General features: G+C 36.6%; 1 protein-coding gene and 1 non-coding gene across 2 annotated transcripts; both read right to left on the reverse strand.

Moving 5' to 3' along the window:
* Positions 1 to 11,136: 11,136 nt before the first annotated feature.
* LOC130974729 (pectinesterase-like) lies at positions 11,137 to 13,278 on the reverse strand. The gene is made up of 2 exons (XM_057899584.1): positions 12,240 to 13,278; positions 11,137 to 11,855 (listed from the first exon to the last, which is right to left on the reverse strand). Exons 1-2 carry the CDS (start codon positions 13,276 to 13,278, stop codon positions 11,137 to 11,139), a joined length of 1,758 nt encoding a protein of 585 aa, XP_057755567.1.
* Positions 13,279 to 59,203: 45,925 nt separating this feature from the next.
* Positions 59,204 to 59,311, reverse strand: LOC130977641 (small nucleolar RNA R71). The gene has a single exon (XR_009085326.1). It is a non-coding gene; the product is annotated as a small nucleolar RNA R71 (small nucleolar RNA).
* Between the last annotated feature and the right edge of the window lie 12,778 nt (positions 59,312 to 72,089).

The following is a 72,089-nucleotide window of genomic DNA, read 5'->3' on the forward strand; positions in this document are numbered from 1 at the left end:
AGTCATTAAGCTGTGATCATAGTGAAGAATAATTCAATCATAATTAGTCAATTATGTTATAAGAGGAATAAATAGTTATTAGAGAGTTTAAAATATTAGACGAAATTAATTCTAACACTTATTTTTTATTCATTATTTTTTATTTTTATAATTTCCATATTTGCTATTTTGTTATTTTTTAATTTAGAAATATTAGATAAGTACAATTTTTTCAACTAAGTTTAGTCGAGTGAAAATTTATATACACATTTTTCGTAGGATTTTCTTCTTCTATCATTCTTCTTCAACCGTTATTATCGTTGTCTTTTTTTTTTTAAAAAGAATAAAAAAAAAACTGTAACATTCTATTTTATGCTTCTGTGCAATTATTCTTAATGTCGATCTTCTTCTTTCAAATTAAAAAAAGAATAAAAAAAATTGCGGCATTTTATTTTATATGTTACATTTAAAAAGTTTAGGTGTCAAAATTAAGAAATTTTTATGTCACGATTAAAAAATTTTAGTATTATTTTTTTATATATTTTTTTCAAACAACACCTTCTCCTCCTCCTTCTTCTTTATGTTTTCATAATTTTTTTTGTTTTACACTCTCATAATTTTTATTATTTCACCCTCTAAAAAATAATAAAAATATAAAAAAACAAAAAGAAAGAATTAAACAACTTTTTGTTTATTTTTTATTTATCCTTTTTGACACTAAACATAAATATTTAAAAAAAAACGTATAACTTCATAAATAAAAATACAGAGATTCTGTACGAATAAAGAAGAAATAAAAAAATAAGCAGAAGCAAAAAAAGAAAAAAATCGCAACATCAAGCTTAGAACTTTAAGAAATTTTGAGTCAAAATTAAAAAAATTTTGTGTTAAAATTAAGAAATTTTTACATTATAGATAAAAAATTTTGGTGCTTTTTTTATATGAAAAATAGTATATAATTTCACGCGTATGTCTGTGAATAATTTTTGTTAAACTTAGACTAATTTAATTAAACTTAATTAATAAAAATATTTAAATATATAATGAGACTCTTTTTAATTAATCAGCTTATTGAATAATATAAATAGTGATAGGCTCAATTCAATTGGTACCTTAATACTCAAAGAAATGACAACTCTTTTACTCACTTTTTTATTATAGTAGGAGAATGAATTTTATAAAGAACAATACTAAAAAAATAATAATTTAAAGTTATCTTATTTAATTTAATATATATAATTTTAAATATTTAATATTTAAAATTATATATTTATTACATTTAATATTATATATTTATTTAAAAATAATTAATAAATATAAAATAAAATAATTTTAAATTAATTTTTATTATCTCTTAATTAATTTCTTTTATAAATTCCGTACCATCACCACTTCTTATGGTTCGTGAGTTTCATATTCCCCTTCATGGTGTTTCATGTGGGTATTTCATATAAGTCATATGGACTGGAGACCAAACCAAATTTAAAATTTCGTCATCACACACTACAAAATATTAAAACAGCAATTTTTGGAGTATTTACGGCGATTTGAACCGCTATTATTATTAAAAACGGCGATTTTAAAAAGTGACATAATTCTGAACGCTATTTTAGTTATTACGGCAGTTTTTAGAAAATCGTCACAATTTTTCAGATTAAAACGACAGTTTTTGGATAGGTTAAAGTAGCGGTTCAGATTTTGGCAGAGAAGACATAGGAGACGACAAGGAGAGGAAGCTGGAGGGGCCGTCACCAGAGGAGATCGCCGCTGGAGAACCTGTCACTGGAGGAGATGTCATTGGAGAAGATCGTTATTGGAGGAGATTGTCAGAGAACGCAAGAGGGAGAGGTCACTACAGTAGCATTGTACACGAGCTTCAACTTTCAACCAAGGGTTTCTAAAACTAGGAATTTTCAATTTATCTTTTTACATACAAGTGATAATGGAGGTTCAAAACTGCCATAATGACCAAAACCGCTATCAAATTCAAATTTATTACTCGCAGCGACCAAAATTGCCATAATATCCAAATATTACAGCGGTTTTGTTCTTTAAAACCGCCGTAATATGAATGCCATTTTAAACTTCTTTTTTTTTTGTAATGACAAAGGGGTGTGATAGAGTTTGCGACACCTTTTTTTAGTATATTATATGTTATACAAAATTTAGAGGATCTAAATTTAGGATTCAGATAACTTTTTTTTAGAAAAATGTTACAATACTAAAAAAATAAAATAGTTATATATTAGTATAATTTACACAAATAAATTGAATGAGAATTAAAATTACATAGATCTCCTAAATTAAATTAGGTTACACGTATGTTTTGTTTATAACTCTATGTAAATCGAATCAAATAAACCAAATTTATTCTCTTTCAATGTAAATCGAATCAATTAAATTCGATTTAGCATGAACAGTAGTAAATCGATACTAACCTAGGTAAATCGAATCAAATAGATTATTCGAATTACATTCAAACATAAACAACATAAATAGATTCCAATTGATTCGATTTAGTGTCAGTATACTCTATATAAGGATTCGAATTAGCTTATTACAATTTACTGTTAGGTACCAGACAAATGACGCAACAAAATGTAGAGATAAAAAATAAAATATTTGGTAAAATAATTTTCTTTGAGAACTATAATTTCTCTCTATCACAAGGAGATTACAATAACAGTTTCTCTTGACAAAAGAAAAATACACCTCTCTCTCTAAATATAGGAAAAAATCTCTCAAAAAAAACTACTTGTTATTGATATTGTTCTTGTGAAGGTTGGCCATTGTATATAGTTCGTCTGCCAGTGAATAACTAGGAGCTTTCCGTCAAGATGAATTATACTTTGGTAGCAGAAAAACAAGGGAGTGGATACCTGCAAAAGGCACTCTGGCGCTCAAGTTAGTGGGTGAATAGTATGCTTTATATTGCTGTATCTCAAATCAATGTCTTACCTCCTTTTTATATTCGGGGATTAAAGGATAACAGCTATGTTTTTGAGTAATTTTACTTTAAACGGAGAGTAATGGCATATTATTCACGCGTTTTGATATTTGCTTTGATGTTTATTATTGATAACCGATTTATAGCATTCATAACCAAGTTATAATATATAATCAATTTATAACGGTCATATCATAGCTCCCAAACTTGGCCTAGTGATATTTTGATATATATAACCGATTTATTGATGAGCTAAAACTCGGCATTTTGATGTATAAGTATGGAGCCCCCAGTTCAACATGTTTCATCAAAATAGATATAAAAGCTTAAATAATTAAGTGGAAAAGGTCTTGTTTCGAAAAGGAAAAAAGAAAAAATCTTGTCATTAAATGAGATGGAAACTATCGTTCCAGTTTCCAAGGCATTTTAGTGTCGTTGATTTTGAGAGAAACAACGGTTATGATTGATGAGATGGAACTGAACCGGTTTCATTAAATTTTGACATATTTATTTAGAATCATGAAGGGTTTCGTAAATAGAAGTTCAGTTTGGTTAAAACGTTTTTTTGGAAAGAGAGTAAAACATGAGCAAAAGAGGTCAGTTTCTTTCTCTTTCAGTTTGATTTTCATCCTTTCGTCTTCTTATTTTTGTTCTGTGGAAAACAATGGGGAGAAAAAGGTAAAGAATTACAAAAAGATGATGATGATGGTTTGTATAAGTGGGTGAATGAGGATGAGAAAATCTGTGGGTCTCTCTGATCTTCGTAGAAAAAAATAGTGTTGATGAAATAGATTCTTCCAAAATAATGAGGTCTGGGGTTTGGGTGGAATTATTATCATGTACAAGGGATGAGCGTATATTTCATAGAAAAAATTATTTTGAATATTTCTACATATATAGTTGTGTCTTGGAAGAGTTTCGAGTGAAGCTGCCATTTACTGATTTTGAATATAATGTGTCAAAGTAGTTGAACTGTGCTCCTTCTCAATTGTACCCAAATAGTTGGACTTTTTTGGGGTGTTTTGAAATATTGATGGAATTTGTGAAAGTGAAACCTTCGTTAGAATTGTTATTTTCTATGTTCCATGCTAAAGGAGTTTGGGTAAATTTGAATAATACCCCTGGTTTTTCAATTTTCAAACTTTACAAGTCGTTTATTCAAATATTTAAAAAAAATGTTTTTGAAAGTAAAATTGGCGGAAGAAAATTTTCCTTTTTATCTAGATGAATACCTTGGTGAGAATTTCCTCTCTGGTGATGTTCCCAACTGCAACACATTTTGGGTCTAGAAGAGATAAATCCGAGAAATGAGTGTATAACAAACTCTCTGGTAGAGGTTGTTGATGGAGAAAATTTAATTTCTGTTCTTGATTTGCTCCCATGGGAAGAGGACAAAATGTCAGTGATGAACTACCTCCGTAAGGTTTGATAGAAGATCTCCATATGTTTTTAGAAGCATAGCTAATTTGAATTTGAATGTTTCTTTTTGTGTTTGCTTAGGTGAAAAATATACTGGAGTTTCGGTTGCGAGCTTAAGAGCTCATTTCAAGATAAAGAATGTGAAAAAGGAGGGTGCTTCACCAAACCCGGGCAAAGGAGATGGAGGAATGAAGGTTAATCAACCTATTCCAAAAAGAAGTAAGAACGTCTTTAAAAAGAAAAAGAGATTCTGCTGGAGGAGCTGACTACTTTTGTGAGTAATCAAGAAAAGTTTCATAGTTTTGCCGATGGAGATGATGGATCCTCAGTTTGGGATAAGAATTTCTCTTTCATATTTGTTGCGGATGAGATGTTTTAGTCATCATCTGACGTAACCTTAGTGAATGAGGTTGGGGATGTTGCTATTGATCAATATTTATAGGTATGATTCTAGTACATGTATAAGTTAGATTACAATTTTTAGTTATCTAACACGGTTGCTCTTTTTTTTGTATGTGCTCGGATTCCGATTGGTGAGCATTGGTTGGAGTCGGGAGGTAAAGCATAAAAAATTATTAGAAAAGATTGATGAGCTAGCTAATTTGAGAGAAGATTTAGATTTAAAGAATGATCTGATAGCTGAGATGAGAAAAAAGTTCTCAGAAAAAGAAGAAGAACTGAAGTCGGTTAAGAGCAGTTATGAGAAAGAGTTAGAGTTGTTGAAGAAAAAAGAAAGTGATATCTCTAATATGAAAAATCAAATGATTGAAGTTACTGTGAAATTTAAAATTTTGTAGAATAGTCGGCAAACTGAAATTTTAGATGCCTTTGCTGAAGGATTTGAGCGGGCAGTGATGCAAGCCAAGTTTCTTGGCCCTGACCAAGATTTGTCCCAGATGGATCTGGGTAAAGTGGTCCGTGAAGAAAATCTAGTACATGATGATGAGGCTGCTGAGGAAGAGGATGAAAACCTACCAAAGTGATGTATGGCTTGTTGTTAGCATTTTGTTTTTATTTTTGTTATTTTGAAGACAATGATGTGGTCTTATGAGTTGTAAAAAACAATTGATCATTGATCTTGTGATGACTTTTTTGAATTTGACCAGTTGTTTTGGCTCTATATGGATTGATTATATATATTTTCTCTATTGATAGATAATATTTGACGATAGATAGGTTTGTGATTTCATTGTCATTTGCAATGATCAATGAGTTTATGAATGAAATTTTATGAAGATTGAATTTGCTAATACGTCAGAATAGTTCCTTCGATGAATTTTGGGTAATCTTTATAGATAGTCACTTCAATTTTCGTGACCAGGTTATGATTGATAGGTATCAATTTGATATGGTAAAATTTTGATTTGGAGATATTCCAAAAAATGTGATCACGAATGGATAAAATTGTAATATTTATTGAGCATGTGATTGAAGGAACAGTTTACTGTAGATGACATGTTACTCATAATTTATGTTTGATACTCATAGGTCGGATTTGACAGAGATCAAATGAAAAGAATATAATTGATATATAAATCAGCTTTTCTTGAGCCACAATAAATTGTTATTTCACCTTTGTTTACAAAGGTACAGGTACAGATGCCTCATTAAAACCTATCCAAGAAAAATCTTTTTGAAAAAAATCTTGAGAGTAGGAAAAAGAGTACAAGTCTGTCCCTATCTTTTAATTGTAATATTGGTTTAAAAAGGAGATATTCCAAGTATTAAGTAAAATAGTACCATTTAAAGATTTAATTTTAGATGCTCCATTTCCTAAGACTTCAACAACTCGAAATGGGCCTTTCCATTTGGCTGCAAGTTTACCATGAGATGGAGGTTGTCTGACTTGCTCAGTTTTCCTGAGTACTAGGACGTTGACTTGAAATGAGCAAGGATGGACCTTTTGATTGTATCACCGAGCTATGTTGTGTTGCATTGCTCGGTGACGAAGATGGAACACAGGTCTAGTCGCCGAGCTTCATTGTTGTTGGTTACTTGTGTTCACAACGAGGATTGAGAGTCCTCCAAAGGAATCATAGCATCTGACCTATAGACTAAGCGGAATGGGTTTTCTTGGTGGTAGAATGTGTAGTGGTGTTGTATTTCCAAAGAATTCCTAGGATTAGCTCGGCCCAAAGCCTTTTTGCATCATCCAATTTTTTTCTTAAAACATGTAAGATAACCCTATTTGCTGCTTCAACTAATCCATTAGTCGGTAGGTGTTCAACTGAAGAGAAATGTTGTTGGATCTTTAAATTCTATAAAAAGATGTAAAATTTTGATCGACAAACTGGCGATCATTGTTAGTGATAACATGTTGAGGTATACCAAATTTGCATATAATTTGTTTCCCAACAAAAAAATCATTTGTTTTTATGTGATTTTGCCTAATGGTGGTGCATCAATCCATTCAGAGAAATAGTCAATATCTATAACTAAAAATTTGATCTAACCTGGTGCAATGCGGAATGGACCGAGAATATCGATTCCCCGTTGATAAAAGGGCCAACTTACTTCAGAGTTATGCAAGAGCTCGGCTGGTACATATATTATAGGAGCATGATTTTGGCAATTTGTGCAAGTTTTCACTTTTTATGACAATATTTCTTTAAGCTCAGCCAGAAGAAACCGATACAAAAAATTTTGGAAGATAGACTCCAAGCTCCTACGTGTGTACCGCAGATATCTTTGTGGGCCACAGTCAAGGCGAGATCTGCTTCCGACCTATTTAGACATTTCAAGAGTGGGCAAGTATAACCTCATCTATAGAGGTTATCATTTAATAATGTAAAAAAAGAAGTTTGTCGTTGGAATTTTTTCAAATTATTAACTTCGGATAGGACATTTCCAGTTTTTAGATACTGGATATAGGGCCATCGCCAGTCATGATCATGAGTGATGCTTAAGATATCAATTAAATTGATACTTGGTGTAACTAAAGTAGATTGTAGAAGAGTTGATATGTGTGATTGTGTACTTGCGAGCTTTAACAGAATATTAGCTTGGTGGTTTTGTTCTCTTGGAATGTGATGGATTTCAAATTTTGAAAAAGAAGAAATTAGGGATTTTAACAATTTCTAAATATTTTGTTAAAAGATAGTCTTTGACTTGAAATAATTGATTCACTTGTTGGACTACTAATAAAGAGTCACAAGGTACCTTTATTTTAGGAATGTTCAATTCTATTGCTAACCTTAAGCCGGAAATGAGCACTTTGTATTCGGCCTAATTGTTGCTTGCCTTGAAGAAAAAATGTAGAGAATGTTCTAAAATAATTCTATTATCATCTTCAAGGAGAATACCATCTCTATACCCTTGTGAATTAGAGGCACCATCTACATAAAGTGTCCATTCTGTGGGCAGCTCATCAGAATTGGGAGCAGTAAATTCAGCGACAAAGTCTGCAAGATATTGTGATTTGATGGATCATCGGCTTTGATATTTAATATCAAATTCAAACAGTTCAATAGACCATTTTATTAGTCATCCAGCTAATTCTAGCTTTGTTAGTACTTGTCAAAGTGGTTGTTCAATCCGAACATTATTAATATGGCTCTGGAAATAAAATCGGAGACATCTAGCTGAGAACACCAAAGTTAATGTGAGCTTTTCTAACTTTGGATAACAAAGCTTGGTATTTTGCAGTTATTTCCTAACGAAGTAAATAGGATTATTCACCTTGTTCATTTCTTTAACAAGAATAGAACTAATAGCCCAATCAGTGATGGATAAATAAAGATAAAGTTCTTCCCCGCATTCAGGCTTTGGCAAAATCATAGGTTTTAAAAGAATAGTTTTGAGGTTTGAAAAAGTACTATGACAATCATTATCCCAATGAAAATTATTTTTCTTTTTGAGCATTTGAAAAAAGCAAGAAGACTTAGAAGCTAAACAAGGTAAAAATCTTGATAACGCAACAAGTCTCTTTATTAATCGTTGGACCTCCTTTATTATTTGAGAACTCTTCATTTCCAACACAGCTCGGCATTTGTCAGGAGTTACCTCTATACCTCGGCTTGATTGCAAAAAACCAAGAAATTTACCTCCTTGGACACCAAAGGCACATTTTTCAGGGTTTAGTCGCATGTTATATTTTCTGATTTGGGCGAAGATCTCCATGAGATCGTCTACGTGAGACTTGCCGATCTATGTTTTAACTACCATGTCATCAACATAAACCTGCATGTTGTGACCAATTTGTTTGCCGACCATCTTATCCATAAGTCGCTGGTAAGTATTCCCTACATTTTTAAGGCCAAAAGGCATAACTTTATAGCAAAATTTACCATACTCAGTTATGAAGGCAGTTTTATTTTAATCTGAATTATGCATTAAGATCTTGTTATAACCAGAATATGCATCCATAAAACATAAAGTGCCAAAGCTAGATGAATTATCAACTAAAGCATCAATAGATGGTAAGAGATATTCATCTTTGGGGCATGCTTTGTTTAAATCGGTAAAATCAACACACATGCGCCATTTAATATTATATTTTTCTACCACAACAACATTAGCTAACCATGTTGTGAATTTGATTTCGCGGATAAAGTCGGCATCGATGAGCTTTCTAGTTTCCTCCAAGGATGCATGTCATTTTTCCATACCAAGATTGCATTTTTTCTGTGCTATAGGTTTGACTGATAAGTTCAATGCTAGCTTGTGTGATATTATAGAAAGATCAATTCCAGGCATGTCAACAGGGGTCCAAGTGAATAGGTCGGCATTCTGTTGAAGAAATTATTTGAGCTTTTCTTTTGCAGCTTCTTGCAGAGCCGAACCTACAAAAGTGAACTTATTTGGATCGTTAGTTAAAGAACTTTTTGTAACTCCTTCATTGGGGTGGGTTGGTCTTGAAGCTCGAATCTTAGGCCTAACTTGGCTAATGATGGAAGCTCGAGTGAGTTATGGACGGCGTTTATCTGCATACCTATAGCTCGGTTGGCCATAGGCTGTTTTAGACTGACATTTTAGCAATGCCGAGCTTCACAGTGATCACCGTGAATTGTGGCAATAATATTATCCTGCACATGAAACTTAACATAGAGATGAATTATTGACACTATAGCACCGAACTTATTTAGAAAAGGTTGGCCAAAGATTAAGTTATAAGGACTGAAATAAACAACCACAAGGTATTGAATATCTAGAGTTTTTGTTAGAGGATTCTCACCTAGTGTGGTCTGTAACCACACAGATCCCAAGGCAGGTACTTGTTCATCTGAAAATCCAACTAAGTTTCCAGCAGATGATTGCATTGTGTTATCGCTCAACTTAATTTTTTTTGAATGTGGAGTAGAAAAGAACGTTGGCACTACTCCCGAGATCTAAGAGCACCTTGCAGACTATTAGATCTCCCAGTTGAATGGAGATAATGACTGGGTCATCTAAGTTGATCTCAGTGGAATGGAAGTTGGATGGTTGGAAAGCCATCTCTGGGAAGTTGGGTAGAGGTTGTGGATTGTTCATGGTACCTTCAACGACGAGCATAGCTCGGTAGCTGCATTTTCGGGCCAAACTTGTGGTTCCGCCATCGGCAAAACTCCCAGATATACAATTAATGACACCTCAGGGTTGATTGGGTTAGGCAAGATTTGCTTTGTCCTTGTCGTGAGAAGATTGCCCCGCAGAAGGTTGATCGGTTAAATGTGTTGTATGCTTGTGGATATGACCCCCGGATGTATTTATCTAAATTTCCTTGCTGAGCTAGTCGCTCTAGTAAGTCTTTGGCTATGTCCATGCTTTTGGTGAAAGACACAATACTTTGACTTATCTACATTCTTCATATCTTGGTAACTTCCAGCCTTCCGAGGAGGTTTGATTAGTTTTGCATTCAATATTTTTTATTAGTTTCTCCCTTTTGGTGTTGAATTGGGTATAAGAATCATAACACGGTGTTAACTAGAAAGGTTTTTTATTTTCTGGAGCTGTCATCATCCTTATTGTTTTGACTCCTTTTTGACTTCTGAGCTTGGCGTAGCTCTTCAATCTCCATTTGACCCTTGGCTTTTTCGCAAAACTCGGCCAAGATTCTGGATTTGGTCTGACTGCGTTATCCAATTCATCATCTTCATTGGCTGGTTGATCTTCTTCTAGTTGCTGAGTTGTAGAGACGTGCATTTGATTAGAATTTTCTTTTTCATCATCTGTTTTCTCATTGTGACCACCATTATTAGCAATCCGAGCATTGGTTAACTCAGCTATTTGATTTGTCATTCTTTGATTTTCTTCTGCCATGTGTTGATTAGCCTGTTGTAACTCTGTTACCATCCGAACTGTAGGGGAAGGTTGGTCAGCTTGAAAGTTTTGGGACCTAAAGAAAAAAGGTTTTGTTTCTAGGCCCACGGTGGGCGCCAATTATTCTTGTAAAGGTTGGCCGCTGTATAGCTCGTTCGCCGGTGAATAATTAGGAGCTTTTTGTCAAAATAAGTTATACTTCGGCAGCAGGAGAACAAGAGGGTGGGTACCTATAAAAGGTACTCCGACGCTCAAGTTAGTGAGTGAATAATATGTTTTGTTTTCCTGTATCTCCAATCAATGTCTTACCTCCTTTTTATATTTCGGGATTAAAGGATAACTGTTATGTTTCCGAGTAATTTTACTTTAAACGAAGAGTAATGGCATATTATTCGAGCATTTTGATATTTGCTTTGATGTTTATTATTGATAACCGATTTATAACGTTCATAGCCGAGTTATAATATATAACCAATTTATAACGGTCATATCTGATATGTGTAATCTCCTTGAGAGAGGAAAGATTAAATAATATCATTAAAAAGTAACAAATGTTATGGTCTTAGAAAATCACGGTCAAAAGGAACACCAAGAGCGTTCAACCATCTGTCAGCACCATTGTTAGGTCCACCCTTGAGGAATTCAGCAACAGTGAATCGCATGGCTTCATTCTTAGTTATCATACCACGATACCCTTTCCACTTAATTCTTCCATGAACTAAAGCAGCAGGTCCGGTATTTCCATACTCACAAATATCTAAGAAGCCTTTCATTTCATTGCCATCATGAGGGGCCCACCCTTCCAAATTAATCCAGTCACCCAGATATGATTCCATGATTACTACTCTCGATCCTTCCTTCCATGGCCTACCCAAATAAGTCTTCATTTGGTACTTGACAGGGTCAAACGTTGGATCTGGAACAATCTGGCATCCCTGAATCACAATGCCAGTAGTCATGTTCCTCTGGACGGTGCCATCTGCGATCAACACATTGAACTGAGTTGGCAAGGGCTTTCTCACAATGAGCTTGCTTCTTTGGATCACAGCGGGAGATGTACCGAAAATAAAGTCAACTGTTCCAGCGATTTCACAGTTGCGGTAGAATTGCCTGTTGGCTTGAACATACAAGGTGTCTTGATAACCATGTATGTGGCAGTTATAGAAAGCTGAAAAATCTCCCACATTTCTGAGTGCAACTGCTTGGTGCCCTTCTGCACCAGCTGCGTTCTCGAATCTCATGTCCTTCGCAAGAAACATTCCCGCTTTATTCACTACATGCATGTACATTTATTTTATTATATATTAATTAGAGTAATCATTATATATTATGTATGACTCATATTATATATTGTGTACTTGCTTTATTCTAATTTTGCCAACTCTTCTTTTTTTCCCACCATATAGGATATTATGTCGAGTTTCAAGTGACTAGATAAAAGATGACCTATACAAATATTTGTCGTGTATGTGTGTGCCTACGAGAATATTAAAGTTTACATGTAGTTATTTTTATGAAATTAATAATTAAAAATTGTTAAATAATTTAATATATTTAATTAAATTATAACCTAACTCTTCTTAATTATTAATTTTACTGAAAATTACTAGTGAGTCTTTATTCATATAATAATAAAATAGAGAAAATGGAGAATTACCGAAAGTGGCAGTAAACATGGTCTTGAGGTTGTGGGTGACATTGCTCATACTAGCAGTTATAATGGTCTTAGTAGGGCCATCTCCATACATGAAAATGTTCATTGCATGAGATGGAACCGTACAATTCTCCTTATAGATCCCCGCCTTAACATAGATAATGTACCTTCCCTGAAAATTCTTTGCCTTTGGATACGAGTTAATTGCATCCTGAACCGTCCTAAAATTTCCACTACCATCTTTAGCAACCACTACATTTGGAACATGAAACTTCACATCCTTCGCCAACAGCTTGCGATCTGAAGAGGAAAACCAATCGGGAAACCCCTCGTTATCAACCTCTTCGCGAAGAACACGCCCAGAAGAAGCAATGGGTTTTATTTCCACATGCAGACCAAGATCTTCAATGATCTTAGCCAAACCAGTAACAATATCGAGAGTTATGATGGAAACCTTCTCAACACGATCCAAACTCTTACTTTGTAGTTGTTCTTTGATTTTTCTCTCTCCTTCATTTTGATCCTCAAAAATGTCAATACAAGATTGCTGATATGAGATAACGGCGCTAAGCCAGTTCCTGAGGTTGGGGCTTTGCGTTTGCACGGAGTTAATGTCGTGATTACTGCGAAGCACGTTGCTGAAAAGGTCAAGGCTGATCAATGCGGACTCTATGACTTCTTTGCAACCATCAATGGCCATCTTGATTCCATTGTCATCTTTGGAGAACTCCTCCTCAGTTGTCATCATCTTTAGGGCGGTGGTGACACCATCTCTGATATCATTCACGGCGGCGTCGATGTATGCTTTTGGGTCGGAAGAAGAAGAACCATCAACTTGGCTTAGAACCTCGCGACAGAGGTTTTGATCCTCTTGTGTGTTGCGGCACATGAGACTCGTGAATCTTTCTTTAGTGTTTTGCACTTCAGTGCCATTGCTTTTTTTGTTATTAACAGCCACGATGACCCCGGTGGCAACCCCCGCTACAAGGATGAGCGAAAGCGAAACAACCACTAAAACTATGATTTTTCCCTTCTTTTCCATTTATTTTTATCTTCTTCTTTTTGTGTTATTGGAAAGCATTGCAACATTTTCAAATATTTATAGCCGCTCACAAGGTGTTTGTTGAAACTACTATAGCTTATTAGTTCAGATAAGATTATGTTCAGACATGTTTTGTTAGAAACAATTATCTATTAATAAGGTTAATTAATTGGCATTTCATTGCAACTGTGGTTAGATTAACTGGCATTATGGTATGACCAACCATATAAATTGTTTTAGTACTAAACTGTTGTATAGAAAATCCGATAGTAGTTAACAATTCAATACGAAATTAATTAGTTTTGATCATTGTTAGTTTTTTTTATGTTATTTGATTACAAAAGTGTCATGTAATCAACAAATTTCAATGTAAAAATTATCAGATTTGGCAGCTAACCAAATTCAGTCACAATAATACAACTAATTTTGTAATAGATAAACATTTGCTATGACCCAAAATTAAAACATTTTTTGTTGCTAAATTGATATCTACTATAGAAAAAATTATCTACCAATATAACAATCAACTGAAAAAATAGATTGGTCAGACTATTGCTATCTATAGTGAAGAGCTTTCATGGATTTTTTTTTAAAATAAATAAAAAATTATTTCAACTTTAAACAAGGTTTTAAAAATCAGATCGGATCGAGCGGTTCGACCAAATTAATTAGGAATTGGTCAGTTGGTCGGTCCAATTAACGTCCAAAACCAGTCTGCAAAAAATCGGTGAAAAACTGATCAAACCGGTAGTTAACCGACGAACTAGATGAACTGTCCGGTTTTTTTAAAGGTCCGGTTCTTCCATTCAACATAAATACGGTGTCGTTTTGTTAAAAAAAAAATGCGTGAAGTCTCCCAAATGCCCTAATCCCCTCTCCCTTCTCCCTTTTCGCTCACTCTCATCAGACTCACTCACCAAAATGGCACAAAATCCCTAATTTCAAAGGTGGCAGCTTTGGAGAGCAGTGGAAGAATCATAGGAGCCCTTGTCACAGCACGACAGCAGCGGAGGAAGGAGGAAGTGGAGCTGTGTCTGAGGATGATGTGCATGGCTTCTTCCCATTGTTGCGGTGTCTCTCACTCTCCGTTTCAGCCGCCGCCACTCTTCTCCTCCTCACCGTCTCTGTGCTCTTCGTGAACCCTGCTTCTGTCCTCGCCATCGTAGGCCGCCTCGTTTTCGTCGCCAAAAATGCCTCTATCTCCGAGCCATCTCTCTCTCTATGCAAATTGTGAATGTACCCGTGCCGTCGGGGACTTTTCACCGTCGCCGTGAGTTCTTCAATCTTCACCGTCCTTCAATATCTTCTTGGTGGTCTTCTTTATTTTCATTGATTTCCTACCTTTTTCACTTTAGTTTTTGATTTGTTTCCTCTATTGTAGAGTCATTGATTATTTGTTAACTTTGTTTATTCTGATTTCTGAGTTGCTTCACTTGCTTGTTGCTGATTGTTTTTATTTCAGTTGATAGTGCTATGATGTATTGCTTCACTACATTGTTTATGGAAATTCGTAATCTTCTTCATGTTTCTATTAATGGAATACAGTGATAACAGAGTATAAAGAATAAATGTTAAAAACTAGTGATCACATATTGTGGAATTCTATATTCTGTAATGTATTCTTCTAATAACCCTCCTAATTTTGATACAATTTCGGATTCTGGATTTTGAATGCTGAATTGAATTTTGGTATAATTTTATAATGCTGAATAGAATTGATATAATTTTGGATTTTGAATGGCTGTAATTCTGAATTTTGCTGTCATTGTTGTAATGGCTGAGATTTTATTTTACTGTAATTGCTGTAATGGCTGAAGCATGAAGTTGGGTTTTCTGGGGCAGGGCATGGTTTGTTTTGCACATCTTGAATTACTACTAAAATTTTTTCATAGCTATTTCTAATTAGTAATTTGGAATTAATTGAGTGAGTTTTGTCTAATTAAGTAATTATTGATGTTAGTGATTGTTGATTGAATATGTATATAGTATTTTATGCCATGAATTCTTTTAGTTATAAATTTTGATGCTTGAATTCGAATGTAGGATTTTAATGATGTGATGAGATATAGTTTAGTTAGTGGATGGATTATGAAATTTTAAATTTTATTATTATATGAATGATTGAATTTAAATTTTAAAATATTTATATTGTATTTTTAATAAATTTATTTTATATTTATTAAAACCAGTTCGATGGTTGAACTGTTGAACAATTGAACCAATTACTCGACTGGTTCAATGACCGGTTCGATTCTTGCAACCTTGACTTTAAATATAAGGATACTGATTGTTTTTTTTTTTTTAATTTTAGGCATGTTCCGCATATCCTTCCACAAACTCCATAATATTAATAGAGTTCACCTCACCCTTCGGTGACACAAGATTACACACACAGGAATAAGTCGTATTTTTTGAGAAAATAATGATTTTTTTTATTTATAATAGAAAAAAAATCCTTGTTAAATATGACTTATTCCTATGTATCTGTATATTTCTGGAGATGATGGAAATGGTTGTCGTGTCACCGGTGATGTTGAAGAAGTCATGCTTGTTGTCTGTGTACTTTTGTGTATTCCTATATACTCTTGGAGACAATGATAATTGTTTAAAAATTTGAGTTTCATTCTCATCCAAGTTTTAGGGAGATTTTGGGTGAAGTTTTTCGGGAGTGCGGCGAATTTTGTAAAATTATAAAAGTTCGCGATGGGTGCAGCAAACTTATCATAAACTGAAAAAAATGCATTCCAAAAATTAAAATTAAAATAATTTGTTTTTGAAAATAATATTTTTTTATTTATTTCAGAAAACAATCTGTGCTTTCATTGTTAAACTATTTCAGACGATTTTTCATGTTATTTATCAATTTATATAAAAGTGAAACAGTAAAAAATAATATATTAAAAATATAGTTATTTATGTAATTTTTTTATTTGTTTAATTGTTTAGAAGAAATAATTTTGTCGTGGTATTAGAATTTTTTTTTTAAAAAACAATTCGATTTTTATTAGACTCTAAAAGAAAACATACAAGTATAAGATAAAAAAATACTTATATAATCATTTTTTTCCAGTTTAAGTTTATAAAAGAATAATTTCATCAAACAATGATATCATTCATGAATAGAGAAGATGGAAAAAACATTACCAAAAGATTACCGACTTGTATTATTAGTTAGGGAGAGTATGAGGAGCGAATGAAATATTTATATAATGTGTACAATGGAGGTTTATGTAGTATTAGAAATATAATCATTAGTGTTACATTTTTCCATCAGCTGAAGCTTTTGGGATGAGTAGTATCATGACATGGTATTAAAGCGCTAGATTCGAAACGTCAAGAGTTCGATTCTTGGTGAATCCCAAAATTAGTTTAATTTTTCGAGAAGATGTTTATTATCCCTTGTACTCGGATGGTTATTCTAGATAGTATAAAGGATGTTCATTTTATAACTCAATAGCCCATTGTACACATTATACAAATAGTCCATTGTCTCCCTAGTGAGATCCATTAGTTATACAATCTAATTCTTTAGTTAGTTACTGAATATGATTACATACAGTATCTCAAGAAAAAATTGATCAAAACTGGTCACTCTATTAAAAACACTACACACATTGAAACTAAACTGATTTAAGGTCTAAAAGATCTTCCAACATGAAAAATATGAGAGGCTCTCGGAAACATAGAGTATGATGAGAAGCTCTATCATCTTATGACATGGAACCTCAACCACCCAATGTCCTTATTTTGTAGGATACACTCCATCTCCATTCCTATTCTTCGCAATAGGCCTTATTTCCATTCCAATAATCTCTTCTTTCTGTTTTGATGGAACCACAATGGATAATTCTCAACAAGATATATAACACTACAGTTTTATTCTTTGTTGTTTCTTGTTTCAGTACAAGTTAAGATACCTGAGTCCCTTTTGTTTATATAGAAAGCAAAAACTGGTTCTTTAGCTTCTCTTATACTATGTAGGCACTGATGCAACACTTTTAACTAATTTAATATAATTTGTTTAGCCCAAGCTAATTAAGAATTATTCAATCTGGTAAATTCTGGATAAAATAAAGTAATTTATTTCACGTTAGATTTGCCAAATGATTTATTTTCTTGTTGTTGGTAATTCTACTATATCCCTAATACATCGGCAAAACCAGATTATACATCGACAGGATCAAACAAAATCAAAATAAATAACTCTCTATCATAACAAACTTCTTTCCCAAATTTCGCACTTAGTCGGCTACGAATATTCACCCTTTTAAGGTATTTCACTGACTTGAGTGTCGGAGTCCTTTTTGCAGGTACCATGCTTGGGTCTAAGTTCACGAGGCTACCTCCTGCTGGACAAGAGGCTTCAAGAGTTCGCAGAATAGTACAGAGACAACCTATAGCACGGAGGAGTATCCTTGCTAGAACATTTGGCGCCCACCATGGAGCCCATATTCATTTTTAGTTTGACCTAACGTTTTACCAGTTCTTTCTTGTAATTCTTTTCTTTGCATAGGTTGAGTCATGACGAATAATGTGTGAGCATCTTTCCTATCTTTTCCTAGTGAATTTGCATCTAATTTGTTGAGTTTAATAAAGAATTAATTATCTTTTAGCCAATATGGATGCTACTTTGAGTCTTTTGCAATTTTGTTTATTTTAGGTAGCATTCGGCGGAATTTGATGGAGTTTCTGCAGCACAAGAATCAAAGGAGATGGCAGCAAGGAGCGACGCGTACGCGTGACTGATGCGTACGCGTGATTTGGAGCTTTCCATGGCGACGCATGTGCGTGACTGACGCGTACGCGTGATTTGAAAATTTGCTCAGCGACGCATGCGCGTGATCAACGTATCCGCGTGACTTGCGAAAAAGACCATCAACACGTGTGCGTGACCGTCGCGTTCGCGTGACTTTCGAAGAAGACCAGCGACGCGTATGCGTGACTGGCGCATACACGTGACATACGCCACGTGCAGAAAATACAGAAAAATACTGGGGGCGATTTCTGGGTTGTTTTGACCCAGTTTTCAGCACAGAAAACACAGATTAGAAGCTGCAGAATGGACAAAACATGTGGTCCCCGCCCATTAACCGAAGACCAGCTGATTATTCTGATTTAAATTCAAATCTTATTTTCAGAAAAAAGATATTATTTTTAATTTTAGATAATTAAATTTTAAATTAATTAGGATTAGTTATAAAAAGGAATTTTACATGCCATCAAAGGGAGACTACCAAAATACATTTTATCAGAATCCTTATTTTCTTCTCTGAACCATGAGCAACTAATCCTCCATTGTTAAGGTTAGGAGCTCTCTCTATTTGTATGGATTGATTTTATTACTTTTTCTATTTTAATTCATGTGTGGATTTATAATTTAAGAATTGTTTTCGCTTTTTATCTCATGAATTTGGGTGGAACAGAAGTATGACCCTCTTTCTATTTGAGTTCTTGTAAAACTTGGAAAAGCTCTTTACTTGAACAATAGCTTGAAAACAATTTCTCCTAAATTTTAATTATTTGGATTTAACGGGATACGTGACATATAATCCCCTTATTTTTGGGTAATTAGAATTTTTGTGGCATATAAACTAGAATTTGAACTTCACCTTCTAATTGGAATTAATTGACCAAAGAATTGGCAGTTAATGAATTTTTAGAGGAGACTAGAGAGGTCTAAGGAATTAGAGTCTAGTCACATATAGTTTGCCATAAATTAAATCCTACATGATTAAAATAGTTAGTATGAAAAGTTAATCCGGAAAAATAGATAACTCTGAAGCCTTAACTATCTTCTCCATATTTTATTCCTAACTTAATTATTTGTCTATTCTTTTGATATTCTGAGTTGCTGTTTAATGCTCTTTGAACACTCAACATACTATTCTGTTTATCTAACTAAGTAATTTAATCAACCATTGTTGCTTGATCCATCAATCCTCGTGGGATCGACCCTTACTCACGTAAGGTATTACTTTGTACGACCCGGTGCACTTGCCGGTTAGTCTGTGGTTATAAATAATCGCACCAACGAACCACTTCGTAACCCCTCAACCACCTCCAACCAATGCTGAGCTTTTGGCTGTGAATGCCGCTCTACAAGCAGAAGTCCAACGAAGGGCTGAGCTACTAGCGGCAAAGTTGAATGACGACAATGAAAAGGATGACCATAAAAAGGCTAATGATGACCTTCACAAAGAATATTATTCTGAGCCAAACACGAAGACGAATGGAGCACCCCACAAAATGGAAAGGCGAGGAGGATCGGCCCCTTTTACAAAGAAATAATGAACTTTGAAATGCCTACAAATTTTACGCTTCCAACGACATTGGCACCATATAAAGGAATCGGAGATCCTAAAGTTCACGTTACTAAGTTTGAGTCTATGATGTTTTTTAATAGTAACTCCGACTCTATTTTGTGCCGATCATTTCCTACTTTTTTTGGATGGAGATGCTTTACTTTGGTTTTCTAATTTGCATGCAGGTTCAATTTCAAGCTTTGACGAATTCGCCAAGCTATTCATAAACAACTTTGCAACATCCAAAATTTATGTACGAGATATAGATTATCTTAGTACAATCAAATAGGGGCAACACGAAAGCCTAAAAGATTACATGACACGATTCGTGACAGCGGCCATGGAAATCCCAGATTTCAACTTGGAGGTACACCTACATGCTTTAAAATGCGGCCTCCAACCTAGAAAGTTCCAGGAAGTAATAACAGTAGTGAAGCCGAAGACATTGGCCGAATTCTGAGACAAAGCAACCAGACAAATTGAGATCGAGGAGCTAAGGGAGTCCCAAAGAATTGAAAAGCCACTATCTTGAAAAGAAGAAGATAGGCCACACAGATCTCAAAACAAGGACCTCAAGAAACCTTTCAAGTTGACATCAAAATTTGACTCGTACACTAAGTTCAACACCAAGAGAGAGGATATAATTAGAGAAATCCTACATAACAAACTTATAAAGCCGCCAAGCAAATCCAGAATGTATTAGGACCAGAAGTATGTAGACAGAAGCAAACACTGTGTATTCCATAAAAAAATATGGTCATACCACCGATGAATGCATAGTGGCCAAGGACCTGTTGGAAAGATTAGCTAGACAGGGCCTATTAAATAAATATGTCACCTCCAGAAAACAAAAAGAAACCACAAGAGACACAGACAAGCCGAATATCCTACTTCGAAAGGAGTAATATATTTTATTTCGGGAGGCTTTGCAGGAGGAGGAGCAACCAATATGGCCAGGAAAAGGAATTACCGAGACATGATGACAATAGACGGATCTTGCCAAGAGACACATGCTTCACCTTCAACAAATTAAATTCCCTTCAACGCATCCGACTTCAAGTCGCAATGTCTGAACTTAGATGACATAGTGGTAATTTCGACACACATGGGAGAACCGACAGTAAAAAAGGTCCTACTTGACCCTGGGAGTAGTGCCGATCTGTTGTTCTACTCTACTTTCAAAAAGATGCAACTTAGGGACAAGGCGCTACAACCCTCAACCAAAGAATTGGTAGGATTCTCTGGAAAAGGGTACCCATATCAGGTTATATATGGTTAAGAACAACACTAGGGGAGTTTCTGAACTCAAAAACCCTAGATATCCAATTTTTAGTGGTTGATTCTGCTAATTCCTATAATATCATTTTGGGACTCCCATCTCTTAACTCTTTTAGAGATATTGTTTCTATAGTTCACCTTCGTGTAAAGTTTCCTGTGCAGGACAATATAGTGGAAACAGTACATGCCAAGCATAAGGAAGCTCGACAATGCTACAATGCGGGCTTAAATACCATACTAAAGGAAATCATCCCAAGAGTCAACTCTGTCTACAATACAGAGAACATCCCAACTCTATCCGAGTTGGATCCTCGGAATAATACTAGTCGACCTGCTCCAACGGGTGACCTACAAAAGGTACAACTAGTAGAAGCCGACCAATTTACTAACATCGGTTCAGTTTTCTTTGCAGGAACAAAACAACACCTTGTTGAGCTATTAAGATTCAACTCTGGCCTTTTTGCATGGACGCTTGTAAAAATGCCAGGAATCAATCCAAACTTTATATGCTACAAGCTGACAGTTAATCCCAATGTCCGCCTTGTGCGACAAAAAATGGAACTTTTGTACAAAAAGGAGAAACACAGTAGTAGCAGAGACTCAAAAATTGATCGATGCAGGATTCATTCGAGAAGTTAGATTCTCATCATGGATAGTGAATGTGGTTATGGTAAAAAAGAGTTCAGGAAAATGGAGTATGTATTTGGATTTTACGGACCTGAACAAAGCATGCCCGAAAGATTCCTATCCACTTCTAAATATTGATAGACTGGTAAATGATATCTCAGGTTTTCAGGTGCTCAGTTTCATGGATGCCTATTCCAGCTATAATCAGATACTAATGCATCTAGATGATGAGGACAAAACAATATTCATAACCGATCACAGTAATTTTTGTTATAAAGTCTTCAAGGACCACATTGGCCGAAACGTTGAAATATATGTTGATGACATGGTAGTCAAATCAAGTTCAGAGGAACAACATAAAGCCGACCTTACGGAAATCTTCCAACAACTACGAAAATACAATATGAGGTTAAACCCAAAAAAATATGCATTTGGGGTACATGAAGGTAAATTCCTTGGATTCTTACTAACACATAGAGGGATAGAAGGCAACCCTGACAAACGTCAGGCTGTGATACAAATGCAGTCAACTCGGTCAATCAAGGAAGTACAATAACTCACAGGCCACCTAGAGGCACTGTCATGTTTCCTGCCTGCGGCGGCCGCAAAGTTATATCATTGCTTCAATACCCTGAGGGAAGCCAAGAAGTTCGCCTGGACAGATGATGCGAAAGGGCTTTTACTGAATTCAAAAACCTCCCCAGTTCACCACCTATACTACAGAAACCTGAGCAAGGTAAGCCCCTTTACTTATACCTTTTATTTTCAACTAACACGGTCAGTTTTGTAACAGAAATAGAAAAAGAACAACATTCAGTATATTTTGTGAGCAAAGTCCTGCAGAACGCAGAAACAAGGTATCCAACAATAGAGAAGTTGGCATTTGGCTTAATAATTATAGCTCGCAATTGCGACATTATTTCCTAACCCACTAGATAATAGTTTGGACCAGTCAGTCATTACGCTAGATATTGGTAAAACCAGATCTAGCAGGACGACTCACAAGGTGGTCAATAGAACTTTTGGAATTTGACATTTGCTATCAATCATGATGATCACCCAAGGCACAAGCACTGGCCAACTTTATCTCAGAATTCACCAATCCTGAAAGACTATCCCCCAAATGGGAGCTATACGTAGATGGAGCATCAAATGAAAGCGGGTGTGGAGCTGGAATCTTACTAAAAGATAACATTAGAGTGCTGATGCGTGAGCATCTTTGCTTTATTTTTTTATTATTTTAGATATGAAATTATTGAGTTTTTCTGAGATTTTAGTGTTTGAAGCCTATTTGGATGCTACTTTGAGTTGCTCTATTATTTTAATTATTTCAGGTAAAGTTTGAATCGTTTTGGCAGAGTTCGTGTGCAAGAAAATAGAAGAATTTTGAATCTGCTAAGCTGGTGCTAAACGCCGCATTTGGCGTGTAGCGCCCAAGTATCTCGTAACATGTGGAATCATTCTGTAAAGGCGGTGCTAAACGTCGAACCTAGCGTTTAGCGTCAAGACACCTGAAACTTCACAATTTGATTCTGTTCGAGAAACGCGGACCTGGGTGTTTAGCTCTAGGTGCTTCATGACTCACTACCTCGTGGGGTGCTAAACACCGAGCCTGGCATTTAGCACCAGGAAGACAGCAACGAAAGGAAGCTTTCTGCTTCGTGGGGAGCTAAACACCAAACCTGGCGTTTAGCACCAATAGCACTGATGAACGGATTTTTGTGTGGTCTAGAGTTTTACAATAAATTTTCGTTGCAAGTATAGTTTCTAAACCAACAATAATCCTTTCATACAAAAATTTGGTTGTCACAAGTAACAAACCCCTAAAAATAATAACCGAAGTATTCAAACCTCGGGTCGTCTCTCAAGGAATTGTAGCGAAGTGTTCTTATTATTGGTTATGAAGTATCTTTGGGATTTTGAGATAGGAAACAAGAAAAGTAAATTGCAAGAATTAAACTAATAACTAGAAAAGCTCTTGGCAAGGAATGAGAATTGGAAGTCCTATCCTTATTATCGTCCTCAATTGTGATGAGAATTGTTCATTGCTCCCACTTAGTTAACCTCTAACTATGAAGGAAAGTCAAGTGGATGAATCAATTTGATTCCTCAAGTCCTAGTCAACTCCTAAGGAAAGACTAGCTTTAGTGGAATTCAAATCAATTAGCAACTTCTAATTATCAATCAACGAAGGAGTTTAATAACTCAAGAGTCACCAATTACTCAACCAAAGCCAAGAGGAGAAAAATCTAATCTAACATCCTTCCAAACATTTTGTCAAACACTTGGTAGGTGTAACACCCCAATTACCCTAAGCTTTACCTCTAGTGGTAAGGCAAATGTTAATCAGAGGTTATGACAATTCTAGGGCTTATATATATTTATATATAGAAAGAAATAATATTATCTAGAAGCCTAATGAATGAGTGAGCTCAAAAACAGTATTTTAGAAACACAAAATGTCCACACAAAACTAACGCACAAGATACAAGATATAGGTGCAAGAGAATAGAACAAATGTATAGATATAGTAATATAAACATAGGAAACAAGCCACAGCTTGTGGAGTTTAAGCTGACTAGTTACAAATAGAGAGATACAGAGTTTTAGAATCAAAACAGCTTATACACCTATCTCTCAAGTAAGCCTCTAAGGCCATAAAGATAAATATACAAAAGATGAGAGATTACTACGACGAAAGTAAAACCAAAATAAACAAGGAACGAACGATACTCCGCTCTGTCATCATGTCTGCAATCTCAACGAAGTAGATTACGACTTGCAGCTGAAAAATAACAACAATGTATGGAATGAGAACCGGAGGTTCTCAGTATGATAACAGTGCCCAATGATGTAAGATGTAAGGTCCCAGGACGCCAAAGGCAATCCTAGAACTCCACATCACATACTGATATTCAAGCTCAGAACAAAATAAATAAATATAATAAGAACTTAAACCATAAACCAGGGTTGTTTAAACTTAGGGGGATTCTAACTAATACTAATCACACCGCTGTATCCCACAGCCATCGCCAACCTAACTTCCGTGTGATCCCATCACCACCGCCTACCTAACCTACTAAGCACCAGTCAATCATAGTTAATACAAATAAGTAAAACACAAGTAGAAGCATATAAAGCAAGTAATTCAAGTAAGCAAATAGGCATGGTATACAATTAAGCAAATTACAAGTAAACAAAGCATACAAACAGATAGAAAATGCATATGATGAATGTCTGCCCTACTGGCTGTGATATCACATTGTCGGTTCAACTGCCAACCCGACACATCTCCATGGAGACATCGCCTTTCGAATTTTCTCATATGGGAACCCCCGAGATATAGTTCTCGGATCACTGTCCTGGTACCGATGCCTGCACGGTCTATAGATCCGAAGGGATGCGAGCGGGATCTCTTGCCTCCGTCCTCACATCTAAGCGCAAGCGGGATTAACCACCGTCCTTACGCCGCCGTCGCTACCTTGACAGGCAAGATTAACCACCGTCCCTGCCGGGCACATAGCGTCTCTTAAACACAGTAAAAATAATATATCAGTGGTTTTAGAAAACACTTTCAGTATACATAGATCCATCATCTCAATTCGAGTCCTCGACTCATCTTAACCACTGTCCATTCATAACTCAGTTTCCAAATATCAAAGTTCATCATTCCTCATTGAGTCTTCAACTCATCATAATGATCATCAATTCATCACTTCCATTCCAAGATCATTAGTTCATTAACTTCCCAATTCATTGTCAACAATCACTATATGCATTACTCTTCCTTCTCCCTCAACTAACTCATCCACAATACACCAGAAATCTAAACCTCCGTTTGCTAACTTTTCAAAGAAAAACCTAACTTAAACCCCTAGGACCTTTCCCATATATCAATGCTCTAAAAATAAGCCCAAGAGTCTTGAAATAGTGTTATAGAAGCTTACAACCTTGTCGGGAAGGTGAAATAGTTGAAAACAAAGTTTAAAATTATAAAATAGGGCGTGTGCGTCCGCACAGGTGTGTGCGTGCGCACGCCCCGAAAGATTTTGAAAGTCTGCGTATGCACAGGGGTGTGCGTACGCACTTGTACTAAAATTTATAAAATCTGTTAACTCACAAAAGCTGTGCAAGCGCCCCTAACAGACGTTCCTTCCCGACTTGTGCATGCGCACAGGGCTGTCTGTCCACACAGCTCGTAATCCTTCATTGATGTGCGCGCGCACCAGTCATGCCAGCGCTCAAAATAGTAAGTCTTCCCTTGCATGTGCGTGCGCACAGGTCTAACTTTTCGCAGGGTTGTGCATGCACACATGGCTGTGCGTGCACACATATCAGAAAAATCATGAAATTCTGCAACTCTACAGAATTTCAGATTTTTAACACTAACTTTGAATGATCGTAACTTCCTCTACAGAATTCAAAATTTCACAAACTTTATATCGATTTAAAGGGGTTTCAAAGATCTTTAATCCTAGACAAGTTTAATCAGACTTTGAAAACCGAGGAAAAAGTTATGATCAGACAAAGTTTACCAAAAATTTATTTTTACCAAAGGCCTCAAAACTCAAATTTCCAAAACTCACAATTCAAACCAAACCAACCAAAATCCAAACATTACCAAAATAACGTAAATGCCCACACCCTTCCTTTTCCAACTCAACCATCCATAATCCCAATTACACTACTCAATACCATCAAATTCCTTACTCATCAACATCCAAAACCATCATAAATAATCTTTAACCAACCTCAAACATCAACAACTACTTCAAATTCCCGTCACTTAACCTCAACATTATCAATCATTATCCATATTCATATTACCACACTCAATATTCCTCATCAACCTTTATAATCATTGAATACCAACAACATCATTATTCATCATCAATCCTTAAATACCAACAATTTCATCAACAACACTAATCATCAATACTTATTAACACCACAATTCACAATAATCCTCATCAACCACAATAATCAATATCAATCATCAGTTAACATAAATCCCACTTCAACATATACAATTTCTTCAATCCCCATCAACATGCATACACCACAATATTAATTCAAACAACCATATATCCAATTCAATCCTATCCTATGCGCCACTAGCCTAAGTGTCCATGAACATTACATATTACATAAAGAAAACCGAAACCATACCTTGACCGATTTCCAAAATGTTTTCAACATCAAAACGAAGCCACCAAGCTTGTTCCAAAGCTTCAATCAACTCCAATAAACACTAAAACTCAATCTAATATCACATATACATACCAACATCAAAATTTAAGATACACAAAATAACTAAACACAAGGGTTTAGTGAAACCTTACCTTACCCAATGTGATTAGGGATAAAATCCAATATTTATCTGCTACTAGAGATCACCTAAATAAGCAAAACCACAAAATTTGCTCAAGAACTAAACTTAAAAATATAGAACTGCTAGGGCACAAAACTAGAGAGTGAACAGTGATTTCTTACCAAAAAACTTAGATATAAAGGAAGAGCTCGTCAAGAGCTTCGCGTGGCCGCAAATGACTCGTCAATCGGAGCTCCAGATCAAAAGTTATGGCTCCCGGAAAGTGGAGGTGAAAAGTAACCACTCCCCTCTTCTCCTCTCATCTCAAAACCGCAGCCCCCTCTTTCAAGTTAGGTCAAAATGAGCTCAAAGGTCATTAAATGAGCTTATATATGTTGGGTCTTGGGTCCGATTTTGGCCGAGTCAAACCCATTAGCGTTTTTGGTCTGTTTGGCCCACTTTGGATTAAAACCTTTAAGATTAGTGCCCGATTTTCAAATTTCAAAATTATTTTTTGTCCTTTCAAAACAATAAACCAATTTTCTAAAATTTTATTTTTCTAAAAACATAGCACCGGACAGACTTAAACCGGTTTGGCTGTCGGTTCGCGGCTTTTCTCGATTTTTTTCAGAAATACATTTTTTGACTCAGAAAAATTCACTAAAACCAAATTTCACATTTATATTTTCTAATTAAAATGTCTAAATTTTGAATCTATTTCAGGCACTAAAATTATTTTATTAAAACGGTTTTACGTGAAAATGCGGGTTCTTACAGTATGCACAAAAATGACTAAAATAAATCTAAACAAGGAAAATAAATCTAAACAACTAATTGCAAACATAAATGACTAACAATTAAAGAGAATAATAATAAACATAGAGAACATAAATATTATTAAAAGAAACCAAATGTAACAAGAGATCATATACATAAAAATGGTGGAAAAGGGAAATTAACAAGAGAAGAATAAGATAAACTAAAGTAATAAAATAAATAAAAGTAGAAAAAAACTAAATTAAAGGAACATTGAACCTGGATTTGAGAAGAAATAAATTTAAAACTAAGATAAACCCTAAAACCTAGAGAGAGGAGAGAGCCTCTCTCTCTAGAAGCTACATCTAAAACCAAAATTGTGAATAATGAGAAGTTAATGATTGATTCTGCTCCATTCCCAGCCTCTAATATGTGTTTTTGGGCTTGAAATTAGGCCAAAAACAGCCCAGAAATTGCCCCAGCGATTTGTAATACGTCCAGCACGTGGCTCCTTCACGCGTACGCGTTGCCCACACGTATGTGTCGCTTGTCCACCGCACTATCCATGTGTATGCGTCATCCACGTGTACGCATCACCTAACAGCGTGGAAACTATGGCAACTTAGATATCATTTTAAAGCCCCAAATGTTAGCTTTCCAACGCAACTAGAACCGCCTTATTTGGACCTCTGCAGCTCAAGTTATGTCTGATTTAGTACGAAAAGGTCATGCTTGACAGCTTTGCAATTCCTTTAATTTCTTGTATTCTTTCCACTTTTGCATGCTTTCTTTCCATCCTCTAAACCATTCCTGCCCTATAAACCCTGAAATCACTTAACACACATATCAAGAAATCGAATAGTAATAAGAGAGGATTAAAATTAGCAAATTTAGGGCCAAAGAAGCATATTTTCAATCATGGCACAAAATTAGGAAGGAAAATGTAAAACATGCGAATTCTATGAATAAATGTGAGAATAGTGGATAAAATCTACTCAATTAAGTACAAGATGTACCACGAAATAGTGGTGCATCAAATCTCCCCACACTTAAACATTAGCATGTCCTCATGCTAAGCTCAAGAGAAACTATAAGGAGTGAAGGCAAAATGGTAGAAAGTATGAAATGCAACCTATTTATATGAATGCAAATAAATGTGAAATGCTTCTACCTACTTGGTTAAAAGTAAATAAATCTTTTAAGGACAAATATGAACTGGATTTCACTAATTCAAATCATAAAAATGAAGTACAAATAGACTTGCAAGAAGAAGATAGCTCATGAAAGCCGAAAACAAAGAATCGAGCATCGAACCCTCACCAGAAGTGTATACACTCTAATCACTCAAGTGTCTAAGGTTCGATTCTCTCAATTCTCTACTAATCTTGCTTTCTAAGGCTTGCTCTTCTTCTACCAATCAACAAAAAATTAATGCACAGATACACATATCAAGATGTCTTTTAAGGGTTGTAATGGGGCTAGGGTCAAGGTAGGAATGTATTTGGTTAAGTGGAATAAAATTCGAATCCTTGATTAACCTAAACTTACCACCTAACCTAAGACAATCCATGTAATTACAATGCAAAATATAACTACCCATTAACTGTATTTACCACATATTCATGCATCCTAAATGTAGTACAGTACATATGCATTGATATTATTACTTAACTTGGGGCATTTTGTCCCCTTTTATTATTGCTCCTTTTCTTTTCTTTTTTTCAATGCATATGATTAAGGTATTTCATGCATAAACATGTTCTCAACATTCTTTTTCACATTTTCACAAGAATATCAACACCCAATTCTCAAACCAAATATTTTAAACCCAATTTTTCTACACTTAATTCATGAACATTTTCACTAGTCTAAGCTAACCAAGGATTCAAATAAAAGACATTATTGTTTTCCACTTAGAGTTAATGATGTGCTAAAGTAAAGAACAAAAGGGGTAAAATAGGCTCAACATTGGTTTGAAAAGGATAATGAAAAGGTTAAGGCCATATGGGTATGTGAGCTATAGTGAACAAAGGCCTCAATCATATAAGTGCATGCATAAATCAAACAATAGAAATATAGAATCAAGCAAGACAAAGATCACAATTTTAGAGAGAATAACACACACTAAAACAGAATATTAGTTGATAAAATGCAACCAATCAAATAGGTTCAAAATCTCACTGGTTTTGTGTGTTCGAGCTCTAAAACTATGTTCCAAATTAAAAATCTTCAAGCAAGTTTAACAAAATTTTAATTCAAATTAGTGAAATGCTATAGGAAGTTTCCTAAAAAAAAATTCATCACTTCAACCAAGTAATAGTAAAATATGCACAAAATCAAATAAACATGCAATCAAACATGCAAATGCAACAACTAACTAACAAAGAATACTAAACATTGGTGTTAAGATAGGAAGTAGTTACCTGCGAAAGTCGGTATCGACCTCCCCACACTTAAAGATTGCACTGTTCTCAGTGCATGCAAAGATGTACAAGTGGGCGGGTGGCTCCAACTGAAGCATTATCCAAAAGCTTGTGTGGAGTGACTTGTTGTTTGCCCCATTGAGAAGTTTTCCATTTCCCTTCTTGATGGCCATCAAAAGAAGAGAAAAAGGAAGAAGAGTAACCCACAAACAAAGATATGAAAACAAATAAGATATAGGTGGGATAATGCCAAAGAATAATGAGGTTCTCAACTACATGGTAGCTACAATATGAAGTGAGAAAATAATATGAGCGAATGGCATATCAATAGTGCAAGAATTGCAACAATGGCGGGAGAGAGTATGGGTAATGCAAGATAGTATAAGTGCATGTCAATGCAAATGGAATACATGTGTCATAAAAATTTAGCATTGACTTATCAATAATAATACCCAACAATTTAAAACAAGTTATGAGCACCAAAAATAATGTAGAAAAAGATGCAACAGTTGAATAAGAGCATTTAACACCAATGATAAAATAATAGACTTAGAAAAGAAAATAAAAATATGTGCTAGATTAAAATGCGATGAATGAAAGTATGCAAATAAATTAAGTAAGAGAAATTGAAAGAGAATATGAATGAGACTGTAAATAAATAAAGAAGAAGGAAGTAAGAAAGGAGGAAGAAAGAAGGAGAAAGGAGAGAAGAAAGAAGTAAGAAATGAAAAACAGGGTGCAACGCGCGCGCATGCATCACACGTACGCGTGAAAACTGAAATGGCCATGTGACGCGTAAGCGTCGTCCATGCATACGCATGGATGGCAAAGAATGCACACGGACACGTGAGCATCAGTCACGTGTACGCGTGACCACTCGCGTGCTAAAAGCACGCTTCCAGCACAGTGGCAGCCCAACTTTCTGTTTAATCCACCAAAAACGCCGTTTTTCATTCCACGCGTACGCGTGGGGTGGCTTGTGCACTAGGCACTCCTCCTGTACAATTCTAGCTCAACTCTCTGCCCATTTTTAATATAGTGCGAACCTCCATATGACGCGTGCGTGTCATAGACGCTTACGAGTGGAAGGTTTACTTTCTTTTTTTTCCAGAAATTATTAAACAACTAAACCATAAATTAAATGAAATAAACATAACTAAAAATAATAAATTAACTTATTACTAATATAAACAAAACAGAAATGGGAAGAATATACCACGGTGGGTTGTCTCCCCCTAGCACTTTTAGTTATTGTTCTTAAGTTGGACATTTGGCGAGCTCCTTGTCATGGTGGCTTGTGCTTGAACTCATCCAGAAATCCCTACCAATGTTTGCAATTTCAGCAGCCTCCGGGATCCCAAACTAGGCGCATAAAGCCTTCAAGCAAGTTAAAGCAAGTGACAAGGCTCCAAGAGTGTTGATTGTTGGAGTGAATTCTGGGGTCCCAAACCTTGCTTTTACACCCGTCTTCTTGTTGATCATTATTTTTCCACTTGGGTGGTGAGCAATCAGAATTCTCACTGAGACATTGACGTTAGAATTTTTGCTAGTAAAGAATTTTATAAAGTCGCGTTGTAAGTATAGATTCTAAACCAACAGAAATCCCTTCGTACAAATGTTTTGGTTGTCACAAGTAACAAACCCCTGAATAAATTGATAACCGAAGTATTTAAACCTCGGGTCATCTTCTCAAGGAATTGCAGGGAGGTATGTTCTTATTATTGGTTATGAGTTTTGTAAATTGGGGGTTTTGAGAATGAGGAATAAGTATGATAAATGATAAGCGAAATAAATAAATAACTATAAAATAAACTCTTGGCAAGGTATGAGAAATTGGAAGTCCTATCCTAGTTATCCTTATCAATGATGACGAAAATTGAATCTTAACTCCACTTAGTTAACCTCTGCTGTTGCACAGGAAGGTCAAGTGACTAATTAGTTTGATCTCCAAATCCTAGTTAATTCCTAGAAAAAGATTGGGATTATAGAAGTTCAAGCTAATTGGCAAAGATAGCGATTATCGATCACGTTGAGTTTAATAACTCAAGAGTTACTGATTTCCTAACTAAAGCCAAGAATGTGGAAAGCTAAATTGAAATCATAAATATCTGGAATACCTCAAGTAACATTCATTCAAAGCAGTAAAATCTAACATGGAAAAGTTCATAAGCCAATTGGGCAACATAAATCAAATACAAATAAAAGCATTAAAGTATCTCAAAGTAGAAGAGAAGTCAAAATAAAGGAATATTGAACCTGATATGAAGATGAGATAAATTCTAATTTCTAAAAATCCTAATCATAAATCCTAAGAGAGAGGAGAGAGCCTCTCTCTCTAAAAACTACATCTAAAACCTAAAATTGTGAGTAATGAATAGCATGATCATGAACTGATGCATTCCCCCACTTCATAGCTTATAATCTGTATTTTCTAGGCCGAGAACTGGGTCAAAAACAGCCCAGAAGTCACTCCCAGCGCTTTTTGGTCCGTACAGGTCGCGGGAAAGTGACGCGGAGGCGTCATCCACGCGTTTGCATGGATTGAGGTTCGCAGATGCAACGCGTCCGCGTGGAGCACGCGTTCGCGTCGCCTACCTATACGGCCACTATGACCGGACGTTAGCTTTCCAACGCAACTGGAACCGCATCATTTGGACTTCTGTATCTCAAGTTATGACCGTTTGAGTGCGAAGAGGTCAGGCTGGACAGCTTAGCAATTTCTTCAACTTTTTGTGTTTCTTCCACTTTTGCATGCTTCCTTTCCATCCTCTAAGCCATTCCTGCCCTGTAATCTCTGAAATCACTTAACACACATATCAAGGCATCTAATGGTAATAAGAGAGGATTTAAATAAAAGAAAATAAAAGCCAAAGAAGCATGTTTTTAATCATAGCACGAAATCAGGAAGGAATTGTAAAACCATGCAAATCGTATGAATAAATGTATGAAAGATTGATAAAATCCACTCAATTAAGCACAAGATAAACCATAAAATAGTGGTTTATCAGACATCTAAACAACCTCCTAGACCCATTCAATCGAGCTCTACACCAATCCTTGCACTTCAACTTTAAGCATGCAACCGTATTGAACCTTGCCTGACAACTCCAACCACTACCCATCTCCCTCTTACTCTTAAAGATACAGAGAGCTCTAAGTTGACCATCCGTCTCAAGTAACCCATATTCTAGTGGGAAAGTAAAGGTTAAGGATAAGAATTTTACCCACTTGAATGTTGTATTGGATGGTAATGGCTTTGGGAGAGGTGTTTCCAATGGTCTTGCAAGATCCACTCCCTTGTGCTCTTCTTTGAATTCTTCCACCTCCTTGCAAACCTCTTCAACTTCAACCGCGCCCTGATCAAATTCTTCTAATTCTTTCCAGTCACTCAAGTCATAAGTTGGAGGTTGAGAAAAGTCTACCTCCACAGCATCTTTAGATTCACTTAGAGAAGGTTCTTCAAACTCAAGGGGTTCAATTGCAGATACAAGATCATCACTAGGAGGGCTTGATTCATGATCATCATCACCAAGGAAACTTGCCTCTTGATCTATTCCGTCCAATTCTTCATAAGGAACATGCCTTGTAGGTTGTGCACTATCCTCCTCAACATCAATTTCAAGCTTCTTGGCAAAATTCTCTACAACCATCAATTCCCATGGAGGTTCAGCATCTCCTAGGTCTTTAACCACTTCTTCTTCTTCTTCGATAATTACAGCTTCCTCGAATTATTCTAGTACAAAATCACAATCCTCATTTTCCACCAGAGTTTCCAATATCTCTTTCATACTATGCTCCTCACTTGATTCTCTACGAGTGGCCATGGTTGTATCTAGAATATTCAAGCATTGGGAGGCTAATTGATTTACTACCTCGGTCAAGGTAGCCGTGAATTCTAGTACCTTCTTATTAATCTTTTCTTGCCCTTGAAGACGTACACCAAGGGTTTCATTCGTTGGAGATTGGGGTGGATATGAAGGTTCATTACTTGGGAGGAAGGGTTCATGATACGAAGGTGGTTTATTTTGGCAAGGATATGGAGATGGTGTATATTGAAGTGGTGGTTCTATGTATGGTTCATATGGGCTCATAAGGTGGTTGGTATAATGGATATGGGTTGGGGTCATATAAAGGTGAATGGTGAAAAGGGGCTTGTCAGTAGGGTGGTTCAAAGCTATGTTGAGGAGGTAGTTCATAGGCATGTGGTGGTGGTTGTTGACACGTACAAGAAGGACTACCACATCCATTAGATTGGTATGCATTAGGATTGGAGTTATACCTATATGAGACCGGAGGGGGTTGTTGCCAAGAAGGTTGAGCATATGCTTGAGGCTCCTTCCATCTTTGATTGTCCCATCCTTGATGCAAGCCTTCATTGTAATCTTCACTTCCTACAACATAATTGTAACCACTCTCATAGCCAAGGGGGTGAGAATTCATAGTAGCAAATAAAAACAAAAACTAATAAAAATAAGTAACTAAGTCCTAAAACTAACAAAAACTAACAAACAAAAAAAGCAAATATTTACAATAACCAATAATAAGGCACACGTTTGCAATTCCGCGGCAACGGCGCCATTTTGATGAACGAATTTTTGTGTGGTCTAGAGTTTTACAATAAATTCTCGTTACAAGTATAGTTTCTAAACCAACAATAATCCTTCCATACAAAATTTTGGTTGTCACAAGTAACAAACCCCTAAAAATAATAACCGAAGTATTCAAACCTCGGGTCGTCTCTCAAGAAATTGTAGCAAAGTGTTCTTATTATTAGTTATGAAGTATCTTTGGGGTTTTGAGATAGGAAACAAGAAAAGTAAATTGCAAGAATTAAACTAACAACTAGAAAAGCTCTTGGCAATGAATGAGAATTGGAAGTCCTATCCTTATTATCGTCCTCAATTGTGATGAGAATTGTTTATTGCTCCCACATAGTTAACCTCTAACTATGAAGGAAAGTCAAGTAGATAAATCAATTTGATTCCTCAAGTCCTAGTCAACTCCTAAGGAAAGACTAGCTTTAGTAGAATTCAAATCAATTAGCAACTTCTAATTATCAATCAACAAAGGAGTTTGATAACTCAAGAGTCACCAATTACTCAACCAAAGCCAAGAGGAGAAAAATCTAATCTAACATCCTTCCAAGCATTTTGTCAAACACTTGGTAGGCACAAAATAAAAGCATAGAAAACTAACAAGGAAAATAAATCTAAACAACCAATTGCAAACATAAATGACTAACAATTAAAGAGAATAACAATAAACATAGAGAATATAAATATCATTAAAAGAAACCAAATGTAACAAGAGATCATAAACATAAAAATGGTGGAAAAGGGAAATTAACAAGAGAAGAAGATAAACTAAAGAGAAAAACCTAAATCAGCCCTTGACAATTACCTCGAAAGACAACGAGGCCCCTGACAAAAAAAAACCCCAACCTGGCCCCTGACAAAAAAAAAAAAAAAACTCAACCCAACCCCTGACAATTACCTCAAAAGGACAACGAGGCCCCTGTGCCAAAAAAAAATCAATGTTATTTTTTTTGGCACAGGGGCTAATCAGTCCCAAAAAAAAATTATCAGGGGCCGGATTGGGTGTTTTTTTTTCTTGGGGGCCTCGTTGTCCTTTCGAGATAATTGTCAGGGGCCGGATGGGGTATTCACTCTAAACTAAAGTAATAGAATAAATAAAAGTAGAAAAAAACTAAATTAAAGGAACATTGAACCTGGATTTGAGAAGAAATAAATCTAAAACTAAGATAAACCCTAAAACCTAGAGAGAGGAGAGAGTCTCTCTCTCTCTCTCTCTCTCTCTCTAGAAACTACATCTAAAACCTAAATTGTGAATAATGAGAAGTTAATGATTGATTCTACTCCACTTCCAGCCTCTAATATGTGTTTTCGGGCTTGAAATTGGGCCAAAAACAGCCCAGGAATCCCCCTAGTGATTTCTGATACGTCCAGCACGTGGCTTTGTCACGCGTACGCGTCACTTGTCTGCCGCACTATCCACGTGTTCACGTCATCCACGTGTACGCGTCACCTAACAACAAAGAAACTATGGCAAATTGCATATAATTTCGAAGCCTCAGATGTTAGCTTTCCAACGCAACTGAAACCGTCCCATTTGGACCTATGTAGCTCAAGTTATGTCTGATTTAGTATGAAGAGGTCAGGCTTGACAGCTTTGTAATTCTTTCAATTTCTTGTATTCTTTCCACTTTTGCATGCTTCCTTTCCATCCTCTAAGCCATTCCTGCCCTATAAACCCTGAAATCACTTAACACACATATCAAGGCATCAAATGGTAATAAGAGAGGATTAAAATTAGCAAATTTAGGGCCAAAAAAGCATGTTTTCAATCATGGCACAAAATTAGGAAGGAAAATGTATGTAAAACATGCGAATTCTATGAATAAATGTGAGAATAGTGGATAAAATCCACTCAATTAAGCACAAGATGTACTACGAAATAGTAGTGCATCAAGCACGGATCCACTTTTATGAAGAGGCTTCATTAGTTAGATTTGGGTTATTTTTATTATATTTTAATTCGTTTTGGTTATTTTTATTCCCACACACAATCTTTTGGGCTTTAGTAATTATTTTTTTGTTTTATTTTCAAATCAAATTAGTTTAGAAATAAAAGGAAAAAGATTTATCCCTTCGGGCTCATTTTTCTCTTCTATTTCATTCTAGTTTTCACACATTTTTTGAAACCCTAGCTTTTTTCTGAGCCATGGGTAACTAAACCTCATTGTTAAGGTTAGGAGTTCTATTTATTCTATGGACTAAAACTATTGTCACTCTATTTTAATTAATGTATTGATTTAAATTCAAGGATTACTTTCATTCTTTATTTTATGAATTTGAGTATATTGGAAAATAACTCTTGTTCTACATGAATTCTTATTGATTCTTAGAAAAGTTATCTCACCTGAATATGAGATTGAAAGTAAATTTCTCCTAAATCACTAATTGCCTGGACTTAATGGGATACGTGACATATAATCCTCTTATATTTGGGTGATTAGAGTTTTTGTGGCTAGTAAACTAGAATTGAACCTAACCCTTTAATCTATTTTAAGTGACCAAGGAATTGGCGGTTGATTAGGTTAGAGGAGACTAAATTACTAAGGAATTAGGGTTTAGTCAATTACAGTTTGCCATGAATTGAATCTTGCATATTTTAAAATAGTTGGTAAGAAATATAAATCCAAAAAAATAAACATCTCTAAAACCTTAACTCTTCTCTCACATAATTCTCACAACCCATTTACTGTTTGCTTTCCAAATCCCTGATTCTCTGCTTAATGCTTTTGAACCTCAAAACACCATTGTCTGCTTGTCTGACTAAGTGAATCACTCAACTATTGTTGCTTGGTCCATCAATCCTTGTGGGATCAACCCTCACTCACCTGAGGTATTACTTGGTACAACCCGGTACACCTGCCGGTTAGTTTGTGGTTTTGAAATCCATACCAAATTTTTGGCGCCGTTGTCGGAGATTGACTGTGATTGACAACTATCCGTTGTTTGATTGCTTAGATTAGGCATTCTTATTTTTAATTTTTATTTATTCTTGTTCTTTAATTTTCAAAAATTAAGTCTTAAGTTCTTTAAAATTTGTCTCTTAGTTTCTGAAATTAAATTTGGTGTTCCCTTAGTCATTTTATTTTTTTTCCTGGTTATTTCCCTTATTAAGTTTGAATTTTGTGTTCCATTTTGCCTATTAGTTGTTTAAAATTTCTATTTAATTTATTCAGTTATTTTATTTTATTTCTTTTACTCAAGTTACCTCAACGGGAATTCTCTTCACTCTGACGTAGAGAATCCTGCCTTTTCTTGTTTTCTGTTTGTTTATGAGTAGGAACAGGAACAAAGAACCTCTTCTTGACTTTGATCTTGATATTGAGAGGACATTGAGAAGGCGTTTACAGCAGGCTAGAGCTTATAAAGCTACCGAGAACCTCAGGGACAACCTTGAGAAGGAAGTTGAAGAGTCCACTATAGAGCATAACAATAACAATGTGGTTAATCCTAATGTTGTTAATCCTCCAAATATGCCTGAACAACCTAGGAGAACACTTGGCTTATACACTGCTCCTAACCTTGGTTTCTATGGAAATAGCATTGTTATACCCCCTATGGCTGCTAAAAACTTTGAGCTGAAGCCTCAGTTGATTTCTCTGGTGCAACAGAATTTCCAATTTCATGAACTCCCGCAGAAAGATCCAAACCTGTTTATCTCAAATTTTATGCAGATTTGTGACACTGTGAAGACTAATGGAGTTCATCCTGATGTCTATAAGCTGCTTCTCTTTCCATTTGCTATATGGGTTAGAGCAAAGCAGTGGCTTTACACACAACCCAATGAGAGCTTGGATACTTGGGATAAGGTGGTCAATAGGTTCTTGACCAAGTTCTTTCCACCTCAGAAGTTGTCAAAGCTAAGGACGGATGTTCAGACTTTCAGGCAAAGAGAGGGTGAATTCTCAGACTGGAGAGGTATAAGTTGATGCTCAGGAAATATCCTCCTGATATGTTCTCAGACTAGATTCAGTTACAGATTTTTTTATGATGGAGTCTCTGAGACTACCAAAATATCTCTGGATAATTCTGTAGGCAAATTTCTTCACATGAAAAAAATACCTGATGAGGCTATGGAGTTAATTGAAATGGTTGCTAACAACCAGTACTTGTATTCTTATGAGAGGACCTCTGTGAGGAAAGGAGTCATGGAATTAGATGCTTTGGATGCTATTCTTGCTCAGAACAAGGCCATGTCTCAACAGGTTAATGTTATTACTCAGCACTTAAGTGGAATTCAAGTCTCAGCTGTTAATACTCAAGATATATCCTATGATATGAGTGGTGGCTTCCCTCAAGGTGAGAGTTATGATTATGCTAAATTTTCTCCTGAACAGATCAATTACATGGGAAATTCCTCTTGAAATCCCAACAATGATCCTTATTCCAAGACTTTCAATCAAGAGTGGAAGAATCACCCAAACTTTGGGTGGAGAGATCAACTTTAAAAGCAACCGAATTTCAACAATAATTCTCAGGGCAATTTTAATAAGAACAACTTCAACAACCGTTAGTTTTAGCCTTCTCAGCCACAGCAAGCACCTTCTTAGTCTCATAATTCTCCTAACTTGGCGTCTATAGTTGCAAAACTCTCCAAGAATACTTATAGTTTTATGCAAGAAACCAGAGCTTTACTAAAAAACTTTGAAGATTCAAGTATGTCAGTTGAGCAAGTAAGCATCTGAAAGGCCTCCTAATGCTTTTCCTAGTGATGTAGTGCCTAATCCAAGAGAAAAATGCAAGGCCATACACTTGAGAAGTGGTAAGGTGGCGGGTTCAGAAGCTAAGATTAGTGAGGATCCGATTGAAAAAAGAGCCCCAGAGAAGAAGAATGAAAAGGTAGAGCACGCCCCCTCTAGACACCCAGACAACCCCTTTTCGATCACTCTTAAGACACATCTGGCGTTGCCTAAGGCTCCTGAGTACAAGCCTAAGATGTCATATCCTCAGAGATTTCAGAAGGCTTCCAAGGACAAATAATTTTTCAGATTTTTAGAGGTCTTCAGGAAGCTTCAGATCAATATTTCTTTTGCAGAGGCCCTTGAGCAAATGTCTCTTTATGCCAAGGTTATGAAGGAGTTGTTGAGTAACAAGAGGAATTAGAAAGAAAGTAAAACTGTGGTGCTAACAAAGAAATGCAGTGCAATTATACAACAGGATCTCCTAGAGAAGATGCAAGATCCATGGAGCTTTTTTATTCCTTGCACCATTGGAGACATCACTATTCAAAGAGTTTTATGTGATCTTAGAGCTAGTATCAATCTCGTGCCACTTTCTTTGATGAGAAAGCTCCAGATTGATGAGGTAAAATCCACTCGTGTTTCTCTTCAACTTGTAGACCATTCCATTTAATTTTCTCTCAGAGTTGTTGAGAATTTACTTGTGAAAGTAGGACCATTTATATTTCCTGCTGATTTTGCCATACTAGACATGGAAGAGGACAAAAATGCCTCTATTATTCTTGGGAGACCCTTTTTAGCTAAAAGAAGAGCCCTTATTGATGTTCAAAAGAGTGAATTAACTTTGAGGGTCAATGAAGAGGAATTGGTCCTTAATGTGCTAGAGGCTTTACACCACCCTAATGATTCTGAAGGGTGCATGAGAGTTGATCTGATTGAGCCTTTGATTGAAGAGGAATTTGAAGCAGAAGAGCTTGAAGATGTTCTGGAATCCTCTTCTGAGGATGATTTGTTTGAGATTGATGATAAGCCCTGATCAATGAACCTACAAAACCCTTCAAATTGTATCTGATTCAATCCCGGTATTGTAGACATTCCCGCATTTTCACCCCCAATCATTTTTTATTTTCCCCTTGTATTTTTTAGAAAATGTCCCATCATTTGCTGTCTCATTATTCATCGAATAACATGAATAAAATTAGCAATTCAGCACCTCAAGAGAAAAAGCCTCACACGCCTAGTATTGAGGAAGGGCCCCCGAAGCTTGAGTTGAATACCTTGCCTCTCTCTCTAAAATATGCATTCCTAGGTGAGCATGCTACCTATCCAGTGATAATTAGCTCCTCTCTGATTTATGAGGAGGAAGAGCCATTACTTGAAGTGCTCAAGAGTCATAAAACGGCTCTTGGGTGGACCATTAGTGATTTGAAGGGGATTAGTCCAGCCAAGTGTATGCACAAGATCTTGCTTGAGAATGATGCTAAACCAGTTGTGCAACCACAGAGGCAACTAAATCCAACCATGAAAGAAGTGGTCCAGAAATAAGTAATGAAACTTTGGAAAGCCGGGATTATTTACCCTATTTCTGATAGCCCATGAGTAAGTCCTGTTCAAGTGGTTCCCAAAAAAGGAGGGATGACAATGATCAAGAATGAGAATAATAAGCTTATTCCCACAAGAATTGTCACGGGATGGTGCATATGTATTGATTACAAGAGGCTCAACAATGCTACAAGAAAGGATCACTTTTTCCTACCTTTCATTGATCAGATGCTTAAGAGGTTAGCCGGCCATGCTTTTTACTGTTTTCTAGATGGATATTCTGGCTATAATCAAATTATGGTGGACCCTCAAGATCAAGAGAAGACGGTATTCACATATCACTTTGGAGTATTTGCTTACCGGAGGATGCCGTTTGGACTTTGTAATGACCCAGCAACTTTTCAGAAGTGTATGCTCTCTATTTTCTCAGACATGGTTGAAAAGTTCATTGAGGTATTTATGGATGATTTTTCTAATTTCGGTAATTCTTTTTATTCATGCCTTAAGCATCTTTCCTTAGCCTTGAAACGGTGCCAAGAAACAAATCTTGTTTTAAATTAGGAAAAATGTCATTTTATGATCACTGAACGTATCGTTCTTGGGCACTGGATTTCAAGTAAAGGAATTGAAGTTGATCAAGCTAAGGTGGAGGTAATTGAAAAATTACCACCACCCACTAATGTTAAGGCAATCCGGTGTTTCTTAGGACATGCATAATTTTAAAGGAGATTTATAAAAGATTTTTCTAAGATTGCTAAACCTTTGAGCAATCTCTTGGTTGCGGACATTCTTTTTAATTTTGATAATGATTGTTTGCATGCCTTTGAAACTTTGAAAGCTAGGCTTGTCTCTGCTCCCATTATAGCTCCCCCAACTGGGATTTACCATTTGAATTAATGTGTTATGCCAGTGGTTATACTATTGGAGCCATATTGGGACAGAGACAAGATAAACTTATGCACGTCATTTACTATGCTAGTCGTGTACTTAATGACGCTCAAAAGAATTACACAACTACAGAGAAAGAATTACTGGCTGTAGTTTATGCTTTTGATAAGTTTAGATCTTATTTAATTGGTTCCAAGGTTATTGTTTATACTAACCATGCTGCTCTTAAGTACGTTCTAACCAAGTAAGATTCTAAACCAAGATTGATCAGGTGGGTGCTCCTTCTTCAGAAGTTTGATATTGAAATAAGAGACTGGAAGGGGTCAAAGAATCAAGTAGCTGACCATCTTTCAAGAATTGAGCCTGACGAAGGAGAGCAAGAATCCACTTCGGTGACTGATACCTTCCCAAACGAGCATCTCTTTATGATTCAGAGGGTTCCGTGGTTTACAGACATTGCAAACTATAAAGTCATGAGGTTCATCCCCAAGTAATACACTAAACAACTAGTCAAAAAGCTTTTAAATGATGCTAAGTATTACTTGTGGGAAAAACCTTATCTTTTTAAGAGATGATCAGATGGTATAATCCGGCATTGTGTCTTAGATGAGGAATCACAGCAGATTCTCTGGCACTGTCATGGTTCCGAGTACGGAGGCCATTTTGGTGGTGAAAGGATGGCTACTAAGGTCCTTCAGAGCGATTTTTATTGTCCGACTCTCTTTAGAGACTCTCAAAAATTTGTGAGGAATTGTGACAAGTGCCAGATGGTAGGGAACCTTCCCCACAATCACAAGATACCATAGCAAGGGATTCTAAAGACTGAGTTATTTGATGTGTGGGGCATTGATTTCATGGGTCCTTTTCCACCATCATACTCAAATACTTACATCTTGGTGGCAGTGGACTATGTGTCTAACTGGGTGTAAGCAGTGGCTTTACCCACTAATGAAGCTAAAGTGGTACTGAGCTTTCTCTAGAGGTATATTTTCAGTCGATTTGATGTCCCAAAGACACTAATTAGTGATGGAGGGAGCCACTTTTGTAACAGACAGTTGGACTCACTTTTACATAGATATGGAATTCGTCATAAGGTGACAATCCCTTATCACCCTCAGACAAGTGGACAGGTGGAGGTTTTCAATAGAGAACTCAAGAGGATTCTAGAGAAGTCCGTTAGTACTTCCAAAAAGGACTAGGCTAGGAAGCACGATGATAGTCTCTGGGCATACTGGGTGGCATTCAAGACTCCTGTTGGGATGTCGCCGTACCAGTTAGTCTACGATAAGGCCTGTCACTTGCTAGTGGAGTTGGAGCACACAGCATATTGGGCAACAAAGTTCCTAAACTTTGATGCCAAGCTGCAGGAGAGAAGAGGTTGCTCCAACTAAATGAGCTTGATGAATTCAGAAATTTTGCTTATGAGAATGCTAAGCTCTACAAGAAAAAGACCAAGTTGTGGCATGACAAGAAAATAGCCACAAGAGTATTTGAGCCAGGCCAGAAAGTTCTACTATTCAATTCAAGGTTCAAGCTCTTTTTCGGGAAGCTAAAGTCCCAATGGTCAGGACGCATTGTGGTAACTAGAGTGTCACCGTATGGTCATGTGGAACTTTAGGAAGAAAACTCAGACAGAAGATTCACTGTCAATGGCCAGAGGTTGAAGCATTATCTTGGAGGCGAGATTGATCGTCAGAGGTCAGCTCATCTGCTTACTTAGCATATCTGACTGTCAAGCTAGTGACGTTAAAGAAACACTTGTTAGGAGGTAACCCAATCCTTAGTATCTTTTGATTTTATGTTCATTTTTATTTTCATTTATTTATGATTTTTATTCATAGTTTTCTATAGTTTATTTATGTTTGTGGTCATGCAAAGTGTTTAAAACAGGAACAGGAGGAATCTGAAGGAAGATCAGAATACTCTGGAAAGGAGTTCGTTCTGATGCTCTGATGCTAAACACCAGGTTGGGCGTTCAGCGCTAGAAATGGCACAAACCTCAAGACAGCTCTCTATTGGGTGGTGCTAAATGCCAGGCTGGACGTTTAGTGCCAGGAGCACGAATTTCAAGGAGCATTTACGTCGATACTAGCACTAAACGCAGACCTGGACGTTTAACACCACCGTACACAAATCCCAAGACAAGCCCACTGCCTCGTAGGGCACTAAATGCATGGGTAGGCGCATATCGCCAGAAATTGCAACAAAAGAGTGAGTGTTTTTGTTCACTCAGCACTAAGTGCGGGCCTGAGCGTTTAGCACCGCGCCCTCGTACAAAAAAAATTTGAAAATACTGCAGTGCTAAACGCCGAAGCTGGCGTTTATGTCAGCAGCGTAGACACGGTCAATACGGAAGGGGTTTTAAATTTCGACCCCCATTCCCCACACCTCTCTCTCATCTTACCTTTACACACACACAATTAACCCCCCATTAACCCTCTCCTTTGATTTTCCCTTCCCCATTCTTATTCCTTCATTTCCCATTAACCAACTCCCACCAACTCCCTCCCCCCTATAACTCCAATTTAATCTATTTACCCCCTCCATAAAACCAACCGAACCCCCCTCCCTCATCCATAAATGCCCCTTTATTTTAACTTTTTTACCACAACACAATTTACAATCTTCCCTTTCTTCTTTCTATTAGCAACCCTCAACCTCCACACTTTACTTTTCACTCCCCTTCCCACTTTTTTTCTTTTCCTCTTTTTCCTATTTAATTTTATTTCACGTAATTATTTTCTTTAATTTCCTTCTCCATTTTTTTTTATCTTTTTCTTATATTTTTCTTTTTCTTCTCTCTTTGCTTGAGATGAGCACAACTTCTAAGTTTGGTGTTGGGGTGCTTCGCTTCTCTCTTTCTATAAATCATCCATATGGCACCTAACACTGGCAAGTCCTTCTCTAGAAAGAGGAAGAAAAAGGCTCCTGCAACCGGTCCTTTTGACAACAACCGGTTCAACTCCAAGACACATGAGGATCACTTTTATGAGATTGTGAGCAAGAAGAAAGTGATCTTGGAAGTGGGATTTGATTTACAGTCGGATGAGTATTCAGAGATACGAGAGCAGATTCAGAGGAGGGGTTGGGGGATTCTGTGCAACCCCATGACTTTAGTAGGTCTTCTGATGGTCAGGGAGTTTTACGCCAATGCTTAAGTGACTTACATGCATGTCAAGGGTGTGAACTCCAACCCGAAGAACTGGTGCACCATGGTTCGATGGTGGATCCTAAAGTTTGGTCCAGAGAGTTACGGATGTATTTCAGTTGCCACCAACCAGAGAGGACTCTCACTCCTATACTAAGAGGGTCAACAGTGATCAGAGGCTGGACCAGATTTTTACTGACGTGTGTCTCCCCGGAGCACAGTGGAGGTGTGATGCCAAAGGGCAACCATACTAGTTGGAAAGGCATGATTTGTGGCCGGTTCTAGGGGATGGTTGGAGTTTATTCAACGCTCCATCATTCCTACTAGTAACTGGTCCGAGGTTACTATTGACCGAGCAGTAACGATTCACTGCATCATGCTCGGTAATAAGGTGGAGGTGCATTGTGTGATTCCTCAAAAGTTGTACATCATAGCCGCAAAGACCTCCACTTCTGCCAGGCTGGCCTTTTCCCACCTCATTTTCCGCCTGTGTGACATCGCACGAGTTCACATAGATCGCGACACCCCTATTGACATTGAAAGGCCGATCACTAAGAGGGGTATGCAGTATGCTAAGGAGTATGTCTGAGCACCGCCTCAGGAGCTAGTTTACTCTCCTCAATATGAGTAGCCTGAGCTAACTCAAGGACATTATTTCCCTCCTCAGGATTATTAGGATCAGCTGACATCATCCATTGAACACCTAGCATCATCTATTGATCAGTTGTGGGTAGACCATGAGGGCCACTCTGCCCTTCTTCAGCAGATGGCGGAGGAGCAGCAAAGCCAGTGGCGAGGGATGAAAGAGCTGAGGCGTGATTTTGGAGCTTAGAGAGGATTCCCAGGAGGGTGCAACCACCATGACTGAGGTGATTGAGTTTTTTATATGCGATTTTCCCTATTTTCTGTTTTTTAGTTATTATATCTTATTTTCTGTTTTCTATTTAAATCCTTTGCATGAGTAATAGTATTTCTAGTTTTTCTAGTTCAGTTAACTAATTTGGTATTTTATGCTTATTTTAAAAAGTGGTCTCATGTATTGCTCATTGAACTTGAAAAGAAAAAGAAAAGAAAAGAAAAGTGATGTAATTGCATGAGAACTTGAGTTATATATTCTGAGTTGTTTTATTTATCTTGATGTAGTGGTATTATCTATGGCTCTGAATGTAGGCAAAGAATAATGCATAATTGATCTTGAAGTTAAGAATGTTGATTCTTGAGGTACAGGAATTCAGAAAAGTATTATGGATTCTCTAAATTAAACAAGAAATTAGTCCTTGAAGCAAAATAAATAGCAAAAAGTAAAAGAAACTAAAGAGCAAGGTCCAAGACTCTGAGCATCAACGGCTAGGAAGGTCAAATGTGAGTAAAAGCTCAAAGAGTTATTTTTCTAGCCATATGCTTATGGTGTGAATGTATCAAGGAATTCTTGAGACAGAGCACTAAGAGTCGAGACCAAGTGAAATTAAAGAGTATGCCAAAGGCTCTAAGCACCACTGACTGAAAAAAATGAAAAGAAAAATCCGAACTCAAAGAGTTCCCCAGTTAAGTGCTTGTGGTGTTTGTGTGTCAAGTCAATGCTTGAGACAAAATATTTAGAAGTCATGGTTAGGCTCAAGGTACGAAGCACCAAAGAAAAGATAAGAAAAAACTGTGTTCAAGGATTAATCAAAGGTTAAAAAGAAAGAGAATTCAGAATATTATCCGAGTTCTAGTTCTGAAAGACATTGACATTTTCTGAGCTTCAAATGATAGTGAGATGCCAAAACTATTCAGAATCACAGTGTCATCAACCCTACTCAGTAAATGGATAGGAGCTTAACTAAAAACTCAATTCTTGGGCAATTTCACTTCTCAGTCCTATATTATTTTTAGTTCCTTGAGGACAAGCAACAATTTATGTTTGGTGTTGTGATGCGTGAGCATCTTTGCTTTATTTTCTTATTATTTTAGATATGAATTTATTGAGTTTTACTGAGATTTTAGTGTTTGAAGCCTATTTAGATGCTACTTTGAGTTGCTCTATTGTTTTAATTATTTCAAGTAAAGTTTGGATCAGGTTGGCATAGTTCGTGAGCAAGAAAGGAGAAGAATTTTGAATCTGCTAAGTTGGCACTAAATGCCACATCTGGCGTTTAGTGACCAAGCATCTCGTAACATGTGCCACCATTCTGTGAAGGCGGCGCTAAATGCCGAACCTGGCATTTAGCGCCAGGACACCCGAAACTTCACCTTTCGATTCTATTCAAGCGGCACTAAACGCGAACCTGAGCGTTTAGTGCCAGGTGCTTTGTGACTTACTGTCTCGTGGGGCGCTAAACGCCAAGCCTGGCGTTTGGCGCCAAAAAAACGGCAACAAAATGAAGCTTTCTGCCTCGTGGGGCGCTAAACGTTGAACCTGGCGTTTAGTGCCAATAGCGCAGATCCACTTTTATGAAGAGGCTTCATTATTTAGATTTGGGTTATTTTTATTATATTTTATTTTGTTTTGGTTATTTCTATTCCCAAGCACAATCTTTCGGGCTTTAGTAATTATTGTTTCATTTTATTTTCAAATCAAATTAGGTTAGATATAAAAGGGAAAATATTTAGCCCTTCGGGCTCTCTCTCTCTCAGCCATTAGCAACTAAATCTCACTTTTAAGGTTAGGAGCTCTGTTTATTCTATGGATTAAAACTATTGTAACTCTATTTTAATCAATCTATTGATTTAAATACTAGGATTACTTTCATTCTTCATTTTATGAATTTGAGTATATTGAAAAATAACTCTTGTTCTACTGAATTCTTGTTGATTCTTGGAAAAGTTATCTCACCTGAATACGAGCTTGAAAGTAAATTCCTCCTAAATCACTAATTTCCTGGACTTAATGGGATACGTGACATAATCCTCTTATATTTGGGTGATTAGGGTTTTTGTGGCTAGTAAACTAGAATTGAACCTAACCCTTTAATCTATATTAAGTGACCAAGGAATTGGTGGTTGATTAGGTTAGAGGAGACTAAATTACTAAGGAATTAGGATTTAGTCAATTATAGTTTTTCATCAATTGAATCTTGCATGATTTAAAATAGTTGGTAAGAAATATAAATCCATAAAAATAAATATATCTAAAACCTTAACTCTTCTCTCACATAATTCTCGCAATTCATTTACTGTTGCTTTCCAAATCCCTGATTCACTGCGTAATACTTTTGAACCTCAAAACACAATTTTCTGCTTGTCTGACTAAGTGAATCACTCAACTATTGTTGCTTGTTCCATAAATCCTCGTGTGATCGACCCTCACTCACCTGAGGTATTACTTGATATGATCCGGTGCATTTGCCGGTTAGTTTGTGGTTTTAAAATCCGCACCAAGTGCATACCTAACAATCAATAAAATTCCTTTTTCAAACAAGTAATAACCAGACCGAGTATGAAGCATTATTAGCCAGACTAAGACTAGCAAGAAAGATCGAAGTCCAAAGCCTAAAGGTATACTGCGACTTCCTCCTTGTAGTACAACAGGTTACTGGTCACTTTTAGGTAGGAGATGCGCTCTTAGAAAAATATTTAAATACAGCAAAAGATATGATACAACATTTTCAAAATTTTGAAATATCACACATACCTAGGAACAAAACTAAAGGGCCGATATTTTATCTAAATTGGCTGCTTCCAGAATAACTAATTCAATAGATACTATGTCACATCTCACACTAACAGAATTGAGTTTAGGTATCAAGATTTTTTCAAGTGTGACACATGAAGAAGACTGGCGAAGTCCATATATTCAGTATTTAAGAACTAGAGAAGTACCAAACAACGAACAACCAAGGTCATTTAGACATAAAGCAAGCTATCACACCATCATGGGGGATGACCTGTACAAACGAGGTTTCTCTCGACCATTACTGAAGTGCCTCGAACCATCAGAAGCAGAAGCCGCCATAGCCGAGGTTCATGATGGCATCTGTGGCCCCCACACTGGATGTAGAAGCTTGGCCACGAAAATCCTACGGGTAGGGTATTACTGGCTAAGCTTGCGTAAAGATTGCATGAACAAAGTACAAAAATGCGACGTATGCCGGAAATGTGCACCACTCATTCGTAGTCTGGCCGAACTATTGCATACTTCAAATGTTAGCTGGCCTTTTTACAAATGGGGGATGGACATCCTAGGACCATTCTCAATATCACCAGAAAAGGTAAAATTCCTCTTAGTCGCAATTGATTATTTTACTAAGTGGGTAGAAGCACAACCACTTGCAAAAATAACCTCGGACAAGGTACGCACTTTAATCTTGAAATCAATCATACATAGATATGGTTTACCTAGGGAAATTTTTTCTAATAATGGTCGACAGTTCATTGATAAGAAAATTGCATTATTTTTAACTGACCTTCACATTAAGCATCGTTTTTTCTCTGTTGAACACCCACAAAGTAATGAGCTCGCAGAGGCAGCTAATAAGATAATCTTACAGGCCTTAAAGAAAAAACTAACAAATGCTAAGGGACGTTGGGCTGAGCTAATACCAAAAATACCGTGGAGCTACAATACAACACGACAATCCACAACCAATGAAACCCCATTCCGGTTAGTATACGACACTGACTCTATGATCCCAATGGAGATCGCTCAAGGTTCAAGTCAGACTGAGTACTTTAGCGAAGATGCCAATATGGATGCCAGATTAGTCAAACTTGATACTATAAGCGAGGAACGAAGCCTAGCCGAAATCCAATAGAAGTCCATGTAATTAGCCACACAAAGGAAGTATAATAAAAAAGTATGACCAAGGGTACTAAAACAAGGAGATCTAGTGCTAAGACAAATAGAGGAAGTCTAAAAGCCCACAGGACATGAAAAATTAGCAGCAACGTGGCAAGGACCTTTCCGAGTCTCCAAAGTTGCCGGAAAGGGGGCTTACTACCTAGAAACCTTAGACGGGACGCCCCTACCCAACACTTGGAACATTTCATCTTTGAAGTTTTATTATAGTTAATTTTCACTGTAAACAAGTTGGAGTGGGAAGGTACTCTTTTTCCTGATCACGAGATTTTTTTTCCTAAGGATGATTTTACTTTGACAGTTTTTAACGAGGCCAACTACTCCACGCCATTCAAACTGAAGGTTTTTTCCATATCCCGAATGAAACATATTCTTTCCTTTCTATTCACTACACTGTTCTATCTACTAAATCATTTCATCCAAACCAACGCAAATCGAAAAGTTGGATACAACATCTAAGCAACATACAATAATAAGCTTTCAAATATTTCAAGTTTAAGCCAACATCATATGTCGGAAATCAGTTCAAACAAACACACCGACGCTAGATCGGTCATCAAATCAAAGTTTCAAAATACAAATTATCAAAAGTATTCACAAACTTATTAATCTTTATGAGAGGGGGGAGGAACATTCTCATCATGCTCCTCACCCGCCTCATCTTCAACAAGCTCGCCATCCATTACAATCTTCATCACATCAAGTCTCCCAACATCAAACTTGGGCATAAATACATCTACCTAGCTCACAGCTCGGTCGAAATTGGCAGCAAACATCTCCAAAACCTCATTTCCTAACTCGTGAATACAGGAGGTCATCTTACCCTTGACCTTGTCATTTTTCTTAATTTCATTTTGTAGAAGACAGAGTTGATCTTGAAGCTTAGCAACCTCCTCCTTCCTATCCTTCATCTTAGAGGTCACATTGATGATCACATTCTCCTTTTCTTTCACAGACTACTCCAAATTCACAACCCTTTCAGTAACATCATGCTGTTCTGCACCTAGCAGCTCAGTAGCATGACCAATACACAACAAACAAGAAGCCACAATCTACCACAAAAATAAAAAGAATAATGAAGAACATATAAAAATAGCACAACCTAAATAGCAAACAAAAGTGTACCAACCTGGATAAACTTCCCATCCCTTCCATACTCATAAGGCGAGTCAGCCTCATATCCCTAGGATACTGGAAAACCCTATCATCAAGCTCAGAAATGGGATATTGATCACTCCAAAGGGATTGAGAATTCACCTCTTCTATAAATCCATGAAGTTTTTTCTACTTTTTAAACACTAACCTATCGACCTTGTCCTCTTCGGAAAGCACTTCTAGTGACTTCTCGGGCTCAACTCTTTTCCTTTTTTGAGAAGGATGAGGTCGGGCACTGGAGTGAGCAATATCCCACCAGTTTCCTTCACTACCCCTAAACCGATGCCACCTTTTTCGCCTTTCTTTTTCCGAATTAGTTAAATGATGCACCCTCCCACCTGCAAACAAATGTGGCGTTATGTCAACAATTAGCAGCCAACAAATTAAAACAACACAAAAACATATTACCTATATAATCCTTCAACCCCCCTTTGTCATTCTCCTTCTCAAAATTCAATAATTTAGAAATTGACAAACATTCACCAGCCGCAAAACACTCTATCAAAAAATCTAAAAACATATTTTCTTTCTCATATTTTCTCCACATCCTCAAGAATTTGTATTGGCTCTGGACACCAATACATTGAAAATCTCTCTATCAACAGACCATCCAAATAGAAAGGGTATTCGGTCTCTACTGACCAAACCTTCACAAACATAGATTTGAAATTCTTGAAAATAAAGAACGACAAAGGAAGCTACTAAGGTAAACCTACAAGCCTTTTCACACTCTCTTAGATTGAAACAGAGAAAAAAAAATATTTAAAGATGCAAAAAATTCCAGAAAATACATCAAACATTCAAAAGCTCAAAAAAAACCCATGAGTTTGGGTGTAACTACGAGGGAGCATATTTCAGCTGCGTCAGAACCTTACATTCAAAGTCAGAGAATGGAAATTTCAAATAAAATTATGTAAAACAGGGGATATACATATAAAAGTAAGTCTAGTGCCCCCTCCTCTCACAAACCCTTTCCTCACTGCCACAAGGGAGAAGTTCGATGCCAATAGCCGAACCATCCTTGATCAATTTTAGATCTTTAAGCTCAAGCAGTGATTCATTATCACAATAGGCAGAAGCGCGAGTTTTAACATCAACATGCATCCAGTGATAAAGATTTTCACTTTTAACCTCCACCACTTTTTTCTTTTCTTTTTCTCTACCCATCGTCAAAACAAAGAGACACAGACAAAGACAAGAGAACTAACCTTTTTTTCACAAACTTAAGCAAGAAGACAAGGGCAAGAGTTTTTCGTGTCTTTTTCTAAAATGAAAACGGTAATAAAGCGCCACTACTACCCACTAACTTAGTGGGTAATTCAAAAGATAAATGTTCGCATAACCTAATTAAAAAATGGTCTAGATCTTACCTAGAGAAATACACATGAATTTATTGCAACCCAGTCCACGAGGTACAATCATTATTAATTATCATTTTATTATTATTATTATTATTATTGTTATTATTTCATTTGTTTCATCAAAAACCCAAGCTTGAAGAACAACAACGCGCGTTGAGCTTAGGGACTAACATATTCGTCCACAACTGAGGTATAACTGCATGACAAAAGCTCAACTTGCTAAACGTAAGTTCGGCAAGTCAAGCTTGGGGGCTATGTATTATATCCCTAATACATCGGCAAAACTGGGTTATACCTCGACAGGGTCAAACAAAATCAAAATAGATAACTCCCTATCGTAACAAACTTCTACCTCGAATCTTGCACTTAGTCGGCTACGGATATCCCGACTAACAAACCGACGAATATTTCACCCACAGTAGCTATAAATCAGAAGCTTAGTTGACGTTAAGCACCAGAAGATCACAAACAGGCATAGATTCATATACAAAACTTCTTACATAATAGTTTACATACAACTCATATCCCTCTTATAAAATTATAATAACAAAGATGAAGAAAGAAAAATTATCTAATTAATACAATATTATATAAACCAAAACGCAGTATAACTCTTCATAATGCTCCTTCACCCAATTCCTGAAAAGGTAAAGCTATAGGGGGTGAGAACCTAACCACACGGTCTCATCACGGAGTTTCAGAATTGTCATAAGAAGATATTTAATAAGAAAACTGTTTTCGAGCTTAGTGATTATCATAGCCTTATTAATCTTCTAAAAACCAATAGCTGATCATTCAAAACCCTTTCAAAGAAACAATATTTAATCTTTCATAAATCCAAAATCTTTCTTTTCTTATAAGAGAATCTTAATCAGAATCCAACTACACAATCAATCAACACAATCATCAATTTAGCACCAAAGCTCATTCTCAAAAGTAGCACATCAGGATAAACACAGGCAAAACAGACAAGGAAAGCACAGGTTTAGGTAGCATTTACAGCAAATAGTTCAGGTAGCAGTTAAGAACAGTCTAACAATTAGGCAAACCAAAACAAAGTCATACCCAAGAAAAGCATACAAATGCATATAATGCATGCCTGTCCTATGGCTAATGAGCTCATCTGTCGGTTATACAGCCAACCCGACAAGTCCAGTTTGCTAAACCATTACGTCGTAGGGTCAACAGAGTATCGAGTCTCAACCTGGAGCAAGTGGTGGCAAGCCACTGCATCTACCCAGGAAAACTCGTGTCTCAGATAACTCAATTTCATAAGCCATATGAATAATTCATTCAATATTCATCAATATCTAAGTCATTCTCAATATCATCATTATTTGTTAATCCATATCTCATCTCCAAATTCATTCAAAAATCATATCTCAAAGTCAATCCTTATCATCCTTCTTTCCATTAAGTTCATCAACAACCCCAACTCAAAACATAATTCTTTCTTTGATAAATAAATCAATCTTAAAACATATAATGTTTAAAAATAAATCTTTTTAAATAATTACTTCAAATGAAACTTCTAATTTTATAAAATTTGGCAGCATCTCCTCTAAAACTCGGATTCTGCCACCCTTTTTGGGTCCCAACCAAACCAAACCAAACGCCTGTTAATCATTTAAATCACTTCCAATAACCATTATCACAACAATACTCAACCCAAGGAAATTACAAAATCCAGTATTTAATCAACCAATCCTATAAATTGCAATTTAAACCAACTTCATTCAACAGCGTCAATCAATAATTAAGAATTCTCGGTTTTCTCAAACAGTTTCAAACCAAACCATTCCGCAAACCCTGTTCAAACCATTTCGAAAATATTAAATCATTCTCAATAAACAAACCGTTTTCAAATATCAAGTCCTTTCCAAATTTGTTTTAAAAATCAGATTCCGATATCAAATCAGGTTCAATATCAAATCAAATTTCAATATTAAATCTTTTCTAAAATTAAACCATTTCCAAAATTAAACTAAATGCCAATATTAAATCTCTTCCAATAATTCAAGGAAAACCACTTTAACAACATCAATCAACTAATCAGAATATACAACTTTCTCAATCGATTAATCTATCAATCGAACTAATAATCTCATTCATCCAAAATAACTCAATTCAATTCATAAGATTTACGAAATCACAAAAATGTATTTTATGCATTAATATCGATTTATAACAACTCTGAAAAGTAAAACAAGTTTAAGAAAGGTGCCTCTACCTCGACAAGCTGAATTCACATAGGTTAAACATGGTAACTCCCTTTCCTTTTTGTTTCATGGCAGCAGCGGTGATTCCAATGTGACCGAAACGGTGGCAGCAGCACCAATTTTAATTTTTCAAACATACCTTGAAAATAAATTGAAATTAACTCATAATAATATTTTTTCAAAAATTATGGGTGTTACATCCTACCCACCTTATAAAAATTTTCGTCCTCGAAAATTAAAGTAATAAATAAGGTAATACATAGTCTTTGCACTCTACTTTTTAAACACTTTATAGAAAAGTATGAAATCTTAGTATGAATATATAAATGTTTAAAACTTTACAAAAGTTTGGAGGAACAAAATAGGGTGCAAATCAAGATAGGCATTCCCAAAACAAAACGGTAGTTAGTGTGGCAAAAGGGCTACAAAGTAGGCTGGTATAAAACAACGGATATAATGCTCGCTCATAGATCTCTTACCAGTTTCAGAACTTTAACTCCCCAACTCTATCAATCACTTCACAACTCCATAACCCATCCCAATCCTAACATCCGCTAACTTTTACGAGGAACAAACTGCTATACCCCTTATAACATTGCACACTTACCAATCCATCTTTCACGTTTACAAACAACATTCTTAAAGTTTTTGTTTGCTACCCCTAAAAGTCATACGTGATTCTAAGGCAATCCTTAAGTTTATTCAAAAGAATACAAGACCTTGGAAAAATACAAGCGACAAAATCCGCCAGGGCTTGAAAAGATTGTTGAAATCACAAGTAATCAAGAATGCATAAGGAAAGAGGAGTGTCAGACAGAAAATTGCTTTGGCAATTTCAAGAATAATTCCCGAATCAACAAAACCCGATAGGAATAACAAAAGGAAAAGTAGTGCAATAGTTTGAAATAAAATTAAGTCGAGTCAAGGAATATGAGATTTACAGAAAAAGAATATCTAAGATCAAAGATAAAGCTCATAAGTCTCATGTAAAATTAAGAATACTTTCCAATGAATTGCTCATAGAGAGTGAAAAATATCTCAAAAACTATTTCATGTTTTCAAAGGAAAAGTGCGCATCAAACACTTTATAAAAGAATAACAAAAGTATATTTGTAGCATTACGTTAATACAATTCCATGTTGAAATAGATTATGTAGAGTTTTAAAATAAAATGAACACTAATTTGGCTAAGAACAAATATATTCCCTCAAATTTTTGAGAAAAATAGTTAGGTGCACCACTTAACTCAAAGTAGGCATAAAACTCAGAAGGAAATCAAATTGCCTCTTGTCAAAATAACTTACAAGTTAAAGACAAAATAGGTGAGGTTTGAAAAGGGAAAGTGATGAGCGGATAATTTATACGCTTTTTGGCATTGTTTTTAGTATGTTTTTAGTATGATCTAGTTAGTTTTTAGTATATTTTCATTAGTTTTTAGTTAAAATTCACTTTTCTGGACTTTACTATGAGTTTGTGTGTTTTTCTGTGATTTCATGTATTTTCTGGCTGAAATTGAGGGACCTGAGCAAAAATCTGATTCAGAGACTGAAAAGGACTGCAGATGCTGTTGGATTCTGACCTCCCTGCACTCGAAGTGGATTTTCTGGAGCTACAGAAGCCCAATTGGCGCGCTCTCAACGGCGTTGGAAAGTAGACATCCTGGGCTTTCCAGCAATATATGATAGTCTATACTTTGCCCAAGATTTGATGGCCCAAACCGGCGTTCAAAGTCACCCTCAGGAATTCCAGCGTTAAACGCCGGAACTGGCACCAAAATGGGAGTTAAACGCCCAAACTGGCATAAAAGCTGGCGTTTAACTCCAAGAAGAGTCTCTACACGAAAATGCTTCATTGCTCAGCCCAAGCACACACCAAGTGGGCCCGGAAGTGGATTTTTATGTCATTTACTCATCTTTGTACACCTTAGGCTACTAGTTTTCTATAAGTAGGACCTTTTACGATTGTATTAGACATCTGGGTAGCTATCTTTGAGTTTCATGCTATCTTAGATCATTTGGGAGGCTGGCCATTCGGCCATGCCTAGACCTTGTTCTTATGTATTTTCAACGGTGGAGTTTCTACACACCATAGATTAAGGTGTGGAGCTCTGCTGTACCTCGAGTATTAATGCAATTACTATTGTTCTTCTATTCAATTCCGCTTGTTCTTTGTCCAAGATATCACTTGTTCTTCAACTTGATGAATGTGATGATCCGTGACACTCATCATCATTCTCACTCATGAACAAAGTGACTGACAACCACTCTTGTTCTACAAGCATACGAGGCTCTAGTGTTTATCTCTTAGATTCCTGATACACGATGCATGGTTGATCGCCTGACAACCGAGTGCTTGCCTGACAAACGAGCCAGCCATTCCGTGAGATCAGAGTCTTCGTGGTATAGGCGAGAACTGATGGCGGCATTCAAGAGAATCCGGAAGGTCTAACCTTGTCTGTGGTATTCTGAGTAGGATTCAATGATTGAATGACTGTGACGTGCTTCAAACTCCTAGCAGGCGGGGCGTTAGTGACAGACGCAAAAGAATCACTGGATTCTATTCCGGCCTGACCGAGAACCGACAGCTGATTAGCCATATGCTGTGACAGAGCATAGGAACATTTTCACTGAGAGGATGGGAGGTAGCCACTGACAACGGTGAAACCCTTGCATAAGCTTGCCATGGAAAGGAGTAAGAAGGATTGGATGAAGACAGTAGGAAAGCAGAGAGACGGAAGGGAAGGCATCTTCATACGCTTATCTGAAGCTCTCACCAATGAATTACATAAGTATCTCTATCTTTATCTTTATGTTTTATTCATCATCTATACCCATTTGAGTCTGCCTGACTAAGATTTACAAGGTGACCATAGCTTGCTTCATACCAACAATCTCCGTGGGATCGACCCTTACTCGCGTAAGGTTTATTACTTGGACGACCCAGTGCACTTGCTGGTTAGTTGTGCGAAGTTGTAGTGATCACAATTTCGCGCACCAAGTTTTTGGCGCTGTTGCCGGGGATTGTTTGAGTATGGACAACTGACGGTTCATCTTGTTGCTTAGATTAGGTATTTTTTTTTTCAGAGTTCTTAAGAATGAATTCTAGTATTTCAAGGTGATGTTCTTATCATCACCAAAGCTGATTGATCCTCATCAATTTAGCTCTTGAATGCAATGTCCTGCTGAAGCTTGCCTATTCATGTCTAATTCCTTTAGACTGAAGCTTTAGACTAACATTGCATGATTCCTGGAATTCTCATTAAGAATTTTGATACCTTTATTTTCTTTTTCCACTTAATTTTCGAAAAAGCACAAAAAAAATTATAAAAACCATAAAAACCCAAAATATTTTTATGTTTCTTGTTTGAGTCTAGTGTCTAAATTTAAGTTTGGTGTCTTGCATGCATTGTTTATTTGATCTTGGTTCTATTTTCAAGTCAATAGTACAGGGAACTGAAGATTCAGAACATGCAGCAGAGGAATTACACAGAAAAAGCTGGGCGTTCAAAACGCCCAGTGAAGAAGGACAGACTGGCGTTTAAACGCCAGCCAGGGTACCTGGTTGGGCGTTTAACGCCCAAAAAGGTAGTGAATTGGGCGTTAAACGCCAAAATGTGCACCATTCTGGGCGTTTAACGCCAGGATGGCACCAAGGGGAGGATTTTGTTTTCAAAATCAATTTTTTTTTAAGTTTTCAAAGTTTTTCAAAATCAAATCTTTTTCAAATCATATCTTTTCAATCAAATGTTTTCAAAATCAATTTCTTTCCTTTCTCAAAGATACTTACTAACAATTAATGATTTGATTGAACATTTTAAGTATGTTGCCTTTTCTGTTGAGAAAGGTTTAATGTTTGAATCATATCTTTTCTTGTTAGGCAAGTCATAAATTTTTAAAATAAAATCTTTTTAAAATTGTTTTCAAATCATATCTTTTCAATCATATCTTTTTAAAAGCATAATTTTTCAATCATATCTTTTTAATCACATCTTTTTCAAAACAGTTTTTAAATCATATCTTTTTAATTTCTAATTTCAAAATCTTTTTCAAAAATTACTTGATTTCTTTTCCACTCTTGATTTTCGAAAATCAATTAGAGTCTTTCAAAAATATTTTCAAAATATTTCACTTGATTTTCGAAAATTTCTTCCTCTCTTCCCACATCCTTCTATTTATGGAGTACCACTCCTTCTCAATGCACAATTCGAACTCTATCTAATTAAGTTCGAATTCTTCTACCTCTTCTTTCTATTTTTCTGTACCTCTGACACCTCAAGGAATCTCTATACTGTGACATAGAGGATTCTATATTTTCTTGTTCTCTTCTCTTTCATATGAGCAGGAACAAAGACAAAGGCATTCTTGTTGAAGCTGACCCTGAACCTGAAAGGACCTTGAAGCGAAAGCTAAGAGAAGCTAAGGCACAATTCTCTGTAGAGGACCTAACCGAATTCTTCAAAGAAGAAGAACACATGGCAGCCGAAAACAACAACAATGCAAGGAAGGTGCTGGGTGACTTTACTGCACCTACTCCCGACTTCTATGGGAGAAGCATCTCTATCCCTGCCATTGGAGCAAACAACTTTGAGCTTAAGCCTCAATTAGTTTCTCTAATGCAACAGAATTGCAAGTTCCATGGACTTCCATTGGAAGATCCTCATCAGTTCTTAGCTGAATTCTTGTAAATCTGTGACACTGTCAAGACTAATGGGGTTGACCCTGAGGTCTACAGACTTATGCTATTCCCTTTTGCTGTAAGAGACAGAGCCAGAATATGGTTGGACTCACAACCTAAAGAAAGTCTGGACTCATGGGAAAAGCTAGTCAATGCCTTCTTGGCAAAGTTCTTACCACTTCAAAGATTGAGTAAGCTTAGAGTGGAAGTCCAAACCTTCAGACAGAAGGATGGAGAATCCCTCTATGAAGCTTGGAAAAGATACAAACAATTGATCAGAAAATGTCCTTTTGACATGCTTTCTGAATGGAGCATCATAGGTATTTTCTATGATGGTCTCTCTGAACTATCCAATATGTCTTTGGATAGCTCTGCTAGAGGATCTCTTCATCTGAAGAAGATGCCTACAGAGGCTCAAGAACTCATTGAAATGGTTGCAAATAACCAATTCATGTACACTTCTGAAAGGAATCCTGTGAACAATGGGACAAATCAGAAGAAAGGAGTTCTTGAGATTGATGCTCTGAATGCCATTTTGGCTCAAAACAAGATATTGACCCAACAAGTCAATTTGATTTCTCAAAGTCTGTCTGGAATGCAAAATGCACCAGGCAGTACTAAGGATGCTTCATCTGAAGAAGAAGCCTATGATCCTGAGAACCCTTCAATGGAAGAGGTGAATTACCTAGGAGAACCCTATGGAAACACCTATAATTCTTCATGGAGAAATCATCCAAATTTCTCTTGGAAGAATCAAGAGAGACCTCAACAAGGTTTCAACAACAACAATGGTGGAAGAAACAGGTTTAGCAATAGCAAGCCTTTTCCATCATCTTCTCAGCAACAGACAGAGAATTCTAAGCAGAACCCCTCTGACTTAGCAACCATGGTCTCTGATCTAATCAAAACCACTCAAAGTTTCATGACTGAAACAAGGTCCTCCATTAGGAATTTGGAGGCACAAGTGGGACAGCTGAGCAAGGAAGTTACTGAACTCCCTCCAAGTACTCTTCCAAGCAATACAGAAGAAAATCCAAAAAGAGAGTGCAAGGCCATCAACATGGCCGAATTTGGAGAGGAAGGAGAAGAAGTGAACACCACTGAGGAAGACCTCAATGGGCGTGCACTGGTCTCCAATGAGTTCCCTAATGAGGAACCATGGGAATCTGAGGCTCAAAATGAGACCATAGAGATTCCATTGGACTTACTTCTGCCTTTCATGAGGTCTGATGAGTATTCTTCCTTTGAAGAGGATGAGTATGTCACTGAAGAGTAAGTTGCTAAATACCTTGGAGCAATCATGAAGCTAAATGACAAGTTATTTGGAAATGAGACTTGGGAGGATGAACCCCCTTTGCTCACCAAAGAACTGGATGACTTGTCTAGGCAGAAATTACCTCAAAAGAGACAAGATCCTGGGAAGTTTTCAATACCTTGTACCATAGGCACCATGACTTTCAAGAAGGCTCTGTGTGACTTAGGGTCAAGTGTAAACCTCATGCCTCTCTCTGTAATGGAGAAGCTAGGGATCTTTGAGGTGCAAGCTGCAAGAATCTCATTAGAGATGGCAGACAACTCAAGAAAACAAGCTCATGGACTTGTAGAGAATGTTTTGGTAAAAGTTGAAGACCATTACATCCCTACTGATTTCATAGTCCTAGAGACTGGGAAGTGCATGAATGAATCCATCATCCTTGGCAGACCCTTCCTAGCCACAGCAAAGGCTGTGATTGATGTTGATGGAGGTGAACTGATCATTCAAGTGAATGAAGAATCCTTTATGTTTAAGGCTCAAGGATATCCCTCTGTCACCATGGAGAGGAAGCATGAAGAGCTTCTCTCAATTCAGAGTCAAACAGAGCCCCCACAGTCAAACTCTAAGTTTGGTGTTGGGAGGTTCCAACATTGCTCTGAGAAAATATGAGGCTCCATGAGAGCCCTCTGTCAAGCTACTGACATTAAAGAAGCGCTTGTTGGGAGGCAACCCAATGTTATATTTTATCTATTTTCTTTTGTTATTTTATGTTTTTTGTAGGTTGATGATCATAAGAAGTCACAAAATCAATTGAAAAAGCAAAAACAGAATGAAAAACCGGAAGAAAAACAGCACACCCTGGAGGAAGAACCCACTGGCGTTTAAACGCCAGTGAGGCTAGCAGTTGGGCGTTTAACGCCCAGTCTGGCACCATTCTGGGCGTTTAACGCCAGAAAGGGGCACCAGACTGGTGTTAAACGCCAGAAAAGGGCAAGAACCTGGCGTTAAACGCCAGGAATGGGCACCAGCCCAGCGTTTAACGCCAGAAATGGCTCAAAACGTGATTTTGAGTGCCATTTGGTGCATGGATGACTTTTCCTTGACACCACAGGATCTGTGGACCCCACAGGATCCCCACCAACCCCACCACTCTCTCTCTTCCTCACCCATTCACCAATCACCTCAACTCCTCTTCCCCAAAAACCCTTCACCTATCAAATCCCATCTTTCTCTTCACCACTCACATCCATCCTTCATAAAACCCCACCTACCTCACCATTCAAATTCAAACCACTAACCCTCCCAAACCCACCCATAAATGACCGAACCATAAACCCCTCCTCTCCTATATATACCCTTCTTCACTCCTTCATTTTCACACAACCTAAACACCACTTCTCCCCCTCTTTGGCCGAATACATAAGCCACACCCTTCTTCCTCATTTCTTCTTCTTCTACTCTCTTCTTTCTTCTTTTGCTCGAGGACGAGCAAACCTTTAAGTTTGGTGTGGTAAAAGCATTGCTTTTTGTTTTTCCATAACCATTTATGGCATCCAAGGCCGGAGAAACCTCTAGAAAGAGGAAAGGGAAGGCAAAAGCTTCCACCTCCGAGTCATGGGAGATGGAGAGATTCATCTCAAGGGTGCATCAAGATCACTTCTATGAAGTTGTGGCCATGAAGAAGGGCCAACTTTGATCAAAGGTTGGACCAAGTCCTCACTGACATCTGTGAAGAAGGCGCCCAATGGAAGAGAGATTCAAGAGGGAAGCTGGTTCAACTGAGAAGGCATGACCTCAAGCCCATCACTAAGAAAAGGATGGAGCAAACAAGAGACCCCTCTCATCATAAAATCCCTGAGATACCTCAAGGGATGCACTTTCCTCCACAAGACTACTGGGAGCAAATTAACACCTCCCTAGGAAAATTGAGTTCCAACATGGGACAACTAAGGGTGGAGCATCAAGAACATTCCATCCTCCTCCATGAAATTAGAGAAGATCAAAGAATCATGAGAGAGGAGCAACAAAGACAAGGAAGAGACATTGAGGAGCTCAAGCACTCCATAAGACCTTCAAGAGGAAGAACAAGCCGCCATCACTAAGGTGGACCCGTTCTTTAATCTCCTTGTTCTTTGCTTTTCTGTTTTTCGAAAATTATGCTTTATGTTTATCCATGTTTGTGTCTTATGATCATTAGTGTCTTAGTGTCTATGCCTTAAAGTTATGAATGTCCTATGAATCCATCACCTTTCTTAAATGAAAACTGTTTTTATTACAAAAGAACAAGAAGTACAGGATTTCTAATTCATCTTTAAAACTAGCTTAATTAGTTTGATGTGGTGACAATACTTTTTGTTTTCTGAATGTATGCTTGAACAGTGCATATGTCTTTTGAATTTGTTGTTCATGAATGTTAAAATTGTTGGCTCTTGAAAGAATGATGAAAAAGGAGACATGTTACTGAGGATCTAAAAAATCATAAAAATGATTCTTGAAGCAAGAAAAAGCAGTGAATACAAAAAAAAACGAAAAAAAAAGGGGAGAAAAAGAAAAAGAAAGAAAAAGAAAGAAAAAGAAAGAAATAAAGTTGTGATCCAAGGCAATAAGAGTGTGCTTAAGAACCCTGGACACCTCTAATTGGGGACTTTAGCAAAGCTGAGTCACAATCTGAAAAGGTTCACCCAATTATGTGTCTGTGGCATGTATGTATCCGGTGGTAATACTGGAAGACAGAGTGCTTTGGGCCACGGCCAAGACTCAATAAGTAGCTGTGTTCAAGAATCATCATACTTAACTAGGAGAATCAATAACACTATCTGGATTCTGAGTTCCTAAAGAAGCCAATCATTCTGAATTTCAAAGGATAGAGTGAGATGCCAAAACTATTCGGAGGCAAAAAGCTACTAGTCCCGCTCATCTAATTTGGAGCTAAGTTTCATTGATAATTTGGAGTCTATAGTATATTCTCTTCTTTTTATCTTATTTGATTTTCAGTTGCTTGAGGACAAGCAACAATTTAAGTTTGGTGTTGTGATGAGCGGATAATTTATACGCTTTTTGGCATTGTTTTTAGTATGTTTTTAGTATGATCTAGTTAGTTTTTAGTATATTTTCATTAGTTTTTAGTTAAAATTCACTTTTCTGGACTTTACTATGAGTTTGTGTGTTTTTCTGTGATTTCAGGTATTTTCTGGCTGAAATTGAGGGACCTGAGCAAAAATCTGATTCAGAGACTGAAAAGGACTGCAGATGCTGTTGGATTCTGACCTCCCTGCACTCGAAGTGGATTTTCTGGAGCTACAGAAGCCCAATTGGCGCGCTCTCAACGGCGTTGGAAAGTAGATATCCTGGGCTTTCCAGCAATATATGATAGTTCATACTTTGCCCAAGATTTGATGGCCCAAACCGGCGTTCAAAGTCACCCTCAGGAATTCCAGCGTTAAACGCCGGAACTGGCACCAAAATGGGAGTTAAACGCCCAAACTGGCATAAAAGCTAGCGTTTAACTCCAAGAAGAGTCTCTACACGAAAATGCTTCATTGCTCAGCCCAAGCACACACCAAGTGGGCCCGGAAGTGGATTTTTATGTCATTTACTCATCTTTGTACACCTTAGGCTACTAGTTTTCTATAAGTAGGACCTTTTACGATTGTATTAGACATCTGGGTAGCTATCTTTGAGTTTCATGCTATCTTAGATCATTTGGGAGGCTGGCCATTCGGCCATGCCTAGACCTTGTTCTTATGTATTTTCAACGGTGGAGTTTCTACACACCATAGATTAAGGTGTGGAGCTCTGCTGTACCTCGAGTATTAATGCAATTACTATTGTTCTTCTATTCAATTCCGCTTGTTCTTTGTCCAAGATATCACTTGTTCTTCAACTTGATGAATGTGATGATCCGTGACACTCATCATCATTCTCACTCATGAACAAAGTGACTGACAACCACTCTTGTTCTACAAGCATACGAGGCTCTAGTGTTTATCTCTTGGATTCCTGATACACGATGCATGGTTGATCGCCTGACAACCGAGTGCTCGCCTGACAAACGAGCCAGCCATTCCGTGAGATCAGAGTCTTCGTGGTATAGGCGAAAACTGATGGCGGCATTCAAGAGAATCCGGAAGGTCTAACCTTGTCTGTGGTATTCTGAGTAGGATTCAATGATTGAATGACTGTGACGTGCTTCAAACTCCTAGCAGGCGGGGCGTTAGTGACAGACGCAAAAGAATCACTGGATTCTATTCCGGCCTGACCGAGAACCGACAGCTGATTAGCCATATGCTGTGACAGAGCATAGGAACATTTTCACTGAGAGGATGGGAGGTAGCCACTGACAACGGTGAAACCCTTGCATAAGCTTGCCATGAAAAGGAGTAAGAAGGATTGGATGAAGACAGTAGGAAAGCAGAGAGACGGAAGGGAAGGCATCTTCATACGCTTATCTGAAGCTCTCACCAATGAATTACATAAGTATCTCTATCTTTATCTTTATGTTTTATTCATCATCTATACCCATTTGAGTCTGCCTGACTAAGATTTACAAGGTGACCATAGCTTGCTTCATACCAACAATCTCCGTGGGATCGACCCTTACTCGCGTAAGGTTTATTACTTGGACGACCCAGTGCACTTGCTGGTTAGTTGTGCGAAGTTGTAGTGATCACAATTTCGCGCACCAGAAAGTCAATTGGGTTAAGGCCAAAACAATTTTCCAAAAGTCTTAAAAGATATTTAGGTATTTAATCAAATAAAGGTATACAGTGAAATCGTGGCAAGGTTATAAAAAAATCAAACGTTTGTTTAAAAATTCTCAAGGTTTATATTCAATCAAGCGTGTATAAAAATTATAACAAATATGGAAGAGGAAGAAGTTAAACTTTATTTAGAAAAGAATTCCGAAGTAAAAATTTGCTTATAAATCGGTTTCAAAACTTTTTTTAAAATAGTGCATACCAATTTCAAAATAACTTTGTCAATTTAAAGAATAGCTATGGATGGGATTCAAGTGATAAAAATTGATTTAACTTTCTTAAAAAGAGAATCCAAAACTTGTTTTAAAAGTTCATATCAAAACGAAATTGCCATAACATAAGAACATTCAAGGATATTAAGATGTACTTAAAAAGAAATTAGGCCATATGAAAAAGGATCTTAAATCAAGGGAGTTCAAACAAGATCAATTAGGCATAAGACATCGAACAAGCTTTCAGTCGAGCTAATGAAAACTTAAACCTCCTCTTCTACCAGTCATTCCCTAGAGAGCTAAAACATCAGATTTTACCTCTAAGGACCACGTGTGACACTGAGATAAGTACAAGTACGTTCAAAGAAATACAATTCGCAGAAAGAGAAGAATAAGCGACAACATTATGTTTCTCATAAATTCGGAAGGAGGTGTAAGATTGCAACTAAGCAATAATGTACAGGCAGAAGAAAATGTTTCGAAAAGAGTTATTTCTCATCCTAACAAGAAATATTGAATTTAGGAACTCCAAAGGAAACAAGAAAAAGGCAGTGGTAAATTAGATCAAAATAAACTAAAACCAAATTAGAGGAGCACAAGGTTCTCAAGAATATGAAGGAATGGTTCAAATCACCAACAAATAAGAATGATCAAAAGTCATGAAGTATACCAGAAGGAAGAATCAAAATGTAAATAGGTAAGAATTTTGATTTCAAAGAACTCCAATAGAAACTATAGAGGAGAACAGGGCAATTGCTTTACAAAATTCAAGAAAGTCAATAAAAATGTAAATATTATGTCATGTTAAAACAAATTCAAGTCGAACTAAATTATGCAAAATTTGTGAAATGGAAATTAGCTAAGTAAAGGATGAAATGTTTTCTCGACAATCTTGAAAGGTACCTTATGGTGCATGAAATTGTGATCATCAACAATGGCACCAAAAACTTGGTAGCGCTCTCAAACGTGAATCACACTTTGTCACAATTCTGCATAACTAACCAGTAAGTGCACTGTGTCGTCCAAGTAATACCTTACGTGAGTAAGGGTCGATCTCACGGAGATTGTTAGTATGAAGCAAGCTATGGTCATCTTGTAAATCTCAGTTAGGCGGATTCAAATGGTTATAATGGTTTTCGAAATTAATAATAAATAAAGCATAAAATAAAGATAGAGATACTTATGTAAATCATTGGTGGAAATTTCAGATAAGTGTATGGAGATGCTTTGTCCCTGTTGAATCTCTGCTTTCCTACTACCTTCCTCCAATCATTCTTACTCCTTTCCATGACAAGCTGTATGTAGGGCGTCACCGTTGTCAATGGCTACTTCCCATCCTCTCAGTGAAAATGGTCCAAATGCTCTGTCACAGCATGGCTAATCATCTGTCGGTTCTCGATCATGTCGGAATAGAATCCATTGATTCTTTTGCGTCTGTCACTACGCCCAACACTCGCAAGTTTGAAGCTCGTCACAGTCATTCAATCCCTGAATCCTACTCGGAATACCACAGACAAGGTTTAGACTTTTTGGATTCTCAAGAATGCTGCCAATGAATTCTAGCTTATACCACGAAGATTCTGATTAAGGAATCAAAGAGATATGCGCTCGATCTAAGGTAGAATGGAGGTCGTTGTCAGGCACGCATTCATAGGTGAGAATGATGATGAGTATCACGGATCATCACATTCATCATGTTGAAGTGTTGCGAATATCTTAGAATAAGAATACGCGTGAATTGAATAGAAGAACAGTAGTACTTTGCATTAATACTCGAGGAACAGCAGAGCTCCACACCTTAATCTATGGTGTGTAGAAACTCCACCGTTGAAAATACATAAGTGATAAAGGTTCAGGCATGGCCGAATGGCCAGCCCCCAAGTCTCAGAACTAAACGTCCAAAGATAGATACCAAGATGAAAATACAATAGTAAAAAGTTCTATTTATACTAAACTAGTTATTAGGGTTTATAGAAATAAGTCTAAGTGCAGAAATCTACTTCCAGGGCCCACTTTGGTGTGTGCTTTGGCTGAGCTTGAGCTTTACACGTGCAGAGGCTTCTCTTAGAGTTAAATACCAAGTTGTAACGTGTTTTTGGCGTTTAACTCTGGTTTGTGACGTGTTTCTGGCGTTTTACTCCAGAATGCAGCATGGAACTGGCGTTGAACGCCAGTTTGCGTCGTCTAAGCTTGAATAAAGTATGGACTATTATATATTGCTGGAAAGCTCTAGATGTCTACTTTCTAAAGCCGTTAAGAGCGTGCCATTTGGAGTTCTATAGCTCTAGAAAATCCATTTCAAGTGCAAGGAGGTCAGAATCCAACAGCATCAGCAGTCCTTTGTCAGCCTCCTATCAGATTTTTGCTCAGATCCCTCAATTTCAGCCAGAAAATACATGAAATCACAGAAAAAATACAAACTCATAGTAAAGTCCAGAAATGTGAATTTTTCATAAAAACTAATGAAAACATCCCTAAAAGTAGCTAGATCTTACTAAAAACTACCTAAAAACAATGCCAAAAAGTGTATAAATTATCCGCTCATACCTTACATAATCAATTAAGAATTTGCATAAAAACAAAGCGAGGTTGATAGGAAATCAAGTTGTTTTTCGCCAAAACAATTTTTGAGGTAAAGACAAAATATATGAAATTTAAAAGATGGAATTTAATTGGACTAAGGATCAAAATTCCTCATAAATCTCAAAAGATATTCAAGCATTTAGTCAATTAGGAGTATATAGTGAAATCACGGTAAAATTGAAAAGAATTTCAAATGTTGTTTAAAAAGGAAAATTTGAGGTATGGTTTCAAAAATACATATGAACAAAGACATGCCAAATTCAAGACATCTTTATTAAATTTAAAGAATGATTATAGGTACAATCAAGTAAGAGAGGATTGAGTTGAAATTTCTTCTAAGAGAATCAAAAATCTCTTTTTAAAAAAAATTAAAACTAAAATTCCAAGTGTATTATTTATTATTTTTTTTTTTTTGAAATCACAATCTCATAAAGATATTCAAAAAGATTGTGAGATGTAAGGAAAGAAACCCACTTACATTTTGAGAAAGAAACTTAAATCAAGGAACTCGAACAGAATTCACAAGACATGATAAATCGAATAAGTTTTCAACTAATACGAAGAAATACAAAATTCTTAAAAAAGAACAACCCAATCAATAGCAATCTCTTAAAGATTTCAAAGACCTTTTTGATGCATTAAACAATTTCAAGATCACATAAAAGAGTACATGAATCAAAAAGAGTTTGAACAGACAAAAACAAATCTTCCAAGGAATTTAAGTAAACATAGGCAGTTAGGATCAAACGATAATGCATTTTAACAAGAGATAAGGTTGAGAAATAATCAAACTACTTTTCAAAAAGAAATCTCAAGTAAGGATTTTCAAGGTACACTATGAAAGAATATGTTACAAGTCATCAATAGGATTTTCAAGACACATAAAAGAATATCCTCGAGAATTAACTCCTAACGTCCCCAAGCCACGCGATAAGCGTTATCTATTTCTTATCAATTCCAATTCGCCTATAATAACTTATTAACTTTCCGTCCATATAAGCCATCATATTAAGTTGGCCAGACTTAATATCAAGAGATATGCAACGATAAGCTAACAGTGTTAATTAATAGGCAGTCATGTGCATAAAATTCAAATTCTTGTTACTTAGACAAGACCTACAACATGATAGACACTCAAAGAATGCAATGAAGTATGGTTAGTCCATCCCCAAGGCTCTAATCAGGATGAACTGCTCTGATACCATAATGTAACACCCTCACTACCAGAATGTCACGCTTCCGGCAGCGCCACTCTAATAGCAAGAAGTATTACGACTACTTTATATACTTAATATTAAAATAGGAGTCTATGACTCGGCACCGTATCGCTGATTTTTTTGAAAACCAGAAATAAATACTTTACCTTAAAAAAATAAACAGGCATAGATTCATATACAAAACTTCTTATATAATAGCTTATAATGTAATATACATATAAAACATACAACTCCTATCTCTCTTATAAAATTATAATAACAAAGACGAGGGAAGAAAAATTATCTAATTAATACAATATTATATAAACCAAAACGTAGTATAACTCTTCATAATGCTCCTTTACCCAATTCCTGAAAAGGTAAAGCTGTAGGGGGGGTGAGAACCTAACCACATGGTCTCACCACGAAGTTTCAGAATTGACGTAAGAAGATATTTAATAAGAAAACTATTTTTGAGCTTAGTGATTATCATAGCTTTATGAATCTTTTAAAAACCGGTAGCTAATCATTCAAAACCCTTTCAAAGAAACAATATTTAATCTTTCAGAAATCCAAAACCTTTCTTTTCTTATAAGAGAATCTTAATCAGAAACCAACTACACAATCAATCAACACAATCATCAATTCAGCACCAAAGCTCATTCTCAAAAGTAGCACACCAGGACAAACAAAGGCAAAACAGACAAGGAAAGCACAGGTTTAGGTAGCAGTTACAACAAATAGTTAAGGAAGCAGTTAAGAACAGTGTAACAATTAGGCAAACCAAAACGAATTCAAGCCCAAGCAAAGCATACAAATGCATATGATGCATGCCTGTCCTATGGCTAATGAGCTCATTTGTCGGTTATACAGCCAACCCGACAAGTCTGGTTTGCTAAACCATTGGACTGTCCCCCGACGTGCATCCTCGTGAGTCTATACATAGCTTTTTCTCATATATAAATATCAAATCGCTAAATGGGGGTACCACTTCCGGGAATTTATTAGTGCCCGGTCACCCTTACATCGTAGGATCAACAGAGTATCGAATCTCAACCAGGAGCAAGTGGTGGCAAGCCACTGCATCTACCTAGGGAAACTCATGTCTCAGATAACTCAATTTCATTATCCATATGAATAATTTATTCAACATTCACCAATATCTAACTCATTCTCAATATCATCATTATTCGTTAATCCATATCTCATCTCCAAATTCATTCAAAAATTATATCTCAAAGTCAATCCTCATTATCCTTCTTTCCATTCCGTTCATCAACAACTGCAATTCAAAACATAATTCTTTCTTTGATAAATAAATCAATATTAAAACATATAATGTTTAAAAACAAATATTTTTAAATAACTACTTCAAATGAAACTTCCAATTTTATAAAATTTCGCCAACATCTCCTCTAAAACTCAGATTCTGCCACCCTTTTCGGGTCACAACCAAACCGAACCAAATGCATGTTAATCATTCAAATCACTTCCAATAACCATTATCACAACAATACTTAACCCAAGGAAATTACAAAATCTAGTATTTAATCAACTAATCCTATAAATCGCAATTTAAACCAACTTCATTCAACAGTATCAATCAATAATTAAGAATTCTCGACCTTAAACAGCTTCAAACTAAACCATTCCTCAAACCTTGTTTGAACCATTTCCAAAATAGTAAATCATTCTCAATAAACAAACCATTTTCAAATATCAAGTCATTTCCAAATTTGTTTTAAAAATCAGATTTCGATATCAAATCATGTTCAATATCAAATCAAATTTCAATATTAAATCTTTTCTAAAATCAAACCGTTTCCAAAATTAAACTAAATGCCAATATTAAATCTCTTCCAATAATTAAAGGAAAACCACTTTAACAACATCAATCAACTAATCAAAATATCCAACTTTCTCAATCGATCAATCTATCAATCGAACTAATAATCTCATTCATCCAAAATAACTCAATTCAATTCATAAGATTTATAAAATTACAAAAATATATTTTATTCATTAATATCGATTTCTAACAACTCTAAAAAGTAAAACAAGTTTAAGAAAGGTGCCCCTACCTCGACTAGCTGAATTCACATAGGTTAAACATAGTAACTCCCTTCCCTTTTTGTTTCATGGCAGCAGCGGTGATTCCAATGTGACCGACACGGTGACAGCAGCACCAATTTTAATTTTTCAAACATACCTTGGCAGAACTAAAACAGAGACATACGTGTCATAATTAAAAGAATATCATAGCAAAAAAACAAAATTCCAGCAGAGCAAGGATAGAGGAGTTACATATTCAGTAATAGAAAAATTGGGATTGAAACTGGAAAAGGGCAGTGTTGATTCGAAGACAAGAATAGAGGAGGCTGTGGTGGTTGAATGGGACTGAAGTAGTGACTAAGGTGGTTCAGTAGCAGCAGCGTTCAGAACACTTCGCCAGCGGAAACCACGGTGACTCCAATGGCAGTGATAGCTAGGATTCGGTGGCGCTGGATCCTTCTAGTGGCAGCTCGGACGGTGGACGCCACCCACAGCGACGCTCTCCTCCACAGGCCTTGGCAGCAGCAGCGATGAAAAGGCAGCGCCACTTCCTCTTCTTGCTCGTGAACTCATCTCTTTCCCTCTCCTCTGTTCACGGTTCACGGTGACGACAGAAGCTTCATCAACGGCGATGCAGCAGCGATGAGGGAACGGCGGTCTCCGACGGCGAGTTCGACAGCGACCAGGCATGACAGAGCTAGCGGCATCCTCTTCAGTTGCGACGGCGACGTAGGCTCGGCTCCATGGAACGGTGACGACGGCGCAGTGGCATTGCGGCGGCAACAACAGGGCACGACTCCTCCCTCTCTCTTTTCTTCTTCCTCTATTTGCAGTTGTCTCTTCCCTCTCTTTTACCCTTTTCGTTTTCCCTTCTCATATCTCCCTTTCTTCCTTTCTTTTTTTTCCTTCCCTTCTTTTCTTTTGTTTTCCAGAAGACTGGGGCATAAGGGGTGAGGGGTGGCAGTGGTAAATTAGGGTTAGGATAGGGTAGTTTAGATAATTTTAAAAAAATTAGGGGTATAGA

This window comes from Arachis stenosperma, chromosome 4 (assembly GCF_014773155.1).
Source record: "Arachis stenosperma cultivar V10309 chromosome 4, arast.V10309.gnm1.PFL2, whole genome shotgun sequence".
Lineage (NCBI taxonomy): Eukaryota > Viridiplantae > Streptophyta > Magnoliopsida > Fabales > Fabaceae > Arachis > Arachis stenosperma.

What these genes read in the sequence shown, in the direction of transcription:
- LOC130974729 (XM_057899584.1), bottom strand. Translation starts at nt 13,278, where the DNA reads ATGGAAAAGAAGGGAAAAATCATAGTTTTAGTGGTTGTTTCGCTTTCG. An exon ending in CATGTTTACTGCCACTTTCG is followed by an intron (nt 11,856 to 12,239) that starts GTAATTCTCCAT and finishes ACATGCATGTAG; the next exon opens with TGAATAAAGCGGGAATGTTT.